We start from the raw sequence: 72,089 nt of genomic DNA, 5'->3' as shown, positions 1-72,089 counted from the left end.
TCAGCCAGAGGCACTTGGGGTTAAATCTGTCTCCAGCATCAGCATCTCACGGCTCGCTTGCCTCTTCCCCTGCAGCAGGCGGCCTCGCTCGCTGTGATCTGCGGTGGCTGAAAGGGAAGCTGACGTGGTCATTCCCAAGTGCCAAGATTGGGTTTCCAACAGCTCAGGTCTGCCTGCCCCCTCTGCCCTGGCCCGAAACAGCTGCAGGTAGCTCAGGTGCAGCCCGATCTGCCTCCCGCGGAGCAGTTCCCAACCCCCCTCCAGTACATTGCTTCCCTTCCTCAAAACCCGAAGCGTCATTAAAAGGAGCCAAGAGCCGAACAGACGCGGTTAATTGCAAAGGCAACTAGCCTCGGGGGGCTGGGATCCAAGCCTGCCCCAGCTCTCAGCAGCGGAAGGGGCGAGAAAGGGGCCTGCGGGCTGCAGTTGCTCATAACTCCCCCCCCCTTTTGTTGTTGTTGTTGTTGTTCCAAGGCAGAGACATTCCTGCTCAGACACACGAACTAGCAGCAACAGGTCCCCGCTTTTCCAAAAGGCTGCTGTGTACATGGGGTAGGGCGGCTCAGAGGAGCCCCTGGCAGAGGAAAGCCGCTGTTCGTTGGAGATGCTAACTCTGCGCACTGGAGATGCACCTCTGCTCTTTGAGCTCTTGCTTTCCTTCCCTTGCTGAAATGTTTCCGGTCAGATTTTAGGTGTATACTGAAGCGCCACTGTGTTCGGCCAGGTGCTGCTGGGCAGTGGGAAAATGGGAGCTGCTGCAGCCACTGGACATTGGCAGAAAGCACCTCACTTTGTACTGGATACAGCAGCATCGGAAGTTTAACCGGCACGCCACATTGACTCAGCAGCTAATGCCACGTTGTTTTATTTGAAATGCTCTATGCCAGTGGCGTTACCAGAACCGGTCAAAGGAGAAATTGGTGACCCCTCGCTCGTCGCTGTGGAAGTGTGTTTATATCCAGACCAATACTCAGTCATGGCATGGGACTTGCTCTAACAAACAAGAACACTGACGCTAAAAACATGCATCACAAACAAACCTTCATACTCTTACCTAAAACACCTAATTATACCTATTCTGGCTAAAGGATAGCTTTAAATCATGTATTCTTTTGACAAAATACACCCTACCACACAACAGCAGGGGTGCTGGAACAATTAGTTCAGCGGAGGTACTGAGTGCTATTTAACTTCAATGTAAACCCTAGATGATGGAATAGACTTCAGGCCCCCAACACTCCTAGTTCCAGCACTTATACTAGACAAACAGAATATAATACAGTAATAAAACAATGACACTTAGCATAAAACCTTACATACTATCTGCAGTCTGTGTATTTCATGTGTGATAGTGACTGAAATACAATATGACAAAAAAGAGAACCTAGCTAACATATTTCATTCCATTATATTTAAATTTCTTGAGCTGTATCAAACTCATTCAGTGAGGCTCATGTCAAGAAAGAAAATAATAAGGATATTCCTGACACTATTATTCACAATAAATAGTACTTTATGCTTGGGATAGTCCCACTGAAATCAATCATCTGACTCTGTGCCCTGGTAGTGTCTCTTTGCTGCATTAAAAATATAATTTTGACTCTAAATGACTTCAGTGGGAGCATAAATCACTATACACCGAACAGGTGGACTGAATCTATTCAAATAAAGTAATTTCTAATCCATCTGAATTATTTCAGATAAAGGTGGCCTGTCTAGTTTAGTGTATTAAAGGGCTAGGAGAACACATCCAACATGGGGTTCTGTGCTGGTGCAGAAGTCCAGTCACATGGAGCAGCTTGCAGTACAGGGATTAAAATGCCAAATTCCATATCAGCCAGCATCTTGTGGGGTAAAAAAAAAAAAAAAGCAGAATCTATATTTACATAAATTATTGTCTGATTTGTAGGGCTCCCATGGGAGAAGGTTGGCCTGTCCATTTCCACCACCATTCAAAAAACATCTACACCAGCCTGCCCTTGCTTTGGTGACTTTGGGATTTTTCACGACTCAGAGCTGGCCTTTGGCGCCTATGAAGCCTTGGGCCATCCTGATTTGGGGGAGGTAGACATGTAAGGGAGAAGCTCAGCTTTCTGTTCTTTACTAAAGTGAATCTCCAGCTCTTTTCTTTCTTGGGCTGGTGAAAAGGGAGAAGGGTTAGAGAAATCTCTTCTTCTCTTCCACCACGCACACATTCTAAGTTAATCAAAATTCATTCATTTTGGGCTATGCCCAAAAGAATCATCATTCTTATTCTCCTTAAAGGAGAATCTGATCCTCCTACCCCAAAATCTTCAGGCTGGTCTCATTCATAGTGGTGTGATCATGGCATACAGCAGTTGGGTATGCTCAGGAGAAGATGGCCAATGTTGCTTAGCAAATCTATTTAAGAATGCTAAGACCAACTCAGATGCTTGGAAAGATCAAAGTGTTTCTGAAGAACACTGGGTCTTCAGTGAATTCTCTCTCATTTTGGAACCACACTGTGAAGTGGAAAATTATATGCATTTCTGGCAGAAAATAACGGCTATAGCAAAGTTCTTATTTTGTAAACACTTTTGCTAGCACAGGCACATTGAAATTCATTGGAAAGAGTAACATGACATCCCTTGCAGCCTTGAGTATAACAGAAATGTCTTGACCAACCAGCCCTAACCAAAAAAAGAGAAAACGGAGAAAAATATAGTATCAGCCATTCCACTCTTGGGATTCATTTTTGCATTACATCTTATTCAGCATTTGAAGAAATTATCTTGTCTAAACACATGGTAGCCAGCAATGTCATAGGCAAAATTCAAACTGAAATTGCTAATAATACAAAATATCCTGTGACAACTCTGCTACAAAAGCAATCTTAGAAAGATAGGAGCTTCCAGAGGAAGCCAAATGAGATTTATTTCTTATAATTTTCTATCCTGTAGCATATCTATTAAAAAAGCTCATGTAAATGGTCAGAAAGATAGAGTTCTTTGCAATAAGTTCCAGTGGGAGGATTCACTCATGGAAAGAGTAATTTTTCCCTACTTATTTCTTCAAAGAACTATAAGCTAATCCTCAGGCCATTTCTGAATTTCTACTTCAATCTGAAATAGTTGTCCAGTCCAGTAGTTTAATCCAGGATGGCAAATCCTTTGTTCCTAGAAAATATACCATTCCAGAGCTATTGTATACTGAGAAGAAAGAGTCTACATCTCTGAAACCACAACCCCTATAGAGATGGACTTTATGACTGATTGGAATGCTCTTGGAGAATGCTCACTGAAGTCAATAGGAGGTCCTTGCTGTCTGTCGCCAGGATTAAGCTATTTAGGGACAACAAGACCTTCTTGGAGGAGGGCAATTCATTTCTAGTACTCATTCGCAATGGAAAAGTCAAAATTGGTCCTTTAGGATCAATACAAAAACACATTTATTTCCTGAGCTAGCTGGGGACTGATTGCTAGTGGTTGCTAGCTTAATTAATCAGCAGTGGATTTAATATCAGAGTGTCGGAAGTAGTAGGGATGTGATCTCCAGCACTTGAGTTGGGGAGAGGAAACAGTTGGTAGGACCACTATTGCAGCCTTTTGGTGGGGTGCAACTGACTTCCTGTGCTTCACTCGTCTCATTCTGTAAATAATTGTGCTGCAAGAGCCAAGGCCTGGTCTTTTCCCGGTCCCTCCCTCCCTGCCCCGGGGAGAGTAGTGAGGACTGCAATTGCCTAGATCTTGTATGGGGCATGCAAAATAAAGGGCCTTTCCTCCTCACTGTGCATCCATGCAAGGGCATCCATGAACAACTTTATCCTTTATAAACATTGCATATTTCTCAAGGAAGATCAGGTCAAATTCATTCTTAGTATAACTTCAATGAAGTTACATCAGAGATCAACGTGGCCCACTACATGATGAGATTGTCACTGACAAGTCATCTAGGTGCTATATTTCAGCTTCCCTACATCATTTTATGTATTTTACTTTGTAATTTAATTTCCTCAAGTCTTTCTATTTCTCCTGCTTTGAAACAGTGAAGATATTAATAACAGAGACATCTCCCTCCATTAGTTTCACAGTGAAGAGAGGAGCAAGAAAAGGCCTTATTCATTCAGTAGCCATGGAATTTTTATTAAAGCAGCCCCAGAAGGAAAGAACTTTCTCATTGGGTAAAATTTTCAGAAGTGTCAAAGTAATGTAGGAGCCTAATTCTCACTGGTGAGATTTGAGTGCCTACGTCTCTTTTAAACATGAGACTTAAGCACTTTTGAAAATTTTACGCATTGCCTGCAGGAATTCAGTCACTTCAGAAGCTCAATTCACTTTAATTTGCTTTCTATAAAAAAACCCTCTGTCTTGTTTTAGATGACATGTGCAGTATGCAACATGTCTTTACCTGTACAGATGGCTGTGTTAGACTGTAGATGTGCATACCAAACAGGATCCAAACATGAAGGATCCATATCCAAGGGAAGGTGCTCACTAGATGACATAGGACAGATTTTTTTCTAAATAGCCAGTTATTTTCTCTTTATTATGACTAGAAATTGTTTTGTGTTTGCAAAGAGGATTTTGTACAGAGATATGGAAAACTGCAATGGTTAATATTTTAATAATTTAGGATTTAGATGGCAGTATCCATTTTACTTTAGAAATTACTGGTTGGTTCTTTATCAGTAATCAGCAGTTATTTTTCACTGTGTAGCCAAATTTTTCGATAGTTAATTTTAAGGCAAAGCACAGTTTGGTAAACCCTCAGAATTTAGCCAGTATAAATGTGGATTGCTATATTTATTGTATCCTGCCACAATATGGATGGCAATGCCTAAATTATCCTATGTTTTATGCCTTTCTCAACTAAAGCACATATGCTGCTAAAACTAAGTGCAGTGCAGGAGGGTGAGAATTTTTTTTTAATTGAAAGAATTCACTGCTCTCTATTTCCTTTTCTCACCTCAACTGTGTGCACTGTTTCTTGCACCTCTTATTGCTGGATCCTACTTCACTTCCTGGAAGATAATCTGTGGAGAACTGTAACAAAACTGGTAGTGGTAAAAGAGGACACAAGGCCAATCAGTCTGATGTTCTTGATAAGAAACAACAGGGGATATATACGTTCCTTTATTAGGAAGTTGTTGCTTTGAGCTTAGTCTCTCTCCTCCCAAATTTCTTTGGAGAAGTTGCCCAATGAGGTCCTTCTTAACAGGTTCTCCACTAGCACAAAGAACAGGCTACAGTCACTGCTGTCTTAAGGCTTCCATCCCTCCAATATCATGGGCTATTGGCACTTAAAAATAAGTAAATAATAATTGTGCTGAAATCATTTGTACTCAGGAGGAGCAAGTATCACCGCTGGTTCCAGTGAGAACAGATGACAAAGTGGGGAGGTTGGTGACAGCTGCAACCTGATAGCCCAGGGAAAAGGACTATTGTATGGACAAGAGGACCAGATGAAAAGGAGAAATTCCCATTATTATACTGAAGCGAGGACAAAATCTTAGTTTCAATGGAATAGTTCAGGACTGCCCCACTAAAACTGGCCATCCTACTCAAATGTGACACAAATTCTAGCAATGACAGTCAATCAGCAGGTTTCTGGATGATAGTAGCTGTTAATTAATGTATGTACAGTATTTCCCATCTTCTCTTAATCCTTCAAATGCTATACATTGTGTAGGGGCCAAGAGGCTTCCTGGAATGCCAATAAAATCAAGGTTTGGTTCAAATCCTGACTTAAGGCTCTGATTGGTTCTTATTTTAACTAAACCTTTTTGTCATTCCTTTGCTAGATGCATCAGTCCTAGCATCCGCTGTCTACTTTTAAGATCCCTATCAACCAATGTTTCTAGTTTAGGTCAACGGTCACACTTTAATACAGAGACAGATAATTTTTATGTGGCAATTTTTGAAGATTCACTTTTCTAACAGCAAATTAGGAAGCAAGCTGTTTTTTGGAACCCTATGCACCTCACCTCTAGACCATTTTCTAGCTGTAAACCATCAACTGGAATTTAAAAAGAGCTCTCACCATTGGTCTGACTCTGTTCCCAATGAAGTAATTGAATGGGAAATCCCATTGACTTCAATAGTAGCGGAGACAGGCTGATGTAGAGTTCTTTTGAAAAAGCCACATGACAGAATTTTAGAGTTACTTCTCTGTCTACTTTAAGCACCACATAAAGTTAGTTTTGTTTGCCCTTTCTATTTACCAGGCTGACAAATTTAGTATTGACAGGATTATGATCTATAGTAGAAGCAAAAAGGACATAAAAACTAAGAAAGTACTTTTAAAAGGATCTTTAACTTTAAAAAACAAAACAAAACAACCACAGTAAAAACAATTGGTCGAAAAACCAGGTTAAATAGCAAGTCAGATGCCAATAGAGTTACACCAGGGAAGAATATGCTTCTTCGGATTTCATTTAGTAGGTTGGCAATGGCTCTTTTAAAATGCTTTACACCTTTACTACTGAAGTTTTATATAGGTGCGTTTATGAAGGAAAGAAGGTAGTGTACTGCATGTCACAAACAATCCTGATGAGCGTACTCGCTTTTATACTTATGAAGATAGTGAGAAGATGCACAGTAATGATGAGTGCTGAATGCTAAATGCACTGACAAGTCTCTAATATTACAGTCTGTTTTGGTGCAGTCTGCTTGGTGAACACTTTCAATAAGCAGATTACTGAAATGGAGATCACTCCCATTTAAGGTGCAGATGTGCCTTTTGTGATGTGGTTGGTACAGAGCTACCTTACCCGCAGAGGAGCACCAAGAAGTAATCCTGCTCAACAGCAGGATGCAGACTCCAGCATTCACTGGGACAATCCCTTTGCAGCATACAGCAGACTCTCCCTATGCACTGATTCTGCTCTAAGAACTGGTGTGGGCCATAAACACATCTCCTCTCCACCCCTTTGGGCCCCTGGGGGCCTGTAGGAGTACCGTAAGACTAGTGCTTCTGTGCCCTTGCACACAGGAACTGTAATTGTTCCTTTCACTCACAAAGTGAAGGTGCTTTCCACTCTCCCCTGCACTGAATATCCATATAAGATTCTGGCCCAAACTGTCCTTTAGAAGGCAGGCAAGTGTGTGAAATAATAAGCAGTTTCTATTAGAACTTTTCCAATTGTGCTCCCCCTTACCATTCACAGGATTTGTTGTGCCCCTCCCTCCCTTACTTGTAATGTGAAACTGGGGTTTTGTGCATTACTTGTAATCTGAAACTGTTTTTCAGGCTGGAAGGTGGAGGGGAAACACTGAGATGAGACTATTCATTCATTCGGTTTAGTGTTAGAGCATCTGACTCACTAAAGAGGTCCCAGGCTCTCACCTATTATGATATATGTTGCCAGTTTATGTCTTAATATCACTTATTAATCATTAAACGAGTTTTAAAATTAATGAGAATCAAAACTAAGTAAGCCTTCTATAATGATGAAACTTATCAAATTTTGAAAATAAGCCAGCCTGTGCTTTTCTTTGTATGTTTGTTTTTTAAAAGGGTGAAAGGCTGGAGTTTCTTAGCCCCCTCCACCTCAGAGAATCTCTTGTACCCCCCCCCCAGTTTGTGCACCCCGGTATTAGACCTTAGTGTTCTCATAACAGGTTTTTCATTAGCAATGTAATTATTCAAGTTTTGTGTAGGGCAAACTACTGGCTATTCTATGCCAAGAAACATTGTGGCCATTGATGCGCTGTGCTAGTGCTGAGATGTTTTTTCAATAACAGGTTTAGAGATATTTAAGTAGCTGACCCTCTCTGCCTAAAGGCTATGAAAAATAAAAATTTAAAAATGAGTGACTAGCATAAGAGTGATCTTGAATAGCACACTAAAGTGGCTGAGCAGTTGATTATTAGGTACATGTATTAGATAGAATCTCGTAAAAAAGATCACACTCCCCATCCAAAGAATTTGACAGTTAAGTGGGATGTATACCTGGCTACTAACGTCCACTATTTATTTGTTTTCTGTAACATTTTAAATTGTATGTGATAGAATGCATGAGTTGCACACAGAATATATATACCTTGTCCATCTTTATGTTAGCTCAGTGAGAAAAGTACAGTTTTTTTCTTCAGTTCCCTAACTTAAATGGAGTTGAAGTTGTCAGAAAAATCCACCAATGACCTGAGGCCAAGAATAGAAAATTCCAGCTGAACAAGCAATATTTTTTCCAAGAGGTTATGAACATCTGAACATTCAGGATACAAATGCAAATGTATTGCAATGTTTACTCTAATTGTGTCTATCTGCACATCATATAATGATCTGTTTCACTTTCTGGTTCTCATATATTATAATATTTGGGTTTGGGTTCCCAACACTTCTGGGGAATATTGAAACACCAAAGAATTTCATGAAAATATTTCTAATCATATTATGTTTTGAACAGAATCTTGTTTATTTACAAAATATATATGATTAGGTCTAAACTAATTTTTAGTAGTGTCCTAGTGTGCCAGCCATAAAAGCTAAAATTAAGTTTTCTGAGAAAAAGTAAAATACACATCATTAGTAAAGATGTGCTGAGGAGGCCGCATTGTTGCTTTGCAACATCTAATTCAGTGGTGGGCAACCCGTGGCACGTGGGCTGCAAGCGGCCTGTCAGGGTAATCCACTGGCAGGCCATCAGACCGTTTGTTTACATTTGCATGGCCGCCTGCAGCTCCCAGTGGCCACGGTTCGCTGTTCCCGGCCAAGGGGAGCTGCGGGAAGTGGGCCACAGGTTGCCCACCACTGATCTAATTGATTAGGTTTTAGTTTTCCAAAAGCAAACTCAAAATCAAGGGTGATTCAGCCCAGGTTCCATTTTATCTAAACTATCCATTTTTGGAAGGGGACAGAGGTAGTTTAGGATAAGATTCTTGTTTTAGAACATCTCTAACAAGAAGTGAAGCTTATCCCACTCCCTAAGGTGTAACTAACAACCATGGGCTGAATCCTCATTAGTCGAGCTAGCAGAAAAGGGAAAATTATTCATATTTTGCCTGTTTTTTTAATTTGAATTTTCAGAATTCAAAACATTTCAGCCAGCTCTATGCATGTGTCCCAAGCCGGTGCTTGGAACATCTGAGCGGGACCAAGGCATCAAAGACAGCTTTCCACACCCAGATCCTGGGGCCATAACTAGTAGCCTGTTCTAAATTGTGCTAACTTGTTACGGCCTCCTAGGGTCAATATACAAGCAGGAATTGCTGGTCACCCACCCTCCCAAGCCAAGGGAATCTTAGGGTTCTTATGTAGGGCACATTTAGGTCTTATTTGTATTGCTATGATGGCATAACGGGGACTAGACTGGACCAAGATCTGGCCCACTGTTGGTAGCTGTCACTTTAGGTGTTGTGAAATCATAGAATCATAGAACTGGAAGGGATCTTGAGAGGTCACCTAGTTCAGTCCCCTGCACTCAAGGCAGGACTAAGTATTATGTAGCCCATCCCTGACAGGTGTTTGTCCAACCTACTCTTAAAAATCCCCAATGATGGAGATTCCACAACCTCCCTAGGCAATTTATTCCAGTGCTTAACCACTCTGACAGTTAGGAAGTTTTTCTTAATGTCCAACCTAAACTGCCCTTGCTACAATTTAAGCCCATTGCTTCTTGTCCTATCCTCAGAGGTTAAGAAGAACAATTTTTCTCCCTCCTCCTTGTAACAACCTTTTATGTACTTGAAAACTGTTATCATGTCCCCTCTCAGTCTTCTCTTCTCCAGACTAACCAACCCAATTTTTTCAGTCTTCCCTCATAGGTCATGTTTTCTAGATATTTATTCATGCTAGTTCTAGACCTTTAAAAATGCCAGTTATTAGACTCCCTATAAAAATGAACCTTTTATTTATTTTATTTGTGCTTCTTTTAGTCATAACTGAAACTAAAGTGAACTTCAGTGAAGTATTAAGCTAGGCTGAACTAAATGATCTGATCCTGCAATTCATATTTATGAGAATCAAGGTTGCAGGACTAGGTCTGAAATGGATTAATAATCTAATGGCTAGCACCATAACCACTGGTTAAAGCAACAGCATTACAGTGACTTTTGGGGATTTAGGTTTTTTTTTCTTTTCAATTTCTCTCTATCACTCTCCTGTGAAAAGCTCACCATTCATGAAGGCGAGTGTGACTGCCTGTGTTTTCTGCCCTCTAAGTTAATGGGAAATGGACGTTGGGTGATGCAGCCAACTGGAGTTGAACTCCCTCACTGAATTCATCATGATGATGCACTGCTTACATCTAAAAAAATTACACTGGCTGCAAATGAAAGTTGGCTCCCTCCTTTTATCCTTTCCACGAAACTGGAGAGTAGCCAAATATAAAAGGCTTTCAGCTCTGCTACGCATTGCTCTATAGTTTAGGGGGTACCTGGTCATATTCTAATTTTTGTGAGTGCTCTTTTAAACACCAGTTTATAAAATTCAACTCAAAATTTAAGTTTTCTTGTGAAATATTACTTGAAGCTATTATTTTGCACTTGGTGGAAAATATGAGACAGTCATATCCTTAGTTAATATTTTTGCAGTAAACAGCCAGGTCTAAATTTTTTAAAAGTGACTACACAGAAGTATGTCTATATTTTTTGCACACACCCTAGTTGTGCACCTGAAATACCTGATGTGCTCGTGTAACTCAAGGATTTGTGCAAGAAAACATGCAGCCTCAATTTGCATGTGTGCATTTTGCATACTCACTTTAGACAAACTCACATCTAAAAATTTGGGCTTTATTGTTTGTTTAAACTTGAAAAATTTAGGGCAAGATTAATCACACAGCATTTCTGAACTCCAGCTATCGTACACAAACACTTGATATGCAGGATGTCAGAAGAGTCTGGGATGTAGTGAAGAGAAAAGTGAACTAGAGGAGGGTATGCATGTCTTAGCTTGTAAGGAAGTTCACTTTTTTCTTTGCTCTGAGTAAGGGTAAATTACATTTTCCGCAGCTGCTTCCAAATCCATAACTTACTCTGGAAAGCACTTGAGGGTGTCACATTCCAGATGATTTTTAGACTGCATTGGCCCAGCTGAACTTTTGTTGGCAAAGTTTCCAGACTCTCAGATTTCTCAGTTCCTTCCAAGTTGCTGGAAGCAAAAATCAGACTGCTACCCCAAATGCAAGAAAGAGCACTAGGTGTAATGAAACACACCATCATGCTGGGCTATTCATGTAGTAAAATGAGTTAGAGATTAAAGGAATTACACCTCTTGATGCTTATGCAACTCCAACTGTTGAGATTATATTTGTGAACTCTGAGTTTTGTCAAGATATATCTAGTACTGTGGGATTTTGTTAAATGCTAACAGTGAAGGCCTGAGCTTGGTCCCATTGAAATCAATGAGAGTTTTCTCATTGTATTCAGTGGAGACAGGATCAATGCCTGATTGACTGACTAGCAGTAGTAGTCTCCTTCTGGAAGATGCAAGTTTATACATGTAATCTTGCCTATCAGATTAAAGACATTTTCTGACTTGCTAATGTGGATTTCATTGATAATGAATAATGAACAAAACTGATATAGAAAAGCAGTACTCCCCTGTTCCCCCATTCTGGCATAACTACTGTAGAAGAACTCTTGACGGGGCAATTTTTAATGTAGTTGCTGGCTGGTAACAAAGGCTAATTTGTCCTCAGTGAGGTTCTTCTGATTCAAATTTGTGAATCAGTTAGTAAATGGTGTCAAGTTTCATTCCCTCACTCTTTGGCTGAGGGAATGCAGAATTCAGCAGCCAAATTGAATAAGAAGTAATTTACAATAAAAAAAAACACAAATTTTAGGCTATTTCTTCATATTTATGTAGTGAATTATGTATGTAAGGTTTGGACTGGGAAATTAGATTTTTAATCTATTTTCTGGTGTCTGAAACATCATCATGCTCATCTACTGTAGGAGCTATTTGATTGTTTTCCTTTAGGAGTATATTCTGCCTCCAGCTACTACTGAGAATTTATAGTAGGGTGAGATTATTAAAAACGGCAAGTATCTGAAGGCTGTAGAATTTCTAGTAAACATTTGAGTCACTGTTTGTTCTGCTCTTTTGTAAAATATGCAATAGGTTTTCAGCTGTTTATAAAACACTGTCAAAGGCACAGTAGTTAAAGATATTTAGAATAAATGTTCTATTGCACTTTTCATGTCCTGGGGTAAAAGTGAGGTGGTTAGAATCATAGGACTAGACTGAGGAATTTTCTGCAATGCTAAGTTTTGTCTAGAGTACAGAGCAGCACTGCTTGAAGCACACATAGAAATTAAGGGTGGAAAAAAACTATTGGATTCCTCTCCCTCCTGGGAGTCTGAATCTCTCATGTAATTCAAGGGGAGTCTTCTAGCCAAGGCTATAATTGAGCCCCAGGAGGGAGAGGAACTCTTGAGGGTGGTCCAAGGGGATACATTTTAATTAGGAGTGATAGGATGGAACTCAATAACAATGTTCAGGGTGAATATCAGAAAAAATTCTTAAGAATGGTGGAAATCCCATTGTTTGCCTCATCCAAGACTGGACCAGACAAAGTACTTGAGACTACACCATAGAGAATAATCCTGCATGGAAGTCAGGATGGGCAAAATTAACCTAATTAATTTTCTTCTATCTCTGGTTGAAATTATTTTAAGCACCACTCCTAACCCCGTGTAATTTTAAAATAGAACAGAACATTTATCCAGAATATTTTTTAACTATTGTGCTTTTGATGCTATTTTATAAATAGCTGAAATCACACTTCAAATTTTTAAAAAGATCAGAATAAACACTGAGTCAAATGTCTTCTAGGACTCGCTGCCTGTCTGTAGAAAGGAAAGCAGGCATGTATTCACTGACACATATCAGATCTGTCACAACACGAAGCCTGAGCAAAAACTTAAGTGAGGTACATCTGCAAAGAGATTAGCAGTGAGTAATCTATAAACACTATCTTATCCCAGAAACACATTACAGAAGTAGGTAGAATTGACCCTTTCATGGTATAATTGCTAAGCAAGAACCAGCATCATAAGATATAGGATCATAGGTCTTCATTATCTCCCTATCAACATGATGTGGAGGGAAGCTTAACCACTGACAAGTTATAAGGATGGGAATGAGGGCTATGCAGAATGTTTCCCTTCCAGCACATAACCCTTGGTATCCTCTCTGGGCAGTCCACAGACAGACATGTTGGCCGAGGAACCAGCCCCTCTAAACTGCATGTTCCCTTTCATATTATACTAAAGTTCAGATCAGTTAATGCTTCCTAAATCAGCATTAATCTTGTGCATGTAACCCACGCACCTCCTGAGTGTGGTGTTTTGTCCCATCTAGTGGCACCGAGAGAGAGAGAAAGAGAGAGAGAGATTATGAGTCTGCTCTACAGCCTTAACTAAGAGCCATAGGGCTTTTATCTCATGCAATAGAAGCTCATGCCCTAAGCTCCAGAGGTCCCAGGTTCAATCCTGATAACCAGCATCTGTCAGTGTTACATGCACTCTAAGATTTGCACCAGAGTGGCTGCAGTGCAGGCATTGTCTGCCAGCCAACAGCAGCGTGGCAGAAAGCTAACAGCATTGCTGTGGCTGTGTGAGAGTGAGCGAGGATCTCTGAAGTTAGGACTAGAAGCTCCCATTGATCCCTACCCAGCTTGACTATCCCCACACCTAGCTTGCACTACATCCGTGATGTGGGCGGGAGGGGATGTGGTCCAACAGCCACACATAAGAATTTGTTTTCATTTTGCTTTGGAATGAAATTGAGAGTGCTGGAGATTTTTCACGAAAGTAAAAGAGAGAGCGAGCATGCATACCCCACACCAGAGTAGGCAATAGCCCAGTTCTCCAGGGCATTCACACAGGATGTGGGAACCCAATTTCAAGTGCCTTCTCCACCTGATTCCAGGCAGGGACTTGAACTTGGTTCTGCCAGGGAGTGGGCAAGGGCCCTAAACACCAAGACACAGAGCAGTCTCTCATCCTGCCTCACGCTCTCCTGTTGCAGCTATTCCACTTTGTATAAATAAGTCATCTTTGCACCAGAGAGACTGACTGAGAGCAGGAACTTGAACCTAGGTCTCTCACATCCAAAGTAGGGTGACCAGACAGCAAGTGTGAAAAATCGGGACGGGGGTGGGGAGTAATAGGCACCTATAGAAGAAAAAGCCCCAAATATTGGGACTGTCCCTATAAAATAGGGACCTCTTGTCACCCTACATCAAAAGTGAGTCACAAAAATATGTTTTGTCAAAAAATTCCCAACCACCTCTACTTGCTACACCGGGGGGGGGGGCTGTTAGGGAGGGTGGCCTAGAGCCTGTTATGCTGACTGTACACACTTGTGGGCTCCTCAGCTGACCCTGTGAGCTACTAAAGTGACATGAAGGGGCCAGAACAGACGAGGGAATCTGGTCCTCTAGGCCTAGTTTACACAAGATATACACATGCAAAACTCTGATGTGCACTCACAGAGGGCTTAATAGGCAACTATGTAGCTGAATAGCCTTGCAAATCAGGGATTCTTGCAGGCGGGTCAGGTAGTTTGTTCACAAAATAGACATGTATGTCACTGTGTTAGCGTACATTGTGCATTCCAAGTAAGGCGAGGGAGACAAAGTAGAGACAGGGATGGGCCTGGAGCAGAGGGGGAAGTTAGAGGAGGTGAGTGACAACAGCTGGCTTATTTCAACACCTTTCCCCCACCATAGAATTCTAAATATGCATCTACTTGTCCTTAGGGCTCTAAGGGGCACTATGCTGCTAGAATTGCCATCTTTGACATGCAACTGAGGATCTAACCAGCTGTGGTCCTGTGTTCCGTAGAGATTAAATATCCCAAGACAATTTTTGGGGGAGGGTGAGGGAAGGGGTGGTAATTCTTAAGTTGATAACCCAGGCGTCCTAGTCAAATTTCATTCTGGATACTTACATTCTTCCTACCTGAACTCAGGCCTGTAATAGCGCATGAGCCCAGAATGGCTGTGCTGTGTGGATGCAGTGATATTGGCAGTGCCATTTTGGAGAGGTTTTCAGACATGTGGGTAGGGAGGGGAATACCGGCTGAATAGGAAGCCTGGTGGGGAGAGGTCTTTGAGAAGTGGCTGGCTGTCTAGCTGGCACTTAACAGCTGCAGCCATGCTGACTGCTCACTGTGCACAGAGCAGCAGGCTCACTGGTAAGAATGGCAGGGAGGAGAGAAGAAAGAGCAAAGCAGGGGATCTGGGATTTCTGCAGTGGCAGAAAAGGGGAGCTGACTTAACACTGCAGCGAGGTGGCACTCGCCAGTGCTTTGGTTTCTGAGATATTCTTGTTGAACCACTTTAGCGATGTTGGGTCTAAATGGTGACTAATTTAAAGCTACCCAATATTTTAGGGTTTCTGGGTGTTCATTGGACTGATCTGGTCCTGTCTTTACATAATAGTTTTCACTTTCTTTCCTAAAAACTCTTGTGTAATGTTACTGTGTATTGTTAAACAGTAGATTTGTTTCAGCCCAGAGGTAATTGCATTTCAGTGGTGGAGGAAGTGTGCCGTGTACAGCATGAAATGTGTATAGGGCTTCTGATTTTCAATTTTAACTGATTAACATTGATAAAACACCCCCAATAGACACACAAACAAAAGAAAGAAATCAGTTGGATAAACACTGGAAAACCATCAGAAAATGGTTACTTGTATTTAAGGGCTTGTCTACAGGGAGTGGTAATATGCACTACAGGGGGTGTGTGATTGCTAAAGAGCACTAATGTGTTGCACATTAATTGGTCTGTGTAGACCCTACTGGTTAGCACCCAGGTTCCTTAGTGCTGTTTGAAACAGTAGTATGTTAAAGTTCACTAGGCAACATTACAGAGAGATTACTCATTATAATATATAACACATAATAACATACATTACTCATTACAGTATACACAAAGAGAAAACCCTGATTTTGGACATCTACATAAAATTCAAAAATTGCTCAAAATAAAGCCTGAAAAAAGAAATTAGTAAACTCCAAAACCCCAGAAGCCCTACATGTGTATTAGTTTCTTGTTTGTAAAATGCTCCAGGATGAAATGGTCTATATAAATCTTAGCAAGATTCAGAAATATTTCTTTGAATAGCAGATACAGTTATGCTAACTTGGATCACAATTACACAGGGCTATCAGGCATCACACTTCACAATATAAATTGGTCACCAGCTGCAGTTATTCACAAGTTTTTCATCACAGTTTTGTATAAAACTGCATAACTGGATAGGTGCATTCTGTTTTTGTGTGAAGCTGAGGGGGAGAATCTAAATCTGACTTCAGTGAGACTACTCCCATGTATTAGTAGTAAGTATTAGGGTAGGTATTAGTAGGACTGGGGCCTTATTGAGGTATCAATAGCTATTAGTTCTGGGCACTTCTGGGCAGATGTCTCTGGTATAGAGAAAGTTTCCTATTTTGTTGGACTGGTCCCTAAATTAAGTTTGGAATGAATAAGTTATAGAGTGAAATCCTGGCTCCACTGACATCAATGGGAGTTTTTTCTTTGACTTCAGTGGGGCTATGATTTCATCCATAGCATGGGAGTTTGTAATGAAAAATATCCACATCATCATCTTGTGCAAGTAAAACTCCCAGAAAATCTGATACCTTTTTTTAGGAAAAAGAGGCAGGAGCCTGTAATCCTTGCTCACGTGAGAAGTGCCACTGAAGTAAAAGATGGCTGGATCAAGCTCAATATGTTTAAAGGACCGAGAAGTTACTTGCATATATTATTTTTCATCAGATAAGATAGAACTTTTTATAAAGCCTGACTTGTGTTTTAAAGATTGTGAAGCAGAGAGGATAGCATGAGTCACACTAGACCTCTGGAATGGTTTCCATCCCAAATAGTTTATTGAAATTAAATGCAGTCTGGAGGATGGGGGCAGGGAGTTAGACAGGACTCAGCTCAGACATTCTTGCGATTTCAGCTTAACTTTTTCAAATCCTGGGGAGGAAACTGTCTTTCCTTAGCCCTGTGATCATTGCAACTTTTATGTCGGATAGACACTGACAGTACTGCAGCCAGGCAATTCACCTCCCCTTCTACAGCAACGAGGGCTGCATTTTCTCTACATATAAGAGAAAGAAAGTAAAAACACAGCCTAGCCAACATCAGAGGAATGGCTTTTGTTTTCTGAGAAAAAAAATAGCTGCTGTTGGTTACATTAATGTAAATCTGAAGTTAACTCAATGAAATGATTCCAGACTTACACCAATATATATAAGAGCAGTATCTGACCAAAACTAGCCATATTTTTAGGCATTCTTATTTATTAACAGTATAGCATCCTGGTTGCATTGAATCTAAGATATATTCAATATATAAGTAAAACCTAAGATGTAATGTTTTCTATATTATTTGTTATTAAATATATATATTTAAAATCAGCCTTTTGCAGGGGCGAACAGCACAATTGTTTTTCTCTGCTTCCCCTACCATTGAACAAAAAAGTCAAAACAGTCTCGTCTGGTTTGCTTTCCAGTGTGCTCTGGGGAACTGCTACAAAGCCATTTCGTGGTCTGCCTTGATGCATTGCAGCTGGCTGGGAAGTACAGTATCTCTCTAAAACTCCAAATTCACTTTAGAGATGCAGCCATTTCCCCTCCTCTTCCAGTTTTTAAAAAACGTTTTCAATTCCTTTTTGATTTCACTGTTTAAACAAAGAAAGTTCATTTAGATTATGCTTCTGACTTTAAAGTATAGAAAGGGGGAAAAAAGATCAGTAAGAAAAAAACCTGTTACAGCAATGTTTAAAGAGAAAGCTGGATGGCTGCAAATTCTCTGAATTAGAGTGTTATTTCTTTAATATAGTGTTTCAGGGAAAAGGAGGAGTGTTAGACCCAGAAAACAGCTGAGCTATGTTTTTTAGGGGGAAAGAGGGGTTGTTATATATGTATACAAAAATTGTGGCATATCCATAGGAGTTCAAAATATACAACCACTACTTAGCTGCTTTGTTAGAACCTGTTTTAGATAATAAAACTTTCTATTGTCCTGATTCCCCCTAATCAGTGCTGTGCTGTGTTTCACAGACACTGAACTTGCTGCATATAAACATGGTCCCCAAAAATGAAAAGCCCATGGAAGGGCACACCCTTTGGTCAGTATAATAGCTATTTAGTTTGCAACCAAATCCACATGACTCATGTTTTTTTAAACCAGACACATTAAAGAACTAAATATATACATTACTCTAAGATACGAATGGCAATTGGGAAGGGTAGGTTGGAACTATGGTCTCCATCTGGCAAGGGCATCTAGCAGTACTCTCTTATTTAAAGAAGCATGATCAACAAAGCTCCCATTTTAGAGTTTAATGGTGATTCATTCACAGTAATTGCATTGTATTCACTGTATGTCTTGGACAATATGATCTATCCATTTCTAAGCTAAGTGAAAACATGCCACTGAAGGCTAAAATCACAGTGCCATGTAGGTACAGGCACATGCCAGAAAACCCACAACTGGAGAGGGAGCATAGGGCTGATGTTTCCTGCCCCAATTCCTGCTCTCTTAAAATATGTGGAAAAAGGCAGTCCACAGACCCCCTGATGACAGGATTCTCCCTGAGGTGGGTGGACAAGGGCCTGGTGATGTGATCAGGGGGTGTGGTCTAGATGTCAGTATTGCCATCTCCAAAAGTGCAAAAATCATGAGTCAGACCCTCCCCCCCAAACTCATGATATATTACAAAAGAGAAACACATTTGGGGTTCTTGTTTCTCCTCGGATTTGAGTGTTTAAGGGCACACTTGGGTTACATTTTCAAAGTTCTCTCTTCAACCATGAAGGCGAGATTTGTTTTCTTAAATGAAAGCTGAGATGCTCATGTCATCACCTGACTCAGGGAGACCTCTTATTAGTCCCTTTGCTGTATTTTGTGTCAAAAGTGGAATTGCTGTCTTACTCTTCATTACTCACTGTAACTATGGTGGCTGCATATGCTTCAGATTGAAGTGTCTGCTGGCATTTCCTGTCTGGAGGAGGCTATGCAAAAATACAATTAAGCTGTAATTGCCATTGGACACCCTGAATACCATGCAACATTCTACTTCTTCTCTTTCTAATGACTAAACCTGACACTGTGCTTGCTAATGCTCAAAAATACCTGTTTAGAGACTGTGTATCTCGCTGTGCAGGGTTTTAAGAGAGACAAGTCTGGAAAAGACTGAACTGGCTCTCACCAATATGATCAGTCTGTTTTGGCAAGAGGTGCTAAAAAGTGGATTTGGAAGGATACAGAAGCGGGAGAAATGGAGGATAGGAAATCAGTTCAAAAGCAAGTATGCCAGACCTAAGGAGAGCGTGGCAAAGTCTCCTTGAAATTCCTTCATTTGGGAGCATGCGCTCGGGTTTGGGGAATTTACTGCTGAGCCACGTTTGCTTGTAGTTTATGGAGAGGTCTGAAGAGCTATGGCTTGGCTTCATGCCAGCTAGTCAGCTATGTGGCATTGCTGCTATCACTGCAATAGGCTTCTTCTATTATTACATCCATGCCCTTAAGCTCCAAGGAGTGCTCAGCTCTCAGAATCTGCTATTCATATTTATGAGCTCAAAAGAAAATAAAAATAAATGAAAAGGATTCTCTCCCCCTCAAGGTTTGAATATGAATATTTGCAGCAGGCGCATGGTCCCAATGAAGCAGGTGGGAGGCTGGCAAATGAATTAAACAAAGAGCAATCCAAGTGCCTCCATAGAAATACATTTCACTCGCACATGCTGGGTGGATTTCCTAAGCAGGAGGTATGTAACTCACCAATTAACTTATGAAGATTATGATTATGAGAGAAAGAAACAATGATATACTTTTGGTCCAATCTTCCAATGAAGACAGGATTGGCCCTTTCAAATACAACATGAGCTCATCTATTAATTCTGCTGCAATTAAACATCGTTTAACTTTCATAGCTGTGATTTTAAAATTTAAGGTTCAGCGGAACAATGTACAACCCCTCCCTCCTCACCCCCTGGTCCGATCCCGTGAGGTGTTGTGAACGACTCCACTCCCACTGAAGTCAACATCTGTCCAGTGGCACTGGAACATTTTTTATAGCGGTGGTGTGGAAAGCCATTGATCAAAACTGAAAACCTGTATATGATGGAAAGCACTTCAAGCCAGGGGATGCTGCCCCATCCTCAGTACCCCGTGATCCAGCACCCCTGCATCTGTCAGGATCAGCTCCAGAGAGAGAGAGAACGAACAATTCCCTGGGAACTCCAATGCCTCTAAGACACCTTCTGCTCCATACCTTCCCCTACATGGCGCGGTGTATAAATCACACAGTCTAGTAGAGCCAGTCAGGAATTTTGTGATGAAATGGCTTTTCTGCTATTCGTTGAAACCAATACACTTTTTAAGGAAAGTCTCAGTACCATATCAAAGTTTTAACAAAAAACTTTCTCAGGTCCAGGTTGGAATTTCTGCTCAGCGCAAGGAAGAAAGTCCCACCTCAAGATAACCAATAGCCCAATAGTGATTATGGCACTCCCAAAGGATGTGGAAGACCCAGATTCAACTCCCCTTCTTGCCCCATTCAGAGTAGGAACTTGAACCTGTGTTTCCCACAGCCGCAGTGAGTGCCATAACTACCAGCCTCTGCAGTCAGTATCACTCTCTAGTCCAGTGTTCTCCAAAGTGGGGTGCACAAGAGGATCCTTGGCGGTGTGCGGCAGGAGGAGCGCTTCTTTTTTTTGCTTCGTCAGTTTGGGCGGGAGTCCAAGCGGCTTTTTTTTTTCATTCAGCAAAAATGGTAGAGCCGGCGTGGCAGGGGGTGCATGCTCAAACATTTTTTACTGATAAGGGTGCGTGATCAAAAAAGTTTGGAGACCACTGCTCTACTCCAATGAATATTTAATTATTCATACAAAGTAGAATAGCTCCAACAAGAGATATTGAGAGAGATCCACCTCAGGGTAGCCAATAGCCTGCAGAATTTCATGAACACACATAGAGCCATCTTTTGAAAGTTTGTAAAATGCGAGACAAAATTAACATTAGAAATGTTAGAATAAGAAATAAACATACAAAGGTTTATTGTTTATCTATGGGGAGCTTGAAAAACATTCAAATATTTAAATAACTAACCTTTGAGTTATCACATTTTGAAAAAAAAAAAGTAACATTGAGTAGGAGCTTCTTTGGCGTATAGCAATGACACATTCGGATTCCTAATCATCCACTCCTAAGAGTTTTGTTTGAAAAACAACAACAAAAGACAAATATATTTCCTGGAATTCCTGCTATTAGTAAGGCTGCCTTAAAAACCAAACCTGCTTGTTCCCCTCAATGCATACTTCAAAGTTAATTGATTAATAACCAGATAGCTTTTAAGTAGAGTGACAGATAGTCTGTATTTATCCACTCTTATATGCCAGTAACCTTTCTAAAGTAATCTAAAAACACCACTCTTGCCAGACAGCAGTGCCCCAATTATTTAAGAGTTCCAAACAAAGTTTTTGAGCTAGGTAAGGCCTGTAACTTGCTCAGTTCAGCTACAAATAATCTTGTGGTCTTTCCACGATGCTGATTTTGGTTTACAAATGAACAACAGTATTACTTAACCTATTGTGCTAATACTTTCACCTCTGAATGCCCATAATCTGGTTAAGTATCAATAAGTAATTTACTGCTCTTAATGAAACATCCGATCTTCTCTTGGGTATCACTGATCTGGTGATGTGTGAACTAGCTCTGATAAATCAAAAACCTCTGAGATAAAACAAGAACCCTTCCTCCCCTCCACTTTACTTTTATGCTTCTGCACATCCTGGTCGGGCTAGTTACTTTTTATGTGAGCTTAGTCATGTTTCAGACCAATGATATCCTATAGTGCACATTTTAGGAGGGATGAGTAGTTGAAATGTGGCTAATTTTAATGTAAGATTAATATCTTGAGGACCAGAAACTGCATATTTAATAGGTTGCCGAATTTGTACTTGCATAAATCCTATTGCCAAAATGCTAAATCATATTCTGGTGATTTCTCACCTTAACTGCTGTAATCTCCTCACTGGCTTTCCCCACTTTTTCAGCGTGTCCAAAATTATGCTGCCAAAGTCATCTTCTTCTCCCTTTACTAGTGGTATCACTCTAACATTCACCAAATTTAGCTTTTATCAAAGACATACCACTATATAAATGTAAAACATAACTGAATTCCCATAAGCCATCTCTTCTAAGAAAAAAATCTAGTATTACTAACACATTTTCCTTTCCTATTAGTTTTCCCTTTTGTAACATCTCCCCATCCTGCTTTCTGGTCCATCTGAAATTCTTGTTATTGGGGATTTTCCCTCCACCTCTTCCCTCAAAAATCAAGCAGCAAAAAACTATCAGCTCATTTGGGCTCAAAATGAGAGATGCCATGGTAGTTCCTGGTCTAAATTCCATCATTTGCACAGTCATTATTGTTGACTGACAGTGTAAAATTACAAACACAAACTTAGAGTTAAATTGAGGCCCTTATAATGATTTGTGCTATAATGCTTAGGGACTTGACATTGCTCTCCCATTGTGCCTCATGTTTACAGCAGCCCGTTCATCCACTATTTGGTTCACTGGGACATTGTTATAGGATAGTAAAATAACGGAGTTTGTGAATATTGAACAGCACCCATATCACAGGCATGGAACATAACCAATACCCATCTCATCTGTAATACATACATTCTCTCCCTTAGTCCATTCTCACAGAGACATTGTACAGTCTGGACAACATCTTGAGACCACACATAATGCCATTGTGACTAGGGATTCAAGGAGGTAGTTCCAGAAAGTCCTCAGACTAAGCAGATGAAATAAAGCTCCATATGTTTTCATTACTCTTCAATTTATTGGTGTGTTATTTCATTAAACACTTTAGAACCTTACACATTCTGAACAAAATATCCCATTCCAGGTATTCACTTGCTGTTCTTTTCTGCTTGCTACAATAGTGAGGAATTTTCATTTCCATCTACTAGGAGTATTTTTTCCCAAATAATATACCACCACCTTTCACTGTGTGTTCAGTGCTGGTCACCCAATTTCAGAAACAAGATAGCAGAAATAAAAAGGGAAAAATGGAAGCTACTAGAGGCATGGAAAGACTTCAGTTTGGTGAGCAATTGAAAAGGATAGGGCTATTTAATGTAGGGAAGAGACAAGTAAGGAAGTGACACAGCAGAGGTATATACTATAATGAAGAGTACAGTGAAAATCAGCCAGGCACTCTTGTTTACCCTCTCTCATAATTCAAAAACTAGTAAACATCCAAGGACTTTAAAATGGAAGAAAGATCCCCCCCCCCCAACAAAGTGTATAATTGAACTGTTGAATTTACTGCCACAAGGTGTTATTGAAGGAAAGAGCTTAATAGGAAACAAAAAGTTAGTCATTTATATTACCCAAAATTACTCTAGATGGGATTTGTAAAAATATATACAGGATACCAGTTACTTACTTCAGGATATAAGAGACACACTAACTGACTGGGTTTGAGAGTATGTTTCATAAGTATGTTTTTTGCATAGTTGTTTATTATAGCAGTGTAAGCAAGCAGAGATCCCGCTCTGTTCTTAACAGAAAATATACAGAATGTACGTTATCCAAACAACCCCCCTTCCTCTGTTTGGCTGTGTTAGTGACTTAAATAACAAAGAGCAGCCTGGAGGCCCTGCAGTTAAGGCACTACTCTGGGACTTGGGAGACCTAGGGGTCAATTCCCTGATTTGCTACAGACTGTGTCCTTAGACAAATCACTAGTCTCTCAGTGCCTCAGGTCTCCATCTGTAAAATGGGGATTAAGTTATTTACCTCCATTGCAGGGGTGTTGTGAGGATAAGTACATTACAGATGGTGAGGTGCTCAGATACGGTCGTAATGTAAACATAGAAGATAGAGGTATAGATAAACCTCAGAATAAGAACTTTCTGCCTAAGACTAGCCATTCCTAGGATTTCTGTGCGGGCCTCCTTTAGCCCAATCTGCAGTTCCTACTGTTGCCAAGAGACACACTCCTTTCCCTCTTATGTCTAGATTGGATATAACAGGATGAATCACTAGGAATCAGCAGTAATTACACTCATCTTTATGCAGGCTTCAAGCACATCTCAGCAGGATTCATCCATATGCAGTACCTTAGAGTTTACCATCCTGTTACTGGGGGTTTTACACCCTCCTTTGAAGCAGCTGGTATTGATGATTATTGGAGATGGTATACCAGAAAAGATGAACTGGTTGGGCAATTCCTATACTCTGATTAGAATTAAATTTGGACTAAAACCTTCCATACACTTTTGAGAGGGCATATAGGTAGATAGATAGATAGATAGATAGATAGATGTCAGACAGGCAACACCTTGCTGTTTCTTGACTTTTGTAAATGCCATAGTAATGATTCTCAAACTGTGGCCCGCAGAGCTGACATATTGGCAGTCCATTGAGCTGGCTGGTGCTAGATTTCCCCCTTGTTTCCAGATGCAAATCACATTAAAAGACAGCTAAAATATATTAAATATTTCCTAACATGCTGCTGTAGTTTACACAGGGATGTTAAGATCACGAATGGAAGGAGAGATAGTCCACATGACTGAGGCCAGGATCAGAGGTATCCATGAGATAACCTATGAGCCTCGACAGCTCAGTCAGTAGAGGATCAGACTTTTACTATGAGACTCCAAGGCCCTGTTTCAAGAGAAAGGATGGCCCAGTAGTTGGGGCACTAGTCAATTCCCTGCTCCACCACAGACTTCCCATGTGACCTTGGGCACGACACTTAGGCCCAGATGCACAAAGGTACCTAGGCACCTAAACCCCAGACTTACGCATCTAAGCCTCAGTTTTAGGCTCTATTGTGATCCACAAAACCCTCAGTCTGCTGCTGCTTAACCCTATAGACTTCTAAATTCACTCTGCGCCACAGTTTTCAGAGTAAAAGTTCTCTCAGTGGCTAAGTTTTTGACTCTGAGCTTATGCTCTGTGGCCTCACTCTAGATACCGGGACCTATCACCCACCTAAGCCCCAGAGCGACCCACAACCTGGGGAAAGATAGGCAGGTGAATGCCTATGTTGCTTGCAGGGTCTGATCTGATAGGTGGGCTCAGAGGCTGCCCACCAGTTTGGGCTCATTCAAAATTTGTCTGAAGGAGGAGGCAACAGTGGTGATGGTGACCAACTTATATCTCAGAGGTTAGGGCACTTGCTCAGGATATGGGAGACACAGGTTTAATCACCCCACCCCCATGGGAGAAAGGATTTGAACAGGAGTCTCCCATCTCTCAGGAAAGTGCTCTAACCACTGAGCCAGTGGTGGATTACCACACAGGCCCATGGGGCCTGTGCCCACGGCCCCAGCCAATTCGGAAGCCCCCAGAGGAGCTCTGAAACTCTGGCCCTGCCTCCTGCTCCTCCTCTTCCTCCTGAGGCCCCACCCTCTAGCCCGGCCAGAAGCCAGAGCCCAGCAGTAATAGGGTGAGCATATGCCCGCCCCTCCTCACAGAGCTGACCAAGTCCCTTGCCTGAGCCTCTATCCCCTGCCCCCACCCCAGTGCGGGCCTGTCTTAAGCCCCTCTCCCCTGCTCCCCCCAGTCCTGCATGGACCTAGCCCGAGCCCCTCTCCCCTGCCACTCTCCCCCCGTGCAGACTCTCCCCCATGTGGACCTAGTCTGAGCCCTTCTCTTCTACCCCCTCCCCCAATGCAGACCTGGCCTGAGCCTCTCCCTGCATACTCACCCTGCAACTCACCTCCCCACCCCCTGAGCCTCTTTTTGGCAAAACTGGGTGTGACGTTGTGCAGTCTATATGGTTTTCTAAAAACATGATAATAAATGAATATAATGTAACTGGAATATGCTTCATGCAAAAGGTCTCTTGTAAGGTATCATTACAAAGTTTATAATCTACTGAGTGTGATCATCCTATTTGTATAAATGTAACACTCTTGTATCTAAAACTAGAAATATAAAATATAACTCTGAGGGCCTATTGTAATTATGCAAAGTGTGGGCCATTAATGGTGGTTTGGAATCTTGATGATTCCCACTAACCAGGACCATTGTCTGCAGATGGCTGTATTTTACCTGTGAGTCTTCCTGTATATGTGTGTGCTGGCAAGTGGGTAATGTGATCATGTCACCTGAACTGGAATCCATCTTTAACTTGGTGCTTTTCCAGTGAGGAGGGGTGGAAACCCAGAGGGACAAAGGGTTCCCGCCTTACGCAAAAGATATATAAGGGGGTGGAACAGAACAAAGGTGGAGAGAGCGAAGCCATCATGAAGAATCCCCTAACTCCCACCTAAGCTGGAACAAGAGCTGTACCAGGGGAAAGAATTGTGCCCAGGCCTGGAAGGTGTCCAGTCTGAGGAAAAAACTTACTGAAGCATCTCTAAGGGTGAGATTATCTGTATTTAGTTTGATTAGACATAGATTTGCGCATTTTATTTTATTTTGCTTGGTAACTTACTTTGTTCTGTCTGTTACTGCTTGGAACCACTTAAATCCTACTTTCTGTATTTAATAAAATCACTTTTACTTATTAATTAACTCAGGGTATGTATTAATACCTGGGGGAGCAAGCAACTGTGCATATCTCTCTATCAGTGTTATAGAGGGCGAACAATTTATGAGTTAACTCTGCATAAGCTTTATATAGGGTAAAATGGATTTATTTGGGTTTAGACCCCATTGGGAGTTGGGCATCTGAGTGCTAAAGACAAGCACACTTCTGTGAGCTGTTTTCAGGTAAACCTGCAGCTTTGGGGCAGGTAATTCAGACCCTGGGTCTTTGTTGGAGCAGACTGGAGTGTCTGGCTCAGCAAGACAGGGTGCTGGAGTCCTGAGCTGGCAGGGAAAATAGGAACAGGGGTAGTCTTGGCACATCGGTTGGCAGCTCCCAGGGGGGTTTCTGTGATCCAACCCGTCACACTGGGCATTTATCCTATTTGCTCTTGCCAACTGACAATTGCCCAGTTTTGCCAAAAAGTCAGGATGTCTGTGGCAGGGCTTAATAAGGGGACAGTCCTAGCCAAAATGGGATGTATGGTCACCCTATGCTGTAGTAAGAGCTGCACAGGGAGCACATGTAGCTGTGGGAAGCCGCAGACCCTCCATCTGCCCTGGGTGGGGGGCCAGGGTGCCCGAAAGCAGCCCCTGACCTGTGTCCCTGCCCCCCAGGGCACACGTCCCAGGGCAAGTGGAGGGCCCAGGGCTCCCCACAGCGGCCTGGGCTCCCTGGGCAGCTCTTACCACGGCCCAGCTTCTGGCCAGGTTAGGGTGACCAGATGTCCCAATTTTATAGGGACAGTCCTGATATTTGGGGCGCCTATTACCCCTCCCCCCATCCTGATTTTTCAGACTTGCTGTCTGGTCACTGTAGGTCAGGTGAGAAGGTGGGGCTATGGAGGGAAGGAGAGGAGCGGGGGGCAGTGCCCCGTGGCAGGTGGGTGGTGTGGGTGGCCCAAATGTTCTTTGTGCCCAGGGTCCCAATAAATCTTAATCTGCCTCTGCACTGAGCTATGGGATAATCTGATGTGGGGACCCCTCATTCATTCCCGTTGAACCTATTCCACTGTGTATAAGTAATTAAAGAGTCATTGGAACAGGAACACTAGATCCTGGGTCTCCCACCTCCCTGCTGTGTGCTACAATCACCAAGCTATAGAGTCCTTATCACTCTCTCTGGCCCAATGACTCCAAAGCTATATGGTAACACTCATGTTAAAATCATGGGAGTTGGCAACACTGCTCTATGTACACAACAGAGGCAGAACACACCCTGAAATGCAAGGAGGGGGGTGAGAACGGGCAGCAAGTTCATTACATGAACCTTAGATCCCTGGATAGATATAAGCCAGGATTTCCCCCAATTTTAATTTCTTAATTCCCTAGCATGTGAAATGACCCATTTAATGGGGGCGGGGGAGAGAGAGAGAGAGGAATGTTCTTTGAACACTGAGTCATTATTTTAGCATTGATGCTTTTCAGTCATTTATATCTCTTATATATATAAACTCTTCATTCTAAAGGCCAACACAAGAATGATTCTGATGGCTAGGACAATCTGGGTTTTTTTGGGGCACAACAATCTTAACTCCAATGATTCCCAGCAAAACATTACACAGTAGTTTGCATGCAACTGTAACAAGACTAGAATTCTTTCAGGGGGTCAACAAGTATGTGGACAAGGGGGATCCAGTGGATATAGTGTACTTAGATTTTCAGAAAGCCTTTGACAAGGTCCCTCACCAAAGGCTCTTAAGCAAAGTAAGCTGTCATGGAATAAGAGGAAAGGTCAAAAGATAGGAAAGAAAGGGTAGGAATAAATGGTCAGTTTTCAGAATGGAGAGATGTAAATTGTGGTGTCCCCCAGGGGTCCGTACTGGGACTAGTGCTGTTCAACATATTCATAAATGATCTGGAAAAAGGGGTAAACAGTGAGGTGGCAAAATTTGCAGATGATACAAAACTACTCAAGTTAGTTAAGTCCAAAGCAGACTGCAAAGAGTTACAAAGGGATCTCACAAAACTGGGTGACTGGGCAACAAAATGGCAGATAAAATTCAGTGTTGATAAATACAAAGTACACCTCTACCCCGATATAACACGACCCGATATAACACGCATTAGGATATAACGCGGTAAAGCAGTGCTCTGAGGGGGCAGGGCTGCACACTCCGGTGGATCAAAGCATGTTCGATATAATGCAGTTTCACATATAACACAGTAAGATTTTTTGGCTCCCGAAGACAGCGTTATATCGAGGTAGAGGTATAATGCACATTAGAAAACATAATCCCAACTGTACATATAAAACAATGGGGTCTAAATTAGCTGTTACCACTCAAGAAAGAGATCTTGGAGTCATTGTGGATAGTTCTCTGAAAACATCCACTCAATGTGCAGCAGCAGTCAAAAAAGCTAACAGAATGTTGGGAATCATTAGGAAAGGGATAGATAATAAGACAGAAAATAGTATATTTCCTCTATATAAATCCATGGTACCCCCACATCTTGAATATTGTGTGCAGATCTGGTTGCCTTATCTCAAAAAAGATATATTGGAATTGGAAAAGATACAGAAAAGGGAAACAAAAATGATTAGGGGTATGGAACAGCTTCCATATGAGGAGAGATTAATAAAACTGGGACTTTTCAGCTTGGAAAAGAGACAACTAAGGGGGATATGATGGAGGTCTATAAAATCATGACTGGTGTGAAGAAAGTAAATAAGGAAGTGTTATTTACTCCTTCTGATAGGTATCATGAAATTAAATTAATAGGCAGCAGGTTTAAAACAAACAAAAGGAAGTATTTCTTCACAATGCACAGTCAAAATGTGGAACTTTCTGTTAGAGGATGTTGTGAAGCCCAAGAGTATAACAGGGTTCAAAAAAAGAACTGGATAAGTTCATGGAGGATAGGTCCATCAATGGCTGTTAGCCAGGATGGGCAGGAATACAAAACCATGCTCTAAAGTGTCCCTAGCCTCTGTTTGCCAGAAACTGAGAATGGACAACAGGGGATGGATCACTTGTTGATTACCTGTTCTATTCTTTCCCTCTGGGGCTCCTGGCATTGGCCACTGTCGGAAGACAGGATACTGGGCTAGATGGACCGTTGGTCTGACCCAGTATGACCGCTCTTATGTTCTTATGTTATGTTCTTAAGACTGGAGCTCTAGTGTGGACTTTGTCCATCATACCTTTCTGTAGAGCAAAAGCAAAAACAGACAGAGAGTATGTGGAAAGACTGCATTGTCTTCAAGGGAGCTACACAAATTTACACCACTTGAGTATATGGCCCATATACTCATTTTTAAACTTCCACTGCATTGCAGAGTACTGTTGATCTTTGAATGCACGCCAAAGTGAGGTATAACTTAAAGCAGAAACAGATGTCAATGTCTGTAGCCAAGCGGCAAAATATTTGTGTTTCATACATGTTTATGTCTTATGCATATGTAGTAGGACAGATGAAACATATTTAAGAATCTTGCACCTAGCAGGCCCTAAATGTTGGGGAAGTCTTCTCCTTTGCTTGACACAAATTGTCTTTCATTTTCGTCTTCCCCGTTTAGATTACAGTGCATTGACTTTGAATTGTTTTCAGCCTTTTCTGCTAAGCATTATGGGAGCCCACTCTTAAGTGATTGCAAATGTTTCTGTAATCATTTCCATTAAAGATGCCAGCTGGATCCTCCTTTGTAACTAGCTAATACTTTCACAGTATGCATTTAAAATTTTAAGAACAAAATGGTACAAGTATCCTGCATTGGTACAAAGATAGCTGTTAAAATCTAGAGCGCAGGTATATGATAAAATGAATCTATAAAGCAAGAAGTCCTTAAAGCAGCGACACCCTGGAGTAGGAATTCATTTTCAGTGCACTGTGGTTTTGGAAAGCGGACCAAGAGAAAAATGAGGTTTCCAGCAAAAACAGAGTGAGAGGCCAAACTAAGCAAAATACTTAAAGTGAGCAAAGCAAACCAAGAGTCTGTTAACAGTTTGTAGCAAGAGACCATATTTTCTTTTCTAACCTCCTACAGAGGGAACTTCGTTTTGAGATTAAAGGGAAAAAAACAGGCATAAACAGATTGCTGGAGTTTCATTGCTCATGCAGAAAACAGGATATCCCAAAGCAGATGTAATTGTATGCCTTTATATGGGACTTAAGCCTTTCAGTTAAAAATGAAGGCTAAATCACTATATTCTCTGTGCTTTCCCTTATCTCAGCTATTGTCTTTTTGGGTGTTCAGCCTGTATATCAAGGTGGTATCAGAGTCTTTATGTATTTTCAAAGCATGGACCTTGTCCTAGCAGTAATTACATTTTCCCTTCAAGTTACAGGAAGAAGAAAAGTGGTTGGAGGAATTTGGAAGCCCTCCTTGTTCACTGAGATATGTTTGCATGATCTGAGAGGAAGGTGGAGAAACAGATCCCAGCATTCCCACTGCAAACGTTTTCATCACTGTTTCTCAGCTTGGTGAAGTCTTCACAGTCTACTCGCCACACCTTACTTTGACACCAAAACCTCAGGAGACATTTATATTAACCTGTTCATTAGTCACATTAGGGAGGATTGCTCCTTACTGTTGCTAAACAGATCTTCCCAAGATCAAGCTGTCTAAACTCTGTTTTTGGACCTTCTTGGGCTAGAGTTCCCTATTTTTTTTTTTTTTTAAGGAAATTCACTCTGGTGCAGAGGACCAGCATAAGGCTTATATGCAGTGGTGCTGGAACTATTTTTACAGTGGGGGTGCTGAAGGCAGAAACCATGTATTTGGGTTGTTATTATTACGGCAAGCCAGCACTCCTAGTTCCAGCAACTATGTCTATATGCAGCTTGAACCCCATTTGTTCCCTTGAAATGGGACATATGTGGTACAAAGCCTCATGCTGGCTCACTGCCCGGGGGTGAATTTCACCCTTACAGAACTGTTGAATCCCGGGAGATTGGTTTTGTATCAGAAAGGAGAGCTCAACCCTAAAGTTTTATTGCAAATGAAAAGAAAATGCCCCTCTGTGTTTGCTGTGAGAACAGGAAAGTGGAAAGTAAGCTGAAGATTGGACCAGGCTGCAGAGATGGGATGAAGATACTTGCTGTGGGAAGGCAGGGCTACTTCTTTCCTTCAGATTCTTGTTGGACCACACAAGACACCATCATTAAGGCCAGCAAGGGCGAGTAAGTTAGGGAGTTTGTGGTGCTTATTTACTTGTGAATACCTCATCTTGGTAAGCATCAACAAAAAGCCCTCCTGCACTTCAATAATAAAATCTTCCAATACATTACAATTATCTGATTATCTGAAACAATTGATCCTATTCAGATAGGACCTTTCTAAAATATCATATACCTGAAGGGGTATATAAAGTGATCTGGAAAAGAAAAAGGTTGTGTCATTTTTGTGTGTGTGTGCTGCTTTATGATGCGCATAAGTGGCCTGGCAGGATTAAATAAAAGCACCAGTTTCTCTTTTACTGTAGAAAAATCAGTATGGTTTGCACTAGTTTTATTGGAAGAATCAATGGAGATCTTAGTTATGGCCTGCAAGCTTTCCCCAGTCTTTAAAACAAGAGTCTGGATCAATTTTTAAACAAAGATATCTTTTGTCTCACGTGTTTCCCAGTCTTTTGATCTTAATACGTGTTTAAAAATCATCACTTTATTCCCCAATTACGCTGCATATAGATTTAATAGTATCTAATGTCATCCACTTACAAGTTCTCCAGTCACCCATAGTGTCTTTCAGGAAAAGTAGAGCAGACAAGTTCGGAATTTCTAGGGAGGAGGTGGAAACCCTAGAGCAGTAAGGAGGGATGAAACTCAAGTTTTCTTTTCCTTTACAGGTCACCTTTAAGAGCAAATACACTATTAAAAGAGGGTTCCATCCCAGATGGTGACCTCTTAAAGTATTTTACTTTTTGAGTTGTTTACTATGGAGGATTCCATCCCTCAACTGGATTTAATGGACAGTTCCAGAATAAGATTGGTTTAATAGGTCTCAATGCCCAGTAGAGTTTTAGGGGAGGGGAAATCTGCGTTACTGAGGTACCACCTTTTGGATGAGATATAAAACTGACGTTTTGACCACTTGTGTTCATTAAAGATCCCATAGCACTTTGTGTAATTGGAGGGATACTACCCCTTGGCCTTCTGGTGGAATCCCTAAATCACCTAATTGAATTCTGCCTACTTACATTTCTCTGTAGTTTCAACTGGTTGTACAATCACCCTCACCCCCACTCCCAGCTGCTGTAAGTCACAGTTGTATATGGCCTAAAGTGTTGTGTAGCGTTACAGTTTCTCCATTCCCTTTCAGTTATATGTGCAGAAAGCCCTGTGTATCTAAATGCTTCACAGCGGTGTTGCTAGGCTTAATTAGTAACTTGCTAATTATTAAAGTGCTTTGAGAGGCTTGGAGGGGAAAAAAGGCATAAAAATGAAGAGAATGATTTTTTATTATTATTAAAACAGTTTCCTTTTGTGGCAGGGGAAGTGATTACTTAGATTCTTGCTGGCTTAAAGTGTGTCCTAAACCTGACATAAAAAAAATAAATCTGAGAAAATGGAAATTGGGCAGATCCATTTTCTTTGCCAGCCTATGGCACTTCTGAGCAGTGCTGCAAGCTGACAGAAGGAAATGGGCAAAGTTATTAATCAGGCAACATTAGTATTAAAGGGCCAGACCTTGAGGGGGTGTAAACCATTGTAGCTACATTGACCTACATCATTTAAGTATCTGGCCCAAAGTGAGGGCACCCTGACCCGGAACAACCTCAAGGAAACCCCACCTTTGGAGCTAAAAGAGCAGGAATCCCTAGTGATGACATTTTCTGCATCTCTAAGCGAACTCTAGATGAATTTCCCTTCATAAGGAAAAAAAAAATTGATATATGATGGTGTGCCTGGTTCTCCAGTGACCTGTAGCCCAGCCGTATAATTAATTGTCTTGTACAGTCTCTGGCTGAGAAATGTAAATATCAACACGAGTACGCCCTCCCCTCCATTTCTTATCCATGTAAGTGCTGGTCACATGGCAGAATTGGAATTTGTGTAAGACCTTTCTCAATAACCTAGAAATAGCTGCCAGCTGAATGCTGTGGTCTGAGAGAAAAGTTTGAAGTTATAAACAAAACGGTATGGAAACAATGACCACATCACAGTCAGTCTTAGGCTAGTTTTCCCCTTGCAGCTAAAAGGTCTGCTTCATTTTCTCCTTTTGAAAGTCTTCACCCAGCCATTTTCTCTCTGTTAAAAAAAAAAAAAAGCCCAAGTTGCTGCTTTTTTTCAGTAAAGGAATGTCAATGACGCTGCCGGATGAATTATGAAAGTAATCCACAACTTGCGGTAAGGGACAGGGACAACATCTGGCAGCAGCTTCTGGAGGCGTGGTGCTTCAGGCAGGCATATGTGCCTGATCCTGCACAATGCTTCAGGCAGGCACAATGCTTCCAGGACAGCAGTAAAAGCATATCACCACCCGATCATAGTGCAGTGTGTGCTCTGCCCAGTGTGGAGCCAGCTCCAGTGGCTGATGCAAGAAGCACAGGGTCATGAGTGACCCTATTTTTACCCCTCAAGGGAGTCTGGCCCCAGCAATGGTGCTGGACTCCAATAGTCCTCCTCTTCAGAGCCCACAAAAGCTAGGTTATGACCTGGCCCCTGCATAGGGCACATGGTGGGGAAGATTGTTCTCCCAACTCTATGCACTGTAACTGGGGCTGGTCAGAAGCCAACCAATAACAACAACTGAAGCAGATTTTACACTTACAAATAGCCAAATCCTTGGATTTTACTCAGGCAAAGAAAAGAGTTTGGCCTGAGTAAGAACTGAATAAAAGCAAAGTAGGGGCCTCAGGGTTTGGTTGATTGCTGCTACGTGAATATCTTAAGATTTTGCTATATGTCTTTGCATAGGTGGGACGTAACACAGCTGTTTCCATGGCAAATCTCCACATTTAAACTAAAACTGCAAGCACACAGGTAGAAAAACCTCCAGGCAGCTTCGAGCTGCACACTTAAATCTGTCTTTTTTTTTTCTTTTTAAAAAGAATAGACTAAGCATAGAGAACTTTTTAACCCAACCCCAGTCCTTTTTTGGAATGTGCTGCCTTCTTTCCATGCAGGCAAATTGCAGCACAAGTGTGTTGGATGGAAGGGAAATATGTATTTATGGATTCTTTTGGGGTTTTTTGGTGGGATGTTTTCCACCATCTTAAGTCAAATTGCACAGAAAAGTCCACGTACCTTATATACTAGCCTTTGTCCATTAGAGCCAAAGAGTAGGATTTCATTAGTTCTAGTATAATGGTTTGAATTTTTGATCCCAGTCGAGACTCAGGTGTCTGAATTACACCTTACAGTCTGCAGGGAGATTATAAACTTTACCCGGACAAAGGTCCAACTATTTCCAGATACGATTAAATCAGACAAGGAGGGGTATTTATACTTTGTCTCTTGGGATTGCAGAAGTGACCCATGAACAGCACTATGCATGTGGGGACAGATTTTTTTTTTAAAGTGTTAATGTAGTAGGTTGGTCTTCCTCTACGTGGGACCAGCACTAGAGGGTTATGATATACTTTGCCAGTGGGTTTCACAGATATTTACTGACAACAGAGGAACGGAGAGACATAGAAATCATCAGTTCTAATCTAGGCAGTGGAGATGAATTTTTTCTAGTGGGCATAGACTCTTCTGCCCATTCCCCTCAAGCTTGCCCCTTCTTGCCCCTTCCCTCCCACAATCTCACTGTGTTTCCTGGTGTCCTTACACAGCTATTCCCAGTTCTTCCTGACCCCTCTAGCTTTCTGTCCCCAGTCTCCCCTATCAGCTCCTCCCTTTAACCCACCCTCTGTCTCCTACCCACTCCTCTTTGCCTCTTCCCCACATTGAGCTCTCAGTCACAGTTTCCCCCACCCATGCCAACTCAGTCACAGTTTCCCTCCCTCCCTCATTCCTCCACCAGCCCCCAGTCCCAGTTGTGTGTTGCCCCCAGGCTCCTTGTCCCAATCTACTCCCCTTGCCGCCTCATCCTCTGCTCCAGCTCTTGTCTCCTTTGCATTTATATCAGGCAGCTTTCGTCAACAGGGAGGTCATTGAGAGCACAGGAGCAGCAGCCTCCCTGGTCTCAGTGCTGGTGTTTGGCCCCGGAACAGCGTGCAGCAGCTCAGCACTACCACTGCAGGGAAAGTCCTGCTCAGCCCAGTCTGGAGTATGCTCAGTGTGAACAGGTATGGGGAGGAGGGGGTAGTAGACTTTTGGAGATAGAAATGCAGCAAGAGAATATTTTATCCATCAGTACCTGTACATGAACATGTGACGGATGTTAGTCACATAGTTTAATGCACTATTGGAAAGTGCTCAGATACCGTAGTGATGAAGGTGGGAAAAGACCCCCGATAGTGCTGTACAGTACAAACCAGGAGAGAGAATTTTGACCGAAGTTACAGAAAATATCAAAATCCTGACAACACAAGGATACTTTCAGTATTGTGTAATAGATGCATGTTTAAGTTAACATATATTTTACCATGTGAACTTTTAGAATATTGTGTGTGAACCTGCTGTTCACCCAAAATGTTTTAATTACTTTTATTTTCAGGAAACAGACCCAAATTCTACCCCATCACTGCATATCTATTAAACTGTATGAAACATGGTAAGCCATGTTCTTTAATACATGTGAGACCAGGAAAAACACTTACAACTCTATTGACATTCTAGCCCATGAAAGCTTATGCCCAAATAAATGTTAGTCTCTAAGGTGCCACAAGGTCTCCTTGTTGTTTTTACTTAGAAACAAAGATACACATGTATAAGTGACTGATCAGTGTAACTGTTCAAGCATGTGGTTTGCATACAGTCATATTCATAATAAAATGTATGCAGGTGAATAACCATGTAGGTTCACTAAGAATTTGACCAAATGCATACTTGAGAGTTTATTTCAGATAAGACTCTAGGGAAACACCTGCTTTTGATCACAGATGGTAGCAGTGCATGTTCCAGCCTGTTAGGTACACATTACATCATGAATGTGAACTGAGAAGCAGCTTCCATCATGTCATAATAGACAGTCTGGCTTCATAGCACTGTGCAAAAGAAGCTCCCCAGCTGAGTGTGCTCCTGCTAATGCCAGATGGTTGCTGAAGTGATATATATTAAATAGTACAGTTTGAAGTTGAGCCTTTCGACTTGGTGGCAGACTTGGCAGCAAGCACTGATTAAAAGAGACTAAAGTATTTTAAAAGGAATTACCGTATTCATATGCTGCAAGTTAGAGACCAGGATGCTGAAGTCTTCTCGCTACCTTCAGAACTGGGATAACATGGGAAGCCACAGTTTGAATTTCCCTGCACTGCCCACCAATATCCTTCAACCCTGCCCCATAGAGATGAGTATTCTGCTGAGTATGCCTATAAGTGACAAGACCATCAGGTGGTCCATATGATCAGATGGTAGTACTTTCAGGGTGAAGTCCTGGTCCCATTGAAATCAATGGGATTTCATCTTCAGTCACTACAGACTGAGGCCAGATTGGAGCCTTTATTATTATGTGTAATTTATTAAGCACTTTTGTGCTTGATAATATGTAAATATGGAAGGCAACAATAATTTCTGTCCTAAAGAATTTACAATCTTAATCAGACACAGATAATGCAGTTCACATACATAATACATGAATGAAAGTACAGTTTAGGAGCAGTTTGAATAGCTTATTTATCTATATTTGTCAGATTATCATTGAAAGGCTCCACAGAAGAAATGTTATAAAGGAGACATTTGAATAAAGAGGACGACATTTATTGGCAAGGAAAAGGAGGGTGTCCTGGGCTGAAGCTACAAACCCTGAGTGAAAGGAAAAGAAAGCTTAGAATAAAGGGAGCGAGACTTGGAGTAGAAGGAAATTACAACAGAGATGTGGGGAGGGACTAAAGTGGGGCATAACTTTGAAATCCAGAAGCTTGAATTTTAAGTGAAAGGAGAGAGAAAATTCAGTGATGGGATTTGAAGAAGGCAGTGAAATGGCCAAAGAGATGGAACAGGAAGACGGTTTTTAGAAGCAGCATTTTGCAGAGGGTGCTGGGGAATTAGAGGAGACACAGTGAAGTGAGCAAGGTTTAAATATTTCATCACTCTTAGCCCCCTCGTGTTTTACCAGAAAGGCATCATATCCTATTATTTCAATGGGAGTGATCTGAATCCTGTGGGGGCTGTCATTAGATGCTCACACTTTTTTTTTTTTTAATTAAACTTTCTAGAACCCTCAGAAACATCAGCTTGTGTTTGGCTTGGGCTTGAGAAACGGGCAAAAATTATTAGTTCTTATTTTATCAGTGGTAGCTCACCCATCATAGATGTGAATCTCTCTTTTTGGGTGGGGGTGAAAGAAGTGACAGGCCATTACAGTGTTAGAATGTTGCTTTTTGACCATAATCAGTAAAAATGAGTGGTGATTGTGCAACAAAGCGAAGAGCACAGCTTGCTTTTTAATTAAAAGGATATGATCCAAAAACAGATAATGGCCAAGCAGAGGGAAAATGGAGAATATACCACAGAACCCAGTGTCTAAATAATTCAAATTACAGATATTAACATTGTAACAAACTAGCAAAAACCCAAAAATTTTCCTTTATGGGACAGAGACAACTTACTTATATATTGTTCTGAAAACATTTAGTTTACTATTGCTATTTGTAATAGCCAAGATTCTTAGATTGAAAGAGATTAGAGAAAAAATTGTTTTCCTTCTCAGGCTCCAATCTACAATGAGCTCTACCTGGGTACCAGGATCTGCCTGTAAGTAGCTTGTTGTTTAAATGAGGCCTCAGTTGGTTTACATTGTATATTTGACAGGGTTCTGTGTAGTCTGTGAGGCCCCCCATCCTACAAAGGGACTTCAAATAAATAAAACCCTGATCCTTGCGCCCACGTGGTTTCCCTTCTTGTTTGCGTGAGCTTTGTTACGCTGCAGCAAAGGGAGAGAACAACATTTTTTTAAAATAGGAAACTGCTTGTAACATTACAAGAATTGCCAAGGTATAGTAAGTACCTACTGCCATTTTGAATGTTTTATTTTTTCTAGTAAGTGACTGGGTTGCAAATTTACATTGTCCCTGGGAGACTAAGAAGGCCTAGCCTAGAGGCTTCACTTTTATGCCTCCCAAGGATTTGCCTATGTCAGCAAAATCCTTGACAAGTTGGCTAAGATGACTTTGTAGCCATTTTGTGCTGCAGGTGTCCTTGAAAATTGGAGCCACAGAAGGAGCCAGGACTGGCCCTTTGTTTCCTCTCCCTTCCCACTTCTCAGTGTAATTACTGATGCCACTTATTTTCCCACCTAGCAGGCAAGAAGCAGATCCAGAGAAAGAAGTCAGTAAGTATGAGGTCAGGTTTTTTATACCTGGCAATTTTCAAGCGTGAGATCAAAAAAGTCAGGAAGTCTGAAGTGACACATTGATAATAAAGGGCTGTTACATGCTATGAAAGAAAAAAAGTCTGAGGGGTATTTTGTGTGTGTGTGTTTGTGTGAATGAAGAAAGAGTTTAGGTGTGATGCAAAGAAATGCAGCAAGTCTGAGGTAATCCTTTTGTTTAGAGCTATATGTAAATCTGAGCAAAAAAATTCCAGGTTAAAAAAAACCCATCAGTTCTGCTTAGGTCTAAACATTTCCTGTATTTCCCTCATTATTTCCCAATCATTGTGTTTCCTAAGCACTGCCAGTCCTTCCTCCCTTGTGGAAAAATTATACAAGGGCTAAATCTTATAGACTAGCATGATAGGACATAAAATAAACCCTTGTAGTGCTTACCAGACTAGGACTTGTAGCCATGATGCACCTATCATAGTAGTTCCCCTAGTAGAATTTCCTCCCAAACTAGGCATTGATGTGAAGAATTTGGAATCAAATCCTAGCTTCCTACCCGCACCTGTGATATTCAGCTACCTCTGAGTCTGTTAAACTCAGAGCTTTAACAAGGGCTGTATTTCTTTTAGGAAATGACTGATAAGCATTTGTGCAGCAGAACTCAAGATAGGGAGCTCTGTAGATATAAAAGATGGCCTGTTGATATTGTTTTGAATTTATACTGTTTGTAGTTTACAGATTGTTAAAGTGAATGTAGTCAGAAACTCTGCTGCTTGGGTTCTTTCATTTGCTCCAGGTAATAAAACTTTAAATGATCCTGAACCTGCCCACCTTCCTCCAAGAGGGATTTTGCTGCTTAACTTGAAATTTGTACCAAGTTTCTGTCCATATGCACAGATCATAGCCCAGTCATAGCCTACTGAAGACTGCATTTAAAAGAAAAAAAATGATTTCCTGTTTAGGATCCTACCTTGTATCTAGTAGGTCCCTGGCACACTGAAATGCAAGGCAAAACATGATGAGCAGGGCAGGGAGTGCAGGTTAAACTGATCCTCTATAAGAGGAAGTGCTGCTGTGTGGTCTGAATGCCAAGTTACTCCTGAAGGAGAAAAGGTAAATAGGAGATAAATTCCTCATATTAATGAGGATCACATTTAAGTACATGCTTCTTCTAATAGGCCCATATACCACCCATACTCAGCTTATATTTTTATTTTCATAGAATCATAGGGAGGGACCTCGAGAGGTCATCTAGTCCAGTCTCCTGTCTTCATGGCAAGACTAAGTATTATCCAGACTATCCCTGACAGGTGTTTGTCTAACCTGCTCTTAAAAATCTCCAATGATGGAGATTCCACAACCTCCCTAGGCAATTTATTCCAGTGCTTAACTACCCTGACAATTAGGAAGTTTTTCCTAATGTCCAAACTAAACTGCCCTTGCAGCAATTGAAGCCCATTGCTTCTTGTCCTATCCTCAGAGGTTAAGAAGAACAATTTTCCCCCTCTACCTTGTAACAACCTTTTATGTACTTGAAAGCTGTTATCATGTCCCCTTTCAGTCTTCTCTTCTCCAGACTAAACAAACCGAGTTTTTCCAATCTTCCCTCAGAGGTCATGTTTTCTAGACCTGGAATCCTTTTTGCTCTTCTCTGGACTTTCTCCAATTTGTGCACATCTTTCCTAAAATAGTGTCCAGAACTGGACACAATACTCCAGCTGAGGTCTAATTAGCATGGAGTAGAGCAGAAGAATTACTTCTTGTGTCTTGCTTACAACATTCCTGCTAATACATCCCAGAATGATGTTTGCTTTTTTGCAACAGTGTTACACAAAGACTCACAAATTCACAAATAGTTTTGGGTTGACTCAAAATGCATTTTTGGTCAAATAAACTACTAGCATATTATTTTTTCCCGAAGATCCCTGCCTCATTCAGTACACAGACTCACAGGTGCTCAATTAAAGAGCAACTATTCAACAGCATGTTTTATCCTCGTTGCTCAACACGTGGCCCCATGGCTTAGTTACTGCATTCTACACAAACCTGGCTCTGAAAATTATGTTTCCTTCTTGGTTTTTCCCTGGTACTTGGCACTATAATATCCAAGTGCTTTGCAAACATTAATACACTTATTGTCACGACACCCCTGTGAGGACAGGGGGTGGTATTATCCCCATTTTACAGATGAGGAGTTCAGGCACAGAGAGAGATTATGGTCAATGGAATCACAAATTTTGGATGCCCAATTTGAGACATCTAGGGCTTGATTTTTCATTCAGTACACAGTACTTAGCACTGTATAACTGTGTTCAAAGGACAGCTCCCATTGACTTCAGTTTGCAGCTTCTGCAAATCAGATCCCAGGGTTCGCATCAGGCACCCCGAAAATGAGGAGCACACAATTAGGGTATGTGTACATTGCAGCTGGGAGCATGCCTTCCAGCAAGGGTAGACAGACATGTACTAGCTTTGCTTCAGCCAATGTGCTAAAAATAGCAGGGTGGACATAGCAGCATGGGCTAGTCACCCAAGTATAGACCCAAGGGGTTGGATGGGCTTGTACTCCAGAGGCTATCTGGGCCGTGCTGCCCCCCATGCCACAATGTCCACACTGCTATGTTTAGCAGGATAGCTTGAGCAGAGATAGCATGTGTCTGTTTACCCGGGCTGGGAGGCACAATCCCAGCTGCAGCATAGACATACCCTTAGTGACCACCTGTGAAAAGTTTGGTTTAAGGGACTTGTCTAGCATCACACAGGAACTCTGTGTCATAGGCAGGGCTAGAATCCAGTTCTCCAGAGCAGCCTTCAAATGCCTTAACTAAGAGATTGTCCTTTCTCTTGCTGCAATCCCTTGCCTCATTCGCTGCACCCCTTCCAACTTCTGCAAAAAGGGCAGGGATCCTTCTGACAAAAGTCTACTTCACTATAACCCCGATTCACCTTCAGAGCAGGTTCAGTCTGTGCACTGAATGGGGAAGGGGTCCTATGGGAAAAAAGTATGTGATCACATAATTAAAGACCATAACATAATGCATATACACAAACAGGCTGAATTAAGGTTGCACACGTAACCTTAATTCTGGCATTTGCTAACATTTGAGTGCTTGACTTTACAAACTTAATGCTGTTTTAGCATGTTTTTTTGTGTGCAGCATAAATTATTAAGAACAAAAATGCCTATAAAAATGACAAACTGAAGCTAATCAGTTGGTGGCCCCCCCATGTTAAAAAAAGCATGTAGATTAAGAAAATAAATCAACTTTTTTCTCTTTAATGGTAGCTGGCTTTAAGTACACACTTCAGGTGTGGTTTCAGTGAGACCTTAAAATCATGAAGGTACACAAATCCCATGGCATCAATAAGTCCAAAGAAAACAGAGCCAGGCTGACTGAGTCAGTTTAAACTAGCCATACAGAACTCTAACCACATAAGAGTTCAAGAAACCACTGAAACTAACTCCTGTAGAGCTCAGCAAGGAGCCAGCTGTTGATGCAAGAGAAAAAAACAAGTCCTTTAACATGGCATCTAAGTCCTGCAATTCCCATCCAGAAATGAGGAGTGGTATTAACACAATACAGTAGGATACCACACCACCTCAAGTTTCTTTTTACAATAAAGTAAAATAAAATATAATGGAAATTGGGGCTATATTTTTAAATATAATTGCCAGAGTTCATCATGCAACTGTACACACAAATCAGTACTTTTGTGTGTAAACAGTTTTCATACATCTAAATGGCCATGCACATGCACAATTTTCCAGTTCACACACAATCATGGAAATCACGTGCAAAAGGGGACTCACGTGTTTCACCAAGGACCCCGAGGTGCTATTTACTGAAAAAAAATTACCGTATATCTATGAGAATAGTGAGGTTGGTCATTGATCTAAAGAAGTGAAAAAAGATGGAGCTGAAATACACCGAAGCTTTCTTTGCTGAAGGAAGGCCCACTCTCCCAAACTGGGTTCCAGTCCAGGGACCTATAACCAGCAGCCAAGGTCTGCTCCTTCAGATTCCTTGATGCTGCCTCCCTGCCATAGTCTGTCAGCTGACCTCTCCAAGTTCACCCTTCTCACAGGGCTGGGACTCACAGGGCACTCCCCTAGATTCCCCCATTAAATCTCAGACTAGAAGTGTAATTTAACCCAACTTCTGCCCTCCTCAGACTTGACCTGTCATCCCTCTTAAATTTTCTTTACACACTTACTCAGGTGAACACCCTCGATGTTCAGATCCTGCCCCTTTTATCAGGGATCACTACTAGAGCCTACTCCACCCCAGTAGCTGTTGCATGTCACGCCTGGTCTCTTCCCAGACTTCCCTACTTCAGAGAGGGTCCCAGGGTTTATTTTCTCCCTGGGCTTCCTCCTTGACCCTACCAGACTCTCCACTCTTTAATCCCAGATGGTGGGTGCAGAGTTCTTTCCTCTCTCTTTGCATCTCTCTGCTGCTCCAGACTTCCTGCTTTTATAGTCATCTCTAAGCTCCTTTCTCCTCTGGGCTTCATCTTTAATTATGGCTGGCCTACCCGCCAGGCCCACATTATCCCTTTCAGAGCTGGGGAGGAAAACGCACCTCATCACACTGAAAAAGACCATTGTATTAAACCAACGAGGTGATAAATAACGTGAAAACTATTGCTCTCTCTCTCTATTTTGAGGCAGATTTGTCCCATTTGACCACTCCAATCCTTGTCACCTTTGCTCACACCATGAGTGATTCAGTAGAGGACAGTTAATTTGCGGGTAATATCTTCTTGTCCAAACTAGCAAGACTGAGGGAAGCTGGTGAATGACATCATCGTTTACTAGCTAGGGGAAGTATATATTTTGCTTATATTTACTTCTGTTTCCTAAATAACCAACATATAGACATAGACTATGCCAGAAAACATCAAATAACTGATAGCACTACCACATTTGTCAATATTTTTGAATAATTCAACCAATAGCATTTTAACTTCCTGCACAATAACCTTCCAAACAAGCAACAATGCACAATGACCTTCCAAACTAATCAGCTCCAATCCATACAAAATGTAACCACTAAACAATTGTCCTTGTCCATGTCATTCCTCCCTTTGAATCTCTCTACCCCTTCTTCTTGTGATTGCTTTCAAGTGCCTACTTAACTTTGCTCCTCCCTACTAATCTGACTTTGTCTCATATCAAGTTACTCTTCTTTCCCTCTCTTCCATGTATGACATCTGCTTTCCCTACAGCCTTCTCAGTGCATTCTCTCACACTGGCCTTCACAAGATGATCCTCAAACCCTTTCCTCAGTTACCGTCATTCCAGGTGACACACTGCTTCTGCAACGTGTACAAGAAATTAGCTGCCTAATTAATCTAATTAATTAATTAATTATCTTCTGAGTGTACTGCTCATTTATGTAGAGGGAAAAGAATGAATGTTGAGAGGGAGAGGCATAAAGATACTACAGTTGTGGCTGGAGATTACTGTGGTATGAGGGGGGAAGAAGAGGGTTTGAATGATACAAGAATGGGAATTTAGCATGCCTAAACTCAACAGCATGTAACTAACAAGATGAGTGTTCTTCACTGCCCTGATCACTTTGCTCACCTGTTCTATATAATTTCCTCAAACCATTGCCCTCATCTACACATAGTTTTTGCACTGATTTACTTGTATTGGTTTAGAAAATTTACTGAAACAAGTACTACTGATATTACATCCAAAAAACAATGTTAAAGGAATGTTAAGTTGCTAAATCAAGCACTCAAAACTTAGGAAATGCTGGACTTAAGGTTGCCTGTGTAACCTTAATTCACTCCCTTGTGTGTATTCATTATGATATAGTTTTTAATTACATGATCACATATTATATATTATCTAAAAAAAAGTCTTACAACCACTTTGTTAACATGGGCAAAACAATGTATTTTTCCCTAATATTTTTTTCAGAAACAACTCAACCATTTTAACTGAAATGTTCCAGAAAAATTAAGCCTGAGTCATGGAAAATTTCAGCCCTAGTATTTAAAGTTTAACAAAGTTATAAACAACTAAACACAGGGCCTTATAGTGGAAAGTGCTGGGCAACCTTAACTTTAGGCAGTGCTAACTTTGCTCCCTATAACAAACACTTTAATGAAGGCATAAATACATCCACACTAGGGAATTGCATTGATTTTTTAACAGTTTCTAAACCTCTATTGTTAAATGGGTGCAAAAACTGTGTGTAGACAAGTCCTAATTAGGCTTTCTGTATATTTAGATTGTATGCTCTGCGGGGCAGGGACTGAGTCTTTGGAAAGCATTCTGCACATTTTGGATGCTACTGCAGTAAATACTAAATAATATTTTAAAAAAATCAAAACACTGTAAAATGTAAAAGAGGTAAAGTATAGTAAAAATTTATAAGTAATATAGTATTATAACATCTACCATAAGAAGGTGTATACAAATATTTTAAAGGAAATGCACATCTATTCTCTCATCAAAAATGATTCAGAAATATCCATTTCTAATTTTTATTTTGCTTACTAAGTCAGGGGGTGGGGGGCAGGAAGTATCCTGAAGATAGGAACCAGAGCCTAAAAAAATTCACATATATATAATGACCACATTTTTCACATCTGGTTGCCAAAACGTAGGCACGTAAACCCATATGTAAGTATCTATATAAAAGTGGCCCGATTTACAGATGTGCTAAGTATCCACAGCTCCCATTGACTTTAGTTGAGGCTCAGCACATCTGAAAATCAGACCATTTTCATTTATGTTCCTAAATAAAAGAGAGGAAGGATGAGCCAGGGTTAGGGCTTACCTGGAACCCAGGTTCATTGACTGCTCTGCCACAGACTTACTGTGTGACATTGGACAGGTCACCCAGTCTCTATGTCTCTGTTCTTCCCAATTTATAGGAGTGTTGTGAGGAAAATACATTAAAGATTGTGAGGTGCTCAGATACTCTCATAATGGGGACCATATGTGTAGCTAAGCTATTCATGTACGGGTTTAGGTGGCTTATTTTTAGGCTTTCAGGCTTGAAGTTTGAAATTTTACTTATACATTTTGGGTTGGAAGGTGTGGGCAGAGAGGCACAATGCACAGGAATTTGGAGACAAAAATGACAGCTTTATGCTGTGACTAATCTTTATTCTGTATATGCCACATTCTGTATTGTTTTAAGAACTCTGGGCTGCAAGGATTCCACTCTTGCTGATGTGGCACTGGGAATTCCAAGCTGCCCTAGTTAGTTCTTTTTCGTTTGTCAAATAGAAGGTATTTCTGTTACCTCCGCCTCCCCTTTTGTGCACTGGGTCTCTACAGACGTGGCAACTGACTGAACCACTTCCCAGTTATACAGTATTCATGCTGTGAGTCTTTTGTGACAAACACAACACCAAGGGATTCAGCAATTCAAATTAAAAGCAGTGTAAAAAGAGAGACAGAATATGTATCACCAAGATTTCTTCAGATTTTGCTAAATGGTAAGGGCTGTCCTATGAATGCTTAGAATTGCTAGACTTCAGGATTGACAAACTATATTATTTATTGCCTCGCCTCCCTCAAATCCATAAACTAAGTTGTTGCTGCTCCTGAATAAAGATGGCAAGATCAGGCCCAAAATTTGCAAGGGAGGGAAATCTTTGACTCCCTTTTCGTAGGTTCTGCCTGCTCCTTTTTTCAGGGAGAGTGGTGGAAGTCTACAAGGCAAAATGACTCACTCCCTGGGACTTTTAATTTTAAGTGTCTAGACCTGCTCTGAGTAAATCCAGGCTATGGAACACTTTTCTTCTAACAGGATTTTATGACCCCCTGCTCCACGTCATCCTGCAGCTCTCAAATCCCTGGAATGGTGTTATGGAGATTCAGGAGGGGGGAAAAAAATCCTTAGCCTTTCAACCTGCAGGTTTTCTTGCACTCTGTTAAAACGTTTGCAACTTTAGCACATAGGCACGTTTTGCCAACATTCTTTCCAAATGCATTTCTCTTTCCTATTATTTGGTCTGGAGCCCAAAGATAGTTCTCTTTTCTTTTTCACAATGGAACAGGAGATTTGTACATTCCTTTTCATTCATTTGTTCAGTTTAGCTCAAGTTGCAAAAGGGTTTTCATTCTTTATCAGTTCTAATATTTCCAAGGTGTTCAGCTCTTTACAAATGCAAATTTATTGATATACAGGGGTCAAAGTTATATAAGGCACCTAGGCTAGCAGGGGAAGTCAATAAGCGGACTGTGGGCCAAATCCACCCCACCAGACGTTTTTGAATGGACTGAAAAATATTTTTATTTACTTATTATTATCATCATTTTTTTTATCATTTTCTCTGGAATCTGGATCTTGACTATACCTTGACTAATAAAATTGGACCTTGACAAAAAATAATTGACTGCCCCTGGATTATAGTGTTGTTTCAGTTACTTCTTCCACCCTGTCTCTCTAACATCCTGGGACTGACAGGGCTACAACTACGCTTGATACAGTGTTTTTTTAAACAGGAAATAACACAAAACTACAGGAAAGGATTGTTGCTCAGTTGCATGGTTTTGGTTGAAAAAGAAACTTTTATTTAGCACCACTGCTTTGCAGCTAGAGAAAAACTGTGCATTTTTTCCCCAAGAAGAAAAGGTACATAAGCATGAGCAATAGTCTGTAAAGCAGGATTGGGAAGAGCAGTTTTAATGAATAGCAAATGTTTGGCTTTTTTAAAGCAGGAAAAAAAGTTTCCCCGCTCTTTGCCACAATACAAACACTATATGTGGCAGTTTTTTTTTTTAAACTTAAAATCTGAGCTTGGTTCATTTTGCTGTGCAGTTAAAATTTTCATCTGGAAAACACATGCAGATTTAGCCAAGATAGAGTCAGGGACTTGGACGCACTGTGCAGACTAAGATAAAAGGAATCTCATGTAGGAACTTGCCCAAGAGAAAACTTCTTGTTTTATTTTGTGACGTGTCAAGAAGATGCAAATCATACTGTATATTGGGGTCTTGCTATGGCTCAAGACTGGATGAAATCCAGAGATAGCCTTTGTTAAATATCCCCTTGTACTTGAGCTGTTCAGATATGCTACAGTTATGTACCAGTTTGAATAATTAGAAGTCTTTAAAGTAAAAGAGGAATTTAAAAAAATGGATTTGCTATCAGCAGAGCTGCTCAAAAACCTGGAAAATGATGTCACCAAAAAATTGAAATTTTCGAATTTGTTTCTGTTTGCAAGGTTTGGATCAGACCCATTTTCCATTTTATTTTGCTAAATTTTCCTTGATTTTTTTAAATCAAAAAGGGTTTTGAAATTTTTCATTTCTCAGAAGTATGGTTTTTAGTAAGAAAATGTGTTTTTGGTAAATGAAACATATTTTGATTTTAAAGGATTTCAATGATTTTAAAGGATTTTAGTAAAATGTTTGCAAAGATATAATGGAAAACTTTGCAAGACACAGAATTGCAATAAAACTGACAATTTTTTTGTAAAAATTTCCATTTTCAAAATAAGACCTTTTTTTATTAAGCAGCTTTTTATGTGAAAAAATTTGACCAGCTCTAGGTGTCAATGAATGGTACAAATCTGGCAGGCCTAGCGACTGAAATGCCCTACAGCACAGGCAGCTATGGATAAAGTTTCCTCACACTGCCCTGCTGAAGTGTCCTGATCTGGAGTGAGAGAGAAAGCCTATTGCTTTCTTGGTCTTTCTGTTGAGGTTTCCAATTGCATCGAAACTCATTGCTCATGCCCCTCCCAAGTAGCCAGGCTGGGGGCTGAGCAAATGAGCAGGGAGTCAGGATGTGCAGAGGAATCCTCCATCCAGCCCACAATGTGGCTGAAGAGACGCTTTGGAGAATGTATTGAAAAATAATGGCTGGAGTAGATTCCCTAGGGCCCTTATGTGAGGCGAGGGCACAGGAGAAAAGAACCAGTGAGGCAACAGGGGCTAGATCCACAAAGATACTTAGGCACTTAAGTCCAACATTTAGGTGTCACTGACTTTCTTAAAACCATGACTCAGCTGCTGCCTAATCTTGTAGACCCCTACGTTTCCCCCGGTTGGCATGCACAAAGCCGCTTAAATCCTGATACCACCCCACAGCTAGCAAGCTGCTCAGAGGTCTAGCTCATTCATAAGACCCAGAGGGATTCTCAGATTTGGGGTTCCCCCTGTTTATCACCCCAGCAGGACACAATCTAGTAGGTGTTCTCAAAGCACACCTACCAAATTGGGGTTCACACAAAAGGCAGCTGGGAGTGAGCAGGTTGAGAATTTTTCAGTCTCAGGTGCATTTATGTATCCAGAATGCCAAATAGGCCAGTGGTTAGAGCACTCAGCTAGGATAAGGGTGATTCAGGTTCAAACCCCGTATATAATGATTAAATATTAACTGGATCAAAGTGGACCAGCTACAACAGGAGAGATTGAGCCAGATACACACCAGAATGCCCAGTAACCTAGTGGTTAGGCGCTTTCTTGGGCAACCTGGGTTCAAGTTTCTCCTCAAATCAGGCAGTGCAGATATTCGCAGTGCAGATATTTGAATATTGATCTTCTGCAGTAAACTCAGTAGTTAGGGCAATTGGTTATAATGTTGTGTGTGGTGGGGGGATCATAAGAAAGGGCTGACTTGAGTAGCTTAGGTGATTCCTCGTCAACTTGCTGGCTTCTGAAGGTCCCTTTCTTTAGGTGGCTAACTCTCCCCGTGCATTGCATGAGGAGTCTGGGCACCTAACCCAGGGCTGAAGATCCTGGCAGGCAGCTGGGTGCCTTGCAGTTAGGCATCACAACACCCATGTCCCTTTGTGAATCTAGCCCTCGGTCGTTTAGCCTGTTAACACCTGAGGTTCCCAAAATTAGTGGACATTTTTGAAAATGTTAGCTGAAGAATTAACCAGTGATTTTTGGTGCCCCAGATTTTGGGTATCCAACTTGAGACACCTAAAGTGACTTGATTTTCAGAGAATGCTGAGCATCTACCCTATTAAAATCAGATCCCTGTAAGGTGTTTCAAATTGGTCCTCCCCAAAAAATTGAGACATCCAAAATTATTAACCATTTTAAAACTATCTTAGGAATAGAATCCACATCTCCTGATGCAGTCCTCTGCTCTAACCAGTAGACATCTGAATCCTGCACTCCCAAACACTGCTTAGGGCACAAGCAAGGCTCTAACATCCCTGTCTATTCTGCGCCATTATTTCAAATAATGGCAAAAAGAACATGTTCACTGTATAGGATTAGTTGAAAAGATTGTAGCAGAGTCCTATATAGCTTCAGGATCATACAATTTCAGAGTATGAATTTTTTTTGTACCTGAGGTTCAAGTAATCATTAAGCCATGCTCTAGGCTAGGGGAGCATCTATGCCTATCATCTGGAATTAAATTTAAGTCCCAGACAATTACAAGGAACTTTACCAAAGGGAAGGGTGCCTTTCTTTCTTCCCTATTTCTTCCTGATTAGAATTTGTGAGGTTCACTATAGCAGTCTAGAAACCCTCATATTAGCAATATGCAGGTGATATTAGTTTTGCTTTTATTACTACAGGATTTATTTAATTAATAAGACCTGGCATACCATTTCTTCATCAGTACTATATGGGCTAGTGAAATGGCTGAGGAGAAAAGCCAAGCAGCAGAAGCTTTCCTTATCACTGATTTTATTGCTCTGCTGGCAATCACTCACTGTGCTTCATTAGCATAGTACTTCCTCATCATACCACATGGTGAAAATGAATGAACGATCGAGACAAAAAGTAGATTCTCTATGTTGTACATCACCCAGATGAGGCGACTCAAAAGGGAATCCCCAGGATAGGTACTGAAAAAAGACTCTTGGCCTCATTCTAATAAATGCTTCTTTTGCAGGTATAGCAGCTGGCTATGGAGCCACTCAGCTCAGCCCAGCCCCATTGGAGCACACTGTAATCTTCAGAGGCAGCGTCCTTTCCCTGCTCTCCCTCTCCATGTATTCATCGTCATCATTGTAAGAGAATTTCCTCCTTGCCCCAATATATATTCTGACTTTGTGTTTTATATAAAATTAATTTCAGGATTTAAAACTGGAAAGAGGGGCCCTCTATAGAGAAAAATTGTTAATCCCTAAGCTAGAATATGATTAGAGAGCACTGACCTATAATTTATTTGGACAATCACTAGCAGATATGACTGAACTGTGTGAATACAGCACTCATAATTATAATTTGACAGAAAATAAAATGTTTAAAGATGGGAGTCTGCTTTGAATACAGCTACTTCTGTATGTTTATTTAAGTACATACTCTCATTTTCTGATGGTCACAGGTATATATGAAGTTAACAAATGCGTATAATTATAAACACTCCATTTATTAGTTTGAGATTTTCAAAGAAGCTCTTCCATCGACATAGCGCTGTCTACATCAGGGTTAGGTCGGTGTAACTGCGTCGCTCAGGGGTGTGGATTTTTCACGCCCCTGAGTGACATAGTGATACTGATTTAAATTTATCCTGTAGACCTGGCCTGATATGTCCCCAAGAAGGAATGTGTTGTGTTTACCTAGAAATCAGATCAGTTATAAGTGAACCAGCCTTTGATATGAGAGTAGCCTACATTTACAATACATATTTTTTTAAGCCATCCTGTCCTTTGGAACCAGTTTTGCTTTTCATACTTTGAAATGGGTCTCACTTTTTAGAAATTAGGCCCTTCAAGTGACTTCAGTAGGCAGAATTATAATTTTCCTCTTTTTCTGTTTGAATTTACATTGAGGTTAATGTGCCTCCTTGAAGTTAATGGCAAAACTCGGAATGGGTACATGATTGAGCCCATGTTACAGCTAAATAACATTACTTATATTTTTGTTTAGTGATAAATGATGGAATAGATATTTAGTGAACTACAAAGACATTTACACAGCAATAGGATCCCAGAGGGGCAGGGCATAAACTGAATCATGTAAAGAGTAGCCCCAGGAGGAATTGTGCATCAGAGTCAGCCCTCCCCCCAAGACAAACTTCTTTTTCTCTTAAAGAGTTAATGCTTAAATGGAATCATGGTACCTTACATATACCATGGGTTTAGACCAGGGGTCGGCAACATTTGGCACGCAGCTCGCCAGGGTAAGCACCTTAGTGGGCCGGGCCAGTTTATTTACCTGCTGATGCGGCAGGTTCGGCCGATCGCGGCCCCCACTGGCTGCGGTTCGCCGTCCCGGGCCAATGGGGGTGGCGGGAAGTGGCGCGGACGAGGTATGCTGGCCCGGCCCGCTAGGGTGCTTACCCTGGCGAGCTGCGTGCCAAACGTTGCTGACCCCTGGTTTAGACTACGTAGCAACCTGGCATGGCTATTTTATATACTAGTGCTATATAACCTGCTGCCCCACTAACCAGCTCAGCTGTGAAAAATGACTTTTAAGTGGAAAAAAAGTGTTTTTCAAAGTATTGTGTCAGATGGGGAAACTGAGGCACAGTGAAGTGACCTGCCCAAGGTCACCTAGAAATCCAGTGTCAGAGACAGGAATAGAACTGAGGCTTGAGTCCCAGTCCAGTGCTTCCCATCATAAATCAATGTATTTATTATTCAAAGGCATGTTGCAGTTACATAGAGTGAGAGGGCTTTTTTAAACTCAATTTTACTGTACTGTTGTACCTAGAAACACATTTCAATTTAAATAGAGAAAAAAAAATACTTTTCCAGCATAGAGATTCATGTGCCTATCTTTGTTTTTCTTATTTTTCTTTGCTCCCTAACGAAAGGCTTCATGGAGACTGAAGAAAGTCAGCGGCGGACATTTTATTTCTCCAGCTCATCACATATTTATATAACCAAAGTGAAATCTGTTTTCTGTTAGAAGAGAGTGGAGGGCAGAGTAAGGATTCTTTTTTGTATGTTAACAGATCCAAATTTTGTCTGGAAGCTGTGCTGAAACAATAGCATAAAAAGAATGCAGCTGGAAGTCATTAAAGAAACTTGCAGTGGACAATGATTAAAGCAGGATGGAATTTCTGCTTTATTTTTTTTACAATATCTAAGCCAATCAAATGCTGCTTTTCTAAACTGGAGTTGGTCTTATGAATATGCAAGCAAGAAAATAATTCCACCCCTTTACCTCCCAAAGGCAATTCCAACTATCTCTTCTGAAATATCTCCTCCCTGCCCCCCATCCACTGCATCTCGAAAGAAGCCCCAGCTCTCTTGCTCCCATATTTTGTGAGTTCAAATTTCCTTTATTTTGCTCTGTTATTTTTCCACAGTAACAGCTGGAAAATTCTAGCTCCTCTCTAACTTCAAAGAGCAACAGCTAGAACATTTGCTAGCGATTACATTGTACAGTAAGATACAGTGCTATAATTTAGCATTAAAAAGAGACAGTAACTACAAGAGTTGGGTTACTAATCAATGCTAATCTTTTGGATCCTATTCAATCTTCAGATTAGTTTCCCTGTGGATACACTGCTTTCCCACTGCAGCCAACAGTAGAGGGGTAGAGTGCTGCAGTGTCCTTCCAATAGTGCCTGCCAATTTATGCCTCGAGTGCAGTGGTAATAGCCAGCTACATGATGCGGGGGTACTCCCACTTTCCTCTGATTTTCTGACTACCTCCAACCCTCTCCTATGTCCTCCTTCTGCATAGCATGTCTGATGATGCTGAGACTTGGAAACTTGATCCTTTATTACCCTGCTGAGGACCAAACTAATTTAAATCCTTTTCAAAATGTCTACAAAGAAAAATCTACTCTGCCACACGGTCAGAATCAGATATAGTGCAGAACACAATTACAAGCCTTCCAAACTGAAATTGTTAATAAATTATATATGTAGTTACCCAGGTGACTTCACCTCATCCCAGTCACACACACTAGGCATTCTTAAAGTTGCTTAACATAACAGGCTGATAACTAACTAACTCACCAACCATTCTTCCCCTACCTGCGAAACACACAAGGTTTGAAGGGAGACAGCAGTAATGGCTCTCTTTGGACTCCTATCCTTACATCCAGTTCCACTGTTCAGAAATTCAGTGCTAGACCTCTGTGCTTCAGTTTCTCCATCTATAAAATAGGGATAATGGTCTTTACCCACTATTACAAAGGACCTTGAGCACTACATGAAAAGCACTACATAAATGCAAGTTGTTATGATTTATTAGTAGAGTGGTGCAAGAAACAACTGAGATCTATTCCTGCCACTATCACTGACTTGTGATGTTGATTTGGGCAAGTTACTTGGGCCCTGATTCACAAAAGAGATTTAGGCATTGTGTTGCTGAGCATCACAATGCTTAACTTTTAGGTGCCTAGAAAATCACAGAACCAACACTTGTGATCCACAAAGCCTGAGTTAGATACCTAGACTCTCTACAACGAATGGGGAGAGACAGGAGCCTTACTTAGAATGTGATCCATAATGCCAGTATGCTAGGTGGGGAGCTGTTTAAGCTAGCCCAGGTGAGATGCCAATGAAAGGGGTTTGTGCTAAAACCTGGCCTCGGAGTTCAGTCCCTATCTCTGCATGTGATTCACAAACAGGAGGGTGATAGGCATTTAGTTGCCTAAGTTGTGTGCAGGGCCTAATCAGAGGCCCCCCTAATGCCACATAAAACAGGGATGGGTGAGAAGAGGTGAGTGACTTCTCATATAATCTTTAGCCTAGTGGCTAGGGTACTGGGCTGGGATGGGGGAGACCCTCATTCAATTCCCTACTCTGTCTGTTGAGGAGAAGGGATATGAACAGGGCTCTGCCACTGCTCAGCGGAGTGTGCTCACCATAGGGTCATTCTAACTCTTGCTCTGGCCCAGTTAATATTTAATTACTTAATTAAAGTGGAACAACCATGAGGGCAGGGGACTGGACTCGATGATCTCTCGAGGTCCCTTCCAGTCCTAGAGTCTATGAAAAAAACTTCAATAGGAGAGATTTCTAATGTGGGTCTCCTTCAATCTGGCTTTTAGGTCCCCAACCAGGGCTTTTCAGAGATTACTTTTTTTAAACCTATGATGCTCCACAATGTCTTTTAACCTGTATAATCTAGACAGTCCACTCGCTATTCTTTTAATGCAATTTTGGGGTTGCTTAGCCTCACTTTTCTCCCCTGATGTTTTCTCAGCTCTGTGTTTGGCATTTCTCAGCTTTACTCATTTATAGTGATGACAGGGTTATTAAATCAGCTGTCAAGCCACTACTTCCTTCCTACACACCCTTAAAAATTAGCCGTCCGGGACTGGGGAGAGTTTGCCTGAGGCCAGGTGCAGCAACAGGATTAATAAAAAATAATCACAAATCTATGACAGCAATAGGAAAGGAGTTTACAAGATTCTGCCTCTGCTACGTAGCTCATAATGTGGAATGTGCTAATGTGGAATGCAAAGTGGGTCAAAGATCCAAAATGAGAGCAATACATGAAAAATATGGTAAGAATCTTGAAAGCATGTTTAAGAAAACTAACACAGATAATGTTGAGCCAGACCCTGGAGTCTTTATACATGGCCAACTACTGTACTCCCTATTGATATGCCTTGAGTGCAGGGGACTGGGCTAGACGACCTCTCAAGGTCCCTTCCAGATCTACACTTCTATGACTTTATGCATAGTCTCATTGAAATCAATAGAGCTATTAAATGTAGCTGAGGCCTGGCCTGACATGAATAATTAACACCTGGAAGGAGGTCTCTTTTCTTGGATGATAGAACTAGGGAGGTAAATAGATCATTAGGTAGAAAACAGAATACTTGTGCTAAATAAGGTAAGTGAAGAGGTCAGTAGGCTAAAAAGACAGAAGGTCTGAGCCAGCTAAGATAAGAGGGAGAACAGACAGGGAACCATTTACTAACAATGGACAAGATAAATTAGGAATATAGAGATGAGGTAAAGAGTAGGTCAAGCATATGCATGGGCATAACATACTGCACAGGGATTGGTTCCTGAAAATTATCCAAGCTAATCCTAAAACAAGTGATGCAACGTATAGTAAATGCAATGTAATGTGTAAATGTATAGAAAGGAAGAGGTCTTCTGTGTAACTTTGGATGTGTGGTACACTCTATACCGACCCCCTATGCTTGAGCCTGGTCAGCTCAGTGTAATTTTGCTGTATGTCAAATAAAGGCACCTGAGTGACAAAATCTGGACTCATGCTGAGTTCTTTTGGATCCCAGAGAACTGAATAACGTTTTTCCCCAGAACTGGACAAGGTGTTCTGGGTAAGCCAAGTGGAAAAGCACTCAGAGGGAATCCTACCATTAATGTGAGCACAGCATACAGCAGTTGGTCCTTATTCAGATTAATCTACCAATGAGGAGAACATTTTGGCTACAAAGTCACACAATGGAGCTTGTAGCTTATTCTTAGTTTAATATGAATAAGCATGGGCTAGATTTTCAGGCAATTTAGATATGTAGAAAGCCCCATTGTGTGACTATTGTATTCAAAAAGTGGGTTATATGCCATTGAGAATTTGTGAGCTTTGTGAAAGGTTCAAGATGGGACGAAATGTTGCAGGCAATGCTGCACTAGCTTACAGTAACCAGGACCTACACCATCTACAGGAGGAATTAATTTATGGAAGAGTACACTGGGATATAATGATCATGGGATCACAATGAAGGTTGAAAAAAAATGAGCCCTACTACCTTTGTGTACATACGCTCTGTAGTTTGGGATTTCTGTTTTTTGTCACTGACATCACTGATCGTCCAAGTAACCTCGAAGCACTAAACTCCCTTAGGGCTGAAATTAGAAAAAGGTGAGGGAAGTAACCCTTGTAGGAACCAGAGTACCTCAGGTAAATAGATGTAGTGATAGTCAAACAAGACTTAAGGAGTCCTCCAAATAACGACTAGGAATACTGAGGTTTGCAGTAATGTGGTATAATATCCAAGAACAGCATCAGGCATTACCACTGGAATGCGGAGGAGGAAACTGCCAGGTTTCCCAGACAGTGAAATAGAAGAGTTTCCAGCTTGAGGTGGGGGTGGGGCTGTTGTAGTTTCTAAGCTCAAAGGGAAAACCATAAACCGTTCCTAGCTCACTGTGGATTGTTCATACACTGTAGGTGTTTTGTTTTTCCAACACACTTTTTCATTTCTTCCACTCCTCTTGCCTCTGAGCTGTTACTTTCACTGCATTGTGCCTGAAGCTCCTGCCTCCCATATATTTCAGTTATCAGACCCAAAGGAGGCAGGGCAAGCAGATTTGTTACCACAAATGGAAAACAGATACAGTATGATAGCTGGGAAGACTTGGTGATCAGTAATATAATGCTAATGTGTGCTCCTGTGCTTTATGCTCTGATCTTTCAGAAAGGCACAAAGGAATCTGAATAAATACTGTACATGTTGCAACAGCCTTGGTGTGTTCTCCATTATTGTGCTCTCTCTTTGCAACCAGACATTGTTAGTCCTACATGCCATATATGAGGTGGATTTCTAATTGGTGGCCCTTGTGAACAGAGCTAATGGTCTCAGCCTAGTTTTGAGTCGGCAGATATCCACGTCATATGCAAAAACAACCATTCGCCAATACAACCGGCACTTTGGTTTGCAATCTGAGTATACCAAGTGGGAATGGATCCTGGACTACCCACTGTCCCCGAGAGGTGTCAGGGCAGAGGCACACGGACAGAGTGTGGGAAAGTTTGCACTTTCATTGTTTGTATAATTCCACTCTTTTGAAGAAATAGAGGACTTCAACCTCCTGGTTCATCAAGCTGGCATGTTTCACATATGTAGAAAAGCTGCTAAGTTTCTATTTCCCTCCTTCCCTCACAATGAACGATCCTGGAGGTCACCCTTTAATAGCTCTGTACAGTATTGGCCAGCCATGAGGATGGAGAAAGGAAAGGAGACATTACATATTACTAACAAGACACTCCTGGTCCCTTCACAGTTCCAAACCTGATTCTAAGAGTTATAGCCATACACGCAAGGAACTGAAAAATACCCTGTGATCTGTATGCCTAATTAAAATCTAAGCAGAGCATCATAGAATCTAAGTTCAGTTGTCACTGGATAGATTTTGCTACAGAATTGAGGACCATTTTGCCATTTTGTTGCTGAATACTGGAGATTTGGATATATATTTTCTCTTTCTGATAATAAAAAAGTTTTTCTGTTCTAAAAGATTTCTAGGTTTAATCCATCTCTATCACACTATCTCTCCTGCCATTGTCAGAAAATTATATGTGCAAAGATGGGGCTCTGAATATGTACATAGGTTAAGGAAAACAAACTAATGAGCATGTGCTGTACTGAATTTACAAATAGCTGTAACTGCATTGTTTCTAAATCAAATATCTCAAAACAAGGCAAGATCTCTAGTGCATCATGAGGACAAAATATGCACCAATTACACTGGTCTATAATTTTTGAGAAGTCGTCTGCTTCAGAGATAAAATGTGCTATTTATCATGTATTTTGATGTGCTGAATTCAAATATGACAATTAAAACAACTGATTGGCTACTGTTTCTAAGATATTTAAGTTTTTACATTTTATGTCTATGTATATTGTGCAGATAGTAGAGTTTTAATCATAAATTGTAAACCTAGGTCTTTTCATGTGTTTATGGTTGCTTTACATGATAATATTTCACCTGTCCTGTTTATGTAACACTTCAAAAATCAGCAAAAGGGTTATATAAATAAAACTGATTATGAAACAAAAGGCAAAAAACTATTATGTACATAGTTTAGTCCTATTCAGTGTCTACTCGGTGCTTCTTGGCTTGTCTCTTGTATTCATTAAATGGAGCATCTCTTGTCACTGTCCAGCAATAGTCCGCAAGCATTGATGGGCTCCATTTGCCCTGATAGCATTTCTCCATTATTGCAATGTCCTGGTGAAATCGCTCGCCGTGCTCGTCGCTCACTGCTCTGCAGTTCGGTGGAAAAACATCTAGATGAGAGTGCAAAAAATGTGTCTTTAGTGACATGTTGCAACATGTTATACTGCGCTTTTGTGATGCAAAAGTCACTTCACCACAAATATAGCAGAAGTTATCTGCACTGTTCACACAAGTACGAGGCATCTCTGCTCACTTTGTCTAAACAGAAATGTGTCCCTTTGCAAAATCAAACACTGACAAATAAGAGAGCACGACACTGTATGATTTCTAGAGCTGATATAGGGCAATTTGTTCAGCAGAGTGATGTAAGCTTCGTTATGATTGCATCATCCATGACTTCTAGGAATAACATGATGCAATTCATATCACGTATGATGCAATACCAGCTTCAGATTGCATCATTTATTGTTTTGCCTAAAAAGCAAGTACTGTCCAAACCCAGTCATAGATTTATTTATAGATCCAGTCAAAGATGTATTTTAGTCATTTCTGGTTTAAATTGAGATCCCTTCCCTTTATAACTCACTTATCCTCCGCCATTCCCAAGTCAAGGGTTGTATATACTGACCCAATAGCATATCCTGAAAACTAAAGCCAATCAACAATTTTAAGCATCATTTTCGTTCTCAGTGACCCAGAATTAATAAAGTTTGACTACATTTATTTCAGAAGCATTTTGGCTGTAGAGCATTGTTATGGTAAGTAAGCCGCAACTGATTATTCAAGTACAGTATTCACTTAACTGATGAAAAAAACATTTTTTATGCACCTTCAGGTAACTCAAAGGTGATCTGAGGAGCATCTCAGTCTTAAGTCTATCACGTTACTGTTGCATTGCAATATGAGCCCCCCAAAATGTTTCAAACTTCATTATTGCAAACTATCTATCTTCAGCACTCTCAACTTCAGTTACTTTTCATGATGTTTCACAAAGGATGCAGCAGGCCTCCATAATTCTCTCTCTAATAACACGTTCCAGGTAATTGTTGGTTTCTTGGAATGCCTGTGCCTATACTTCATGCCATAATTAAAGGAATCACATAAACCTTGGAACAGTATTTGGAAATCTGAAAATGGAAGTTTAATTTACAAATGTTAGGGAGGAATAGGAAGCCAAAGAGCTAAAATCAGAAGGCTGTGGTGTTCACTTTGAATAGTCTGAGGAAGACACCTTTCTGTTTTAGCCCTCAGGACTGGACACACTTCCATGGGATCTTTTAAGTACATGGGGAAAGAGGTCAACGGAAATGACAGCAGGTCCTCACAGAAGAGAGCAGAGGGGACTTATTGGCAGAAGAGGAAGACAGAGCTTAAAACTAAACAAATTGTTGATTTTTAAAGTTCAAGAGTCAATGCTAGAAACAGATATGCATTACCATAGGAAAACCATATTACCAAAGAGAAAAAGACCTCCTCCTGCAGCAGCTGCAGCAGCTCATCAACAACAATCATGGGGTAGGTTCTGAATCTGAAGTCCCAATTTAAGGCTTGAATCTGGCTTTTCTCTTACAAGCAAAGGCATTCTGAAGGAGGTCCAGAGGGCTAAGCTGCAACTGGAATCCAAAGGAGGAATTTTGGATGACTCAGTCAAAATTCTGCTTGGGGGCTCCCAGGGAGTTGAATAGCAACTGCACCCTCCTTTATCCATCGTGCTAAGTAGCTCTTTTAGGATAAGGGAAGGCTCAGAACTATGTTCTTGCCTGAATCCAAACTAGCTTTTATCTGACATGTCCATTTTTGTCTGGGTGTTCCTGTGGTTATGCCACCAACACTTACTCTAGAACATCGGCCAGAAATGTTAAGTTAGGCACCAGCAAGGTTCTCTCAGAGCAGGGGAGGGCAAACTATGGCCCGAGGGCTGGATCCGGCCCATCAGTGCTTTCAATCCGGCCCGTGGGATTGCCAGCCCTGTGGTGCAGCGGGGCTAAAGCAGGCTCCCGCCTGCCCTGGCCTCGCGCTGCTCCCGGAAACAGCTGGCACCACATCCCTGCGGCCCCTGGGAGGAGGGGGACGAGGGCTCCGTGCGCTGCCCTCACCTGCAGGCACTGCCCCCTGCAGCTCCCATTGGCTGCAGTTCCCCATTCCCTGGGGTGGTACCCAAGGGCAAGGGCAGAGTATGGTAAGCCACCTGCCCCGCCCCGCCCCACCCCCAGGAGCCACTGCCGGACATGCTGGACAAAGACCTTGTTAATTGCATTCTTCACTCTCTCCAAGAAGGGGCTAAAAATCCCTGACAAGGAGGAATTGGAATCTTTATGCTGTTTAGAGTTTGAGGGGCAAAGATGCCTACACATAAACAAGAGATCCCTATGCTGCTCAGCATGGGTCAGCCCTAATGGACATATAGAGCTGCTTGTTACAGAAGCGTCTATTACTTTTTAAATCTAAGACTGTAACTCATTTGTGTGTGTCTGTGTGTTTCCTGTTTTAACCTTGTAACTAACTCACTTCTTTTCTTTGTTAATAAATCTTTAGTTCGTTTATTACAGGACTAGCTACAGGCAGAGTTGTCCCTTGGGTACTGCGAATCGGGGCGACCGCTACAGGCCCTGAGTTTTGGGGGTCCCCACGGGCTGGTGCGATTGGCTGGCGCGGTCGGTCCCGGAAGTGACGGGTTGGTCCCAGAAATGACAGATTCGTCACTTCCGCCTGGGCCCCGCACCCCAGGGATGGGCCTGGCTATAGGCATTGTCTTTGGCATGAGATCTGAGTACAAATGACCTGGGATAAGTGAATGGTCCTTTGGGACTGGGAGTAACCTGAATATTGTTGTGATTTTTGGTGTAAAGTGACCAGCTACAGGTGGCAAGATAGACCGGAGTGTACAAAGGGACTGTCTGTGACTCCGTGGTAAGAATGCTCTAGTGCTTTAGGAGTTCACACTAGTAACTGGGTTGGTGAAATCTAATTATAGATCATACCACCAGTTTGGGGTGTTGACTCTGCTTTTTGATAGTCTGCCCTGAGGTTGACATTGACAGTTGTGAGACATTCCAGACAGTGTGACAGATGGGAACATAATAATTCACACAATAATACAGAAAGTGGGACAGGAGCAGATGACATTAATAGAAACATGTGAAAAATTAATAGAAAATGGACACAAGGTCTCCAGAGATGCCAACCTGAAAATTCATACATGAGCTTTTATAGCTTATGAAATCAGTTGTTGCACATGTGAGATCAGAACTTGATACAGTTATTAAAATACTTGAAAAAGTACTATTACAAACCTAAAATGCCAGTAGAAATTATGTGCCTTCTGTGGGAATTTGAATGCATTTGTGCAGCATTCAGGCTCTAGGTATAGGTAACGAATTAGCATCGAGTAACATGTAACACTTCCCCAGATGCGTGAAGGTAGACCATATTGCCAATATGCGATTTACCCAACAGAGAGAGTACACTTAGGGAAATAAGTGGGCTTGGTGAAATTACCATTAAGTGGATACATAATTGGTTAAACAACTGCAAACAAAGAGTAATGATTAATGGAATGATGTCAGATTGGAAGGAGGTCTGAAGCGGGGTTCCACAGGGATCTGTTTTGGGTCCAGTGTTAACATCTTTATTAAAGACCTGGATGTAGGAATAGAGAGCATACTGATCAAATTTGCAGATGACACAAAGCTGTGGGGGAGGCTTGCACTTTGCCAACACTTTGGAGGATAGAGCTAAAATTCAGAGGGAGCTTGATAAATTTGATAACTAGGCTTTAGACAACAATAAAATAAAATAAAATTCAACAAAGTCAAATGTAGGGTGATATTTAGAGAAGAAAATCCAAATGCACACATACAAAATGGGGAGTAACTGGCTTGGCAGCAGCACTGCTCCGAAGGATCTGGGAGTTGTGGTGGATCACAACCTCAACATGAGGCAATGCAATGCAATGCTGTTGCAAAAAAAGCAAATGCAATTTTAGATTGCATTAGTAGAGACATAGCATACAACTCATGGCAGATGATAATACCACTCTACTCAGTGCTGGTTAGGCCTCAGCTGGAGTGCTGGGTCCAGTTTTGGTCACCAATGTATAGAAAGGATGTAGAAAAACTAGAAAGGATCCAGAGGTGCGTGACAAAGATGCTCAAAGGGATGGAATGCAAGGCATAGAGCAAAGGCTGAAAGAACTGGGTATGTTTAGTTTTGAAAAGAGGAGATTGAAGAGGGACATGATGACAGTCTTCAAACACTTGAACGGCTTCCATAAAAAAGATGGAAAAAAGTTGTTTTTTCTTGCCACAGAGGGCAGAACAAAAGGCAGTGGGTTCAAACTACAGCATCGCAGATTTAGATTCAACCTCAGGGAAAACTTCCTAACTGTAAGAACAGTAGGACAATGGAACAGACTGCCTAGGCAGGTCATGGAAGCTCCTTCACTGGAGGTTTTCAAAAGGAGGCTGGATAGCCATCTGTCTTGGATGGTATAGACACAAGAAATCCCGCATCTTGGCAGGGGGTTAGACTAGATGACCCTTGTGGTCCCATCTAACCCTATGATTCTATAATAGCTTCAGCACATGGCTGAGAGCTCTGAGGCAGCCTGGCAACATTTCCTAGCTGATTGGCCTGAAAGGGAAACAGAGAGGGTCCTGGCTTTGTTGACAAGCATTTATAGGCTTCGAATCTTAATGTCTGCTTCCAGCTGTGAGCATTTGCTTCTTTCTATGGGCTGTAACGCAAATAAAGGTATGCTATCTTTTTTGTGCTTAACTTAGTGGTGTGTTGTGGTGATTTCACGGCATAAAGCAAAGTACATAGCTTTCATCCCTGAATAACAGGCTATGAGTATTTTGTTTCCACATGCCTGTCTTGTTGATCACTCAGCTCACCTGAAATTCCCATGTAGGGCTGTCAACTTTCTAATTGCAGAAAACTGAACATCCTTGGTCTGCCCCTTTTCCTGCCCCTTTCCCAAAGCCCTGCCCCCACCTGCCCCTTCTCCAAGGCTCCACACCTGCTCACTCCATCCCCCCTCCCTCCGTTGCTCGCTCTCCCCCACCTTCGCTCACTCGCTCATTTTCAATTGGCTGGGGCTGAAACTTGGGGTGTGGGAGGGGATGACGACTCTGGCCGGGGGTGTGGGCACTGGGGTGGGGCCAGAGATGAGGAGTTTGGGGTGCAGGAGGGGTCTCCAGGCTGGGGCAGGTGTGGGAGAAGGTGCGGGCTCCGGGTGGCACTTACCTCAGGTGGCTCCAGGAAGTGGCCAGCATGTCCCTCCAGCTCTTAGGTGAAGGGGTGGCCACAGGGCTCTGTGCACAGCCCCCACCTGCAGGCGCCGCCCCCATTGGCTGCGGTTCCTGGCCAATGGGAGCTGCAGAGTCAGCGCTCAGGGCGAGGGGAATGTGAGGAGCCCCAGTGGCCGCCCCTATGCCTAGGAGCCAGAGGGACATGTTGCTGCTTCCCAGGAGCTGAGCGGAGCCGGGTAGGGAGCCTGCCAGTCTGGCTGCACTGGCAGTGCCACCAACTGGACTTTTAATGGCCCAGTCAGCAATGCTGACCAGAGCTGCCATGGTCCATTTTCGACTGGGTGTTCCGGTCAAAAACCAGACACCTGGAAACCCTATTCCCATGCCATGAGCACAACTGATTGCTTGGGCTTTGATGCAATCGGAAGCATATTAAAGCTCACACTCTCTGCTCCCCTGAGTGAAAAAACCCTGCAGGTATGCTTAGACCACAGCTATCATGCTGACCAATATTGTTTCCTTGTACTCCCCCAATGGTTTGCATCCACCTGTTTTTTTCTTGTTTTATACTTAGATTGTAACTCTTTTGTTCTGTGTTTATACAGCACCAAGCAAATGGGGTTCTGGTCCATGACTGGGGCTTCTCGGCACTATGGTAATACAAATAATAATAATGAACATGTGTACTGTATGTGGTTACCCAATTTTCATAGAAAAAGGTCAGGTACTGTACACTAGCCTGCACATGACATGAAGCCTATAATCCAAGACGAATCCTAAATTCAGCTACCCTTCTCTGGTGAGAAGCAAAAAATATATTCTACATATAATAAAAATCCAAACACACACTAGTATACTATAGGGGAAGGGATGGAGGACAGACATAATTAACAAAATTAAATATAGTACCAACAAGGCCCTCAGAAACTGCAAGGATGCTGTCAGGGTTACAGTGCTAGCAGTACCCTTGACCCCTTTCTGGTCTTCGAATGCACCCCTTCAAGTGTTAGGTCATAATTCTCTGACTCAAGGGTACAGCACCCTTGTAACCACCCGTGATTACTCAGTAGGCCTGACTGGATTTGGAATCTGCAAGTCTTTTCTTTGGGAGCTGTGACTAGTGGATAACACAGATGACCAGCCAGTTTTCTCAAAACAAAGTATTGTTTAAGCTGAAGAGCAGGAACTAAGCATAATTTTAGAGGAAATGATTTTAACACAATAAAAATGCATGACTATCTTACCTATGGTCTTGGCTAGGTCTATCATACCCTAGATCTTAATTGCTGGAGTCTGGGTGTCAGTCTGGAGTCTGGGTGTCAGTCTGATCTCCAGTAGCCTCTGCCTTGGTCTTCCCTTTCCTCCCTCAACCCCGTCCTTCAGGATCTCCATTTTTAAAACCTGCCAAAGGTCTTTGCACACTCCCTTGTACCAGTTCAGCAGCTCAGCAGGGTGTCCTGAGGTGCACTCCAAAGTAGTTGGCTTTGCATTCTCTCTTATCCCTTGAAATGTTTGCCAGGAGTTGTGAATATCAGTACCCCCCTCCTCTTCCTGGGTGTATATCCTGACAAAGCTGCCAGAGAGCTAACGCAATATATGTATTCAGTAAATAACACAATACCTGGTCAAGATAAAGTATTCATAATTTATTGCAGCCCTGCCCCACATCCCTCACAGATACACAGTGAAGAGTATTTATAGCTCTAAAAAAATCTGAATCAAGCTTTCAGACTCATTTTAAATTCACAAAAACAAGGACATTGAGAGAGAGAGAGAACTCTAGTCTCAACGCATCCTACTGTCATTACATATTTCAGGGGTCGCCACACTTTTGTAGATTCAGGTAAGTCCAATTACAGCCCTTCCTGTACTGGCATTTTATGTATGCAAGACAAGTGAATGCTCCAGGAGACATTTATATTTATCTGCAACATCCAAGAGTGTCAGAATGTTACTGTTACTTCAATGTCATTTCCCTTTCCCCCAACATATTAGCGATACATATTTCTAATATGATTTAAGATAAATAAACCACACTATCAAACGAATAAAATAAGAAATAATACAATTGAATGAAGGGCTCTTGAATATTTAACAGAGTTTTTCATTCTCTACATTTGTGTTTAAAAATGAAAAGGAGTTTTTAAAGGGGAGCAAACACTTGTCTATGCCTCCTTTTCAATTTTGCTCTGAAAATGGAGAAATGTTGAACATCTATCAAGGACAAAATCCATTCCTTCAATTTTTACCCAAGTGTGTAGTTCTACTGAAGTCAATGAGAGTAAAGGCTGCCTTATGGCCTTGCATTAAATCCAACTGTGAACTACAATAAGGGTTTTTGTGAAGTTAAATGTGTAAATTTTTCCATTCCCATATAGGTGGTTTTCATGCTTTCCTACCTTACTTCCTCCAGCAAGTCTATGAAATGGCATAGGGTTCATTTTATTTTTCTAATGGGTGCATTCAAAATTTTGTGCATACTAAAACGTCTGTAGAAACTGTGTAACAGTTATTAACTTTAGAGGCCTTTTACACTTCAGTATGCCATTCAGCACTAATTTTGGGAGCCAAAACCAATGGTAATGGTTTAATGTTTATAAACTCCTGCGTCATCATTTGAGAAGACAAAACTTTATATTAGGGAGTATCACGCACAAGAGAATCTGGGGAGGGAAAAGAATCAACTGTTTTTCAGACATTTGAAGATGAACGCCAGTATTATTGATATACATCTATAAAGTTACACCTTGAAAATAAATTTAGGCTCTTCAAAACATGCTGATTTCAAGCATTTTCTTTGTGCAGCTTAGTTCTTCATTTTTTTCACGTTTTTTTTCTTTTTCTCCAGATGCTGTGACTTCTGTTTTTAGTTATATTTCTGAACTGCCAAAATGAAATGAGTCCAACAGTTGTGTCAGTTGTATCTGCCCTCAGCTCAATTTTTTTTAAAACAACCCTTGAATATTTTAAGGTTTTTTTGGTGTGTGTGGAATCCTTAGAGAAAGCTGACGTGTCATTCAAGCCTCCATATTTAAACCTGGTGATTTTTTTTCTGACTGAATAAACTGGAACTAGCTCTGCTTCAGTTTTTGCAAATAAGCATGTGCACACATGAGGGAATGGTCTTCTTAACATTTTCCTGTTCCTGAGAAAGATGGGAGAAGACAATGAAGGCACAGTAGTAGAACTTGATAGCAGCTGACTACCAGGAACATGGAATTTATTCCAGAATTTGAAGGGTAGTGGCAAAAGAAACAAGGGAACATCAAATATATATTGTAAAACTCTGGGAATAGAAATGTGACTTGCAAAACCATCTGACTAGTGTGCTTATCCATCAATGTTGGATATAGTGATGGATACTGGAACAATGTGTGTATCAAATTCAAACACTCTTCCCCAACTTCTGCTCAAATGGAGAGTGACAGTGAAAATGAAACCATCTCAAATATTTAAATCTCCAGTGCATCCTGCATACAAAAATCAATATCCATGTTTTATTGTATAGCAATAGCTCTGTGTCCCCTAGCAACCTGTCAAAACCTTTAGCTTTCCTCTTGACAGCCTTTGTGGTTCAGGTACTTGTTGTCGTCAATAGAAAAATCTGCAGCATGTTGAAAAGTTAAAATTCATAGGAACAATCAACTGAATAAAAAAAATAGACCAGGTAAGGTATCCCTACTTCCATTCTGGTCCCAGAGACTTTGCTATTTCATATATCTACAGGGTATTTTGCCCTGCTTTTTTGCAACTACTTTACCCACTTCATGTGTAATGACACCCATTCAGACAATAGATTTTTTCCCCACATACATTATTTCTCCAGAAGGTGACCAGTTATGTGTCTTGAATTTTGTTGCCAATGGTCATTTTATATTATCAGTGTTAACTGTACCTTAATATGTTTTCATATCCACTAATTTTAATACTTTAGACCCAGTAGCTTACAAACTTCTGTAGTCAGTTGTTGTAAGTAATTTCTAACAGCAGTAATGTATAGTAGGGTTATATTGAGAAAAAATCTCACTGCTTGTGAAAAAAGGAAACACTTTTGTCCTCACCCCAGGTGTTTTTCCAAAATGAATAGGTTGTGCTAGGCTGGGCCCAAAGTGAGTGAGTTCTATACTGTCTAGTAAGAATTGTGCTCCTACCACAGAGTGTGATTCAAAACCCAATAGAAATCAATAGAAAGAGTCCTACTGGGCGTTAGATCAGTTTCATAGTACTTTGCTGTTTCTGTTGCCTCTCCAATAATGATAATTGGCCCACAATAAAATTAAATAAAATAACTCAAGCTGCTATGGAAAATCTTGGGTCCAACTATGTTCTCAGTCTGCTTTAACTCCACTGAGGTAAATGGGATTGGACTGGTGTAAGTGACAAGAAAATTTGGTCTCTCATGTCAAGAGTTCACACAGAAATCTATTAATTTAGCAAGGACTTCGCCACTAAATAGCTATATTTGGAAATGATAAATCTGCAAGTGAAATACCGACTGAAGTGATGTTATTAATGGCAGTATTATTACTTGATCAATATGGTGCTTGTGCACCTCACCATGAGATAACTTTGTCACTGTGCCTGTTAAGAGAGGCTGTGAACACAGTTATGGGAAGGCCTATATGTAGCAGGCTGTTAAAAGTTTATAAGCACACTACATGAATGCTTCCAACATGGCAATTCATCATGGATATCCAATCCAAAGGCTATTTTAGGACATTTTATTCTATAATGGTTTGCCATGAACAGTATTATATAAGGGCCTGCATTTAGGAAGTCTAGTTTCAACTAGGGTGACCAGACAGCGGGGTGAAAGTAATATGAAACACTTACCAGTACAGGGGCCCGGCTCCAGGCCCTCAGAAGGGGCGGGGCCTCAGACAGAAGGGGCGGGGATGGGGGGGTCAGCCTCCCCCAGCCAGCCCATCCGTGCTGCCTGGCCTGTGCCGCCCTGGGCTCCAGTGACAATTTATAAGAGCCTGGGGCTACTGCCATGGTAGTGGTGGCCAGGAGCCCCGGGCCCTTTTAAATCACCAGCCCCAGGGCAGGCACCCTATCGGCAGGGCCGCAGATGGGGGGGGGGGGGGGGGCAAAAGGGGCAGTGATGTTAAAGTACTGCTGCGGCAGCGCTTTAACGTTGGCTGTGTGTGAGTCGGTACCAGCTTCTTACTGGTATGCTGTACCGGTCCGTACCGGCCTACTTTCACCCCTGCCAGACAGCAAGTATGAAAAATCGGGATGAGGTGGGGAATAATAGTTGCCTATATAGCCCCAAATATCTGGACTGTTCCTATAAAATCGGGACATCTGGTCACCCTAGCTTCAACTGGAAAAAAACATTCTGCCCTGTTACCAAACATTGCCTGCCAAAAGTTGCATAATGGAAGGTCCACACAGTGTGATGCTGACCTATGAACTTTTTGTAATAAGCCCATCTTTCTTATCTGTATCTGCCGAGTTCTGCACAAGCCATTCTACTTTGTAAAGGAAAAGGAAGCGAGATCGTGCAGCAAGTATTTGGACTAAGGAGAGGCAGGATCGGCGAGGCACTCTCCGTGTCTTTCTGTGTTCCTTGGAGAAAGCCTATTTACTTGGGCTTTGTGTGAAGAGGATGACCTTCAGCTTTGATGCTTTTGGAAACTTCAGTGCCTTCTCAGCCTTGGAAATAGTTCATCTAGAATAGGGTTGCAGCATATCGGTGGGGTGGAGAATCTTACAATGCTGTTCTCCATGTTGCAGATAGAAAGAAGAGTTTTGGTTTCCACAACTACCAGTATTGCGCTTTTCTTGTATACTAAAATTCACACAAACTCAAAAGGGAAAGAAATAAAACCTAGAGGCTGATTCACGCATCTTTACATTTGAATCTTCCCAGCATTCTCTACACAGGGCAGGTTCCTTGACTGTGTTCTTTGCATTTTATATGAAACTAATCAAATTCATACATAGCCCCTTGAGTTAGGCAAGTATTTCCATAGATGCAGCTGTAATTGAATTCAGCCATTGGCAGAAATGTAGAAACCATAGTGCTGCCAAGAACTGACTTTTTTTTATGGTCCTGGAACTTTTAGCCTTTCACAAAAAGGAATGCACAAGAGCAGCATATAAAACTCTATGTAACTGATTCACATTTTACAGACTCCTAAAAATCAATTAGATTTTATTCAGCTAGATTATCAGGCTTCCCTCTATTCTTTATACCTTTATATTAGAAGTATAGCATGATTGTTTTCTATAGTACTTATTCAAGAGCAATTGATCTCCTTTAATGCCAGCATTATAGGTTTTTAGTTTAGAAGTAATTGCAGCACCTGAGACAAAGGTCAAATGCAAAATGAAACTAAAAACTATTTAAAAAACCTTGACTTTGTTTAATTTACACATGGAAAATATTTCATACATGTAATGCTGAAGCAAGGTAATGATCTATGGGATGAAGATGACAGGGAATTAACTGAAATAAAAAAATTCAAACAAGTGAGGTGGAGGAGGTGACGTGGCTGTCAGTAACACCAGTTATTTAGATTCAACCAGAGGAGTACATGCCTTGAATTCTGCAGGCCAAATAAAGGTCTTCTAAATGATATAGCTGGCATTCCAAATGGACCTGGCAAGTCAGACCTAATTTCGCTAGAACCACAATACTATGCATAGCAATTAGACTGGTCAAAAAATATGGGAGGGGTCAGTTACCTTTTGTTCAAACCCCTTCAGCTGTAGAGTTTGTTACATATTTGGGTAAAGGGGCTGTTGTTTTATTTAATTAACTGTTTGTATGTACATAAGTCCATGCATAAAAGAAAGTGGGAAGAGTCATCTGCATACAACACATGTGTTTTAATACTAGGTCTTAGTCTCTCATACTCTTGTCCCCCCAAATTCTGTGTCAGTTCATATTTTTTAACCCTGAAGAGAGTGGACTGTATTATGCCAGGGTGGGTCCAAGAGCCAAATGCTTTTACTTGCTCTCATGTTTTGTCATTTGCAAAAGGATCAGTGGGGCCCCTCTCAGTGACTTACTAAATATTGCTTCACAGAAGATAGATGAAGAAGACATAAACCTAAGTATTCATTATTAAAGATCAGAAAATATGCTTTCTGTCCAGAACTCCCTCACGTCCCATATTCAGCACATAAATTACAAACTTTTAAACATACAATTTTAATGGTTGGAGTGTTTCATGTGGGCTTAGACCTATACAAACTTAAAAAATTGATGGAAGACAATGGAGGAAAAAGAGAGTGTTTGAATGTAAGGGAAGTTAAGCTTTAAGGGACGAATACTCTTCTCAGTTTTGTTGGCAGAGGGACACTAAAGCTGGTGGAAATCCAGAAAAGGCGCAGAAGAAACCAGTGGATCTGTTACATGCTCCTGCTTCTGCCGAGCTTGTAATTCCTAATGTATATAGCATGACGCTGAGTTGTTTTTGTCACCTTCTTTATATTTCTGTAAAGCGAGGCTCACCATTGCCTTGCACCTTGTGTAGACACTCATACCAGTGCAAAATGGGCCTAAGTTCCTACTCCAGCTGCAAGCCAATGAGGAATCAACCATTTAATGATGTAGAACCTTACATAGACCCACTGAATTTCACCTACAGATTACATAGTGCAATTATTTTCCTTTTATTATATTTTTCCGTACTCAAACAATAAACATATGCTTTCAGTCACAATGACTTATTTTAGATAAGAACACTGAAACAAGAAATACAGTTTCTTTGAGAGTGCATCCTGTGTGTGAGTGCATATCCTTTGAGGGCCTACACTGAAATGAACACAAAATGGCTGCTTCTCTCCAGGTATCAGTGTCCTCAGAGATTTAAAGGCGCATTATGTAGGCAATAAATGGTGTAACAGTTACATAGCAACCACCACCACCCTTTCATAGGAAGACAAGTGAACAGGTTCATCAACAAAATCCGGAACTGATTATTTAAAACTCAGAAAGGCGACAAATCCTAAATAAAGTGTTACAGGCTGAAACAACGAAACTGGCCCAAGTGAGATTATTAGATGGGCCAGTACATTCTCTGTGCTGAGGGCATGTCTAAAATCAGATTACAGCATGAAGCTTTAAATTACAAGTCACATTGTAACAAAGTACTGCAATTGACCACATGTTGTATATGTGGTTTGTCTCTTCCTTCTGAGTCTCTCCTGCTGTTGTTTACTTAAAGTGTCACCCCCACCTCACTTTCCCAGTTTCCTTGGCAAGATCCTCAGACCAAAGAAAACTGAGGGCTACTTTTGTGGCAAATTATAGAGGGTACTGTGCCCCATATACGCATCCATCCTGAGCCAAAGCAGA

Source organism: Trachemys scripta, chromosome 2, assembly GCF_013100865.1.
Source record: "Trachemys scripta elegans isolate TJP31775 chromosome 2, CAS_Tse_1.0, whole genome shotgun sequence".
Taxonomy (NCBI): Eukaryota; Metazoa; Chordata; order Testudines; family Emydidae; genus Trachemys; species Trachemys scripta.
The sequence above is the reverse complement of the archived record's forward strand: the minus strand, read 5'-3'. Positions refer to the sequence as shown.